General features: G+C 40.0%; 4 long non-coding RNA genes across 5 annotated transcripts; 2 read left to right on the plus strand and 2 right to left on the minus strand.

Annotated features, from left to right (window-relative positions):
- Positions 1-24,229: 24,229 nt before the first annotated feature.
- LOC113031589 (uncharacterized) lies at positions 24,230-24,883 on the minus strand. Its single transcript, XR_003273754.2, has 2 exons — positions 24,432-24,883; positions 24,230-24,351 (listed from the first exon to the last, which is right to left on the minus strand). It is a non-coding gene; the product is annotated as an uncharacterized LOC113031589 (long non-coding RNA).
- Positions 24,815-28,807, plus strand: LOC113031598 (uncharacterized). Its single transcript, XR_013910786.1, has 2 exons — positions 24,815-24,934; positions 25,786-28,807. It is a non-coding gene; the product is annotated as an uncharacterized LOC113031598 (long non-coding RNA).
- A 4,281-nt stretch (positions 28,808-33,088) lies between these two features.
- LOC145430312 (uncharacterized) lies at positions 33,089-33,613 on the plus strand. The gene is made up of 2 exons (XR_013910788.1): positions 33,089-33,241; positions 33,332-33,613. It is a non-coding gene; the product is annotated as an uncharacterized LOC145430312 (long non-coding RNA).
- A 10,053-nt stretch (positions 33,614-43,666) lies between these two features.
- On the minus strand, positions 43,667-69,844 carry LOC113031603 (uncharacterized). 2 transcript variants are annotated; one of them, XR_003273756.2, is made up of 4 exons: positions 69,488-69,844; positions 69,271-69,361; positions 44,753-44,922; positions 43,667-44,424 (listed from the first exon to the last, which is right to left on the minus strand). It is a non-coding gene; the product is annotated as an uncharacterized LOC113031603 (long non-coding RNA). The 2 variants fall into 2 exon arrangements; XR_003273758.2 differs by lacking the exon at positions 44,753-44,922.
- Positions 69,845-72,089: the final 2,245 nt, after the last annotated feature.

The following is a 72,089-nucleotide window of genomic DNA, read 5'->3' on the forward strand; positions in this document are numbered from 1 at the left end:
GTTTTGTGTGTCTGTATTTCTCATTTATGTTTTTTTGTGTTTGGTTCATGTTTAGTTTTTTCGGCCTCCACTTTGTTATAATCAAGTTCCGTTTCCAAGTTTCGTTCATCTGTATTTGGGTCCATCACTTTCCACTCCACAGACTGTGTCGCACACCATTGGTCTTTGATGGTTTTTGTGCTTCTCCTGTTTATGATGAACTCGACTGTCTGTTCTGTCCCAGTTTTTAACCTCATCCACCTTGAGCTATGCGCTTTTTGTTTTATCAAGGACTGCACACAAGCATGTTGGTGCAGGTGGCAAAACCCTCTGTGTGGGTGAATACCTATGGAAATGGACACGTTTGCTGTACCATAAATTTGCTTTAAGATATGCCAGTATATAAGATATGCATATTACTGGTCAACTATAAATACGGTGTCGTACTAGTGAAGTCATTTAAACCTCACTGAAGCTTTTTTACATTTTTATTTTATCATAAAATATTTTCTTTCACCCATCTCAGTGAGTATTTTTGTCTGTGTTTCCCAGCTGTGGCATTTTGTGCTGCCCACGCTATCAGATTTAAAGGCCATCTCTCTGAAGGGAAGCAAACAGCACAAACAGCAGTGAGGACTACAGTGACAGTTAATGTATTGCAAAATCCCAAACTATTGTGCATCACCACCAACAGCTATTTAACTCATCAAGCAGCAGTAGGTGAAACGCTTTTTACAGCAGACAATACGGCTTGATGAATGAGTCAGCAGCTTGTGAGCTGACAAAGCACCCTGTAATAAGAGCTGTAATCAAGTTCAAAGTAACTTTGCAGTGCATTTGGCTTGTTGTTCTGAATCCCAGAAGGGAACAAGGGTGCCTGGTCTGATCCATCTGTCCCTGCATCAGGTCGTCCAAAAAATCTGAGAGAAAGATGGGGGATGAGCTGACAGGAAAGTGGGAATGAGAGCCTTTGCTGGCTGCCAACTTGGCTAAACACAGCAGCACTGCAGCGAAACACATCTGTGTATCCATGTGGTCATTTCTCCGACTTCACTGACGAGGCAGCAGGAACGTAATCATTAATATTCAGGGTTTACTCCTCTGTTCTGCTCCATTTCTCGCTAAAAAACAAAACCAGATTTTGTTGGACTACATCAAGGATTAGCAAAGCATTGAATATTAAATATAGATGAGATGATTAATGCATACGGTTGCTGTTTCTGAGCAAGGGCTCCATTAATTAACCCCCACCACCGTTAGCAAGTGTATTGGCTGCTGGTGGGTGTGTGGAGTTGCAGATGGCAGGGGAGCCTTCGGGAATCCGATGTGGGCTATTTGGAGCTGCTGTGTTGGCGAGGTTTCACTCCCACTTAGTTCCCAGGTCTTCATGAGAGCTGTAAATTTTCACAGGAAACCAGTAAAAGGGTGCTGATAATACTGCAAGAGCAGGAAAGGCTTGAAAAGTTTCTATGGAAACTAGAAGATATTTCTCAGCTGTATATTAAGGATTCATGTCGCTGCTCTAGAGAGCGTTAAAGCCAAAGCTGAGACTCTCCGAAGGTCTGCGTGGCTTTGAATCTCGATGTTCTTCAGGGAATCGATCTGCTCTATGGACACACTCGTGTGATATTGTCAGAGCCAGTTTTACAGTTGCTCCTTAAGTGACCAGCTGCTCCAGACATCACATTAAAAACTATGTCAGACCCTTCATAGATGGTGAGTAGCTTGAAAACAGCATACATACTTTTTTTTTTTAAAGTCTCTGTGCACAGTCGCACCTTCTTTGCCGTCCAAAAGGTGAGGAACTTTTGAAGAAATCCCCACAACAAACGGCTCTGTGTTCTTTGATGCTTTGAGATTTTTAAGCCCAGAGAAAAGAAACTGAGAAAATATATTGTGCTTCAAGTAAGAGCAATTGTTCCCATGGTCAGAAATTCCCACATGTGTCTGTGGATTGCTTTGAGCTATAAGAAAAAGGTTTCCACTGGTTTCAAGGTTTATTGAACTTCAGTGCTTGTCTCAGTTGAGCCAAGACTTAAAATATAGGTTTTGTACTTCTTTTGCTCTCACTGCTTTATATCTAGGGCCAAAAGCATGCAATAGTAATCTATTTAAAAACTGCTAATGATTTTTTAGGAATTAACAAATTTACAGGAAATCTGATGTGCATTTGTACAGTGATTCATGAAAAGTTATGAATTGTACTGAAAGCTTGTGAGGATATCATGGAGCCACTGATCTTTGGCATCCTTGGAGCTGGTCAGCAGGTCAGTGGTGCATAACACCATTAATGACTCATCTATGCCGCTTGTGCTCAGGAGTCCATAAGGGATGTTGTGTCGTGAACTTTGGCCTGCATTAATGATGTTCAGTGTTAGATGGGTACATGCCCCGGTACTGCCGTTTGTACACACTCTTGTACCATCTGCCTCCATGTAACCTGGTCAAAGGACTCAGTTTAAACAGGCTTTAGTGAGTGGATTTGTTTTATAGGAACACATAAGGGAACTAATAACAAACCTGAAGTCTTCCAAAGCTAAACAAACAACTAAAGGCATAGATAACAAAAACTCACAAGCATAAGAAAATACAAAGTAAGAATATTAAGAGAACACTGTCAATAATATAGAGGTTGAACATAGGTCGCATCTCAAAACCGAAAGAAATCCTTAATACACAAAAATGACACTAGCCACTTTTCCTTAGTGTGGCCACAGAGTCCAAACGTTTTAGGATGACGGGGATCTTTTTGCTTGTATCAAATCATTCACAGAAGCTGGCAGCTCGGTCAGTAGATGTTGAAACTTTTCATTAAAACAGATTAACTGCTTCAAATTCTCAGTGTGCTTTCTGTTGTAAATCAGTATTGGTGATAGACTGCCTTTTTAGGTCAAACATGCTGTAGACTTTAATATTAACATGCTGCAATCAACACTGAAAAAAGCTTTTTCCTTGGATTATTTTTAGTGGGTCTTGACCCTGAGTCTGTCAGTGGACAGTTTACACGCCTGGTGTTTTGTTCCCAGTCTTCTGTCGGAAGCGATCATCAGTGCAACTGTCCAAAGAGCAGTGATTCGCAAGCTGGGCGGTCTAAAAAATGAAGGGAAACATCTCCTGGCAATGTGTTGCTGGGCAGAATGGAATTAGAGACAAGGATGCTAAACATAATTGCGTGTGACAGATGTTAATGGCCTTTCATTTAGACAATTTGCGATCTACAGTCTACAGCTGGACATGCAGGCAGAAATCAGACTGGATGCTCTTGGAAAACAACAAGTCATTATGTCACTGAGTGAACGTCTGCTGCCAAACGTGTGTGAAATCGCAGCCAAGGAGCCCACGGCCTGATTACTCCCTTGCAAATATATGAGTTAGACTGCTATCTGTGCACCTGTGTCTCTGTCAAGGCTTGTCATCCGCATTATTTTAAAATGTAAAAGGGAGCAATCACTAAGAATTGCAGGCATACTTTGCTGTAGTAGGAGCAGCAGAGGTGTGATGAACGAGGAATGACTTTTACAGAATAAGCTGCCATGAGATTTCGTGAGTCGAAAATGACAGCAAATTATTTCAGTGCAGAAAAGCAGAGCAGCAAACAGGAAGTCAGCTTAGATCCTTTCAAAGGGCATGTGAACTTTTCCACAGGTACAGAAAAAGCTGAGCAAGCAAAACAATAAAAGGTGTGCAGCACGCAAAGCACAAAAATACATCACGCATTCTACACCGTGCTCCTCTCCGACAACAGGTTGGAGGAACTGAAACTCCTGCATAGAGCTGAAAAGGTGCCATCTGCTTTAAGATTCCTGCCATAGCAGTGATTCATCTCCATTCACGCTGTGCTGGAGAATTACGTCTGACCCCATGAGGTTCCCCGCATGGAAAACAACAATAAAGGCAGCCAGCCTTCGCAACTGACTCTGTCCACACAGGGAACACTGATCTCTATACAGAGATTTCGCACACTCTTATCTCCTGGATGTCATAGATGTTAGGCTTGTTCCTCCAGCAGAGTAGATCTCATTTGAGTCACACCGGTGGTTTTTGATTCAGCATAAAGCCGATTTGAAGAGTTAGAATAAGACCTCAGTGGATCTCTGAAGGCTGGGAGTGAACACAGAGATATAAGAGGAGTTATAAAAGTTACAGGCAGATTAAAAACATGAGGATATTCAACACAAAGATACTAATAATACTGGTTCTTCATCTTATTGACTGACTTTTATAAGATGCGTGGTGACATATATGCTTACATTCTAAGCATATATCCAATATCCATATTGTTACAGACTGATTATAGTGAGGCTTTTACTGCTGATGTCTGCTGCAGTTAATATCTATTTAAGCATTTGTCATATCATTTATTTATTTATTTTTTAACTTACATTTCTCTCAATCCAATTCTCTCCGTCACATGTTGGGTAATAACCAGTGAATAACAAATGTCCATAAATCATGATATTTTCAACTGCAGCTGATATTCACATAAATATGCAACATGTGATTCAGTGGCTTGTTTTTTATTCCCCGGGTGTTTGTGCTTCCAAATTAAGCACAAGTGGTGCTGTGACGCACCACGATGAGACCGTGATGAGCGAGGTCTGTTGCTTGTATTGATTACAATTTTGCACTGTTGAGTTGTTTGACAAGCTAATAGCAGCACTTTAATGTTGAGGCTAAACAGGACCCCTCTACTGGGGTGACAGGATGTCTGTATAGGGCACCTTGGAAGCAGAACGTGATACCTTGTTTGCAGCACAGGATTGCCTGTGAGCATCCAATAGAGCAGGACCCAGGATGAACATGGCTGCATTTCAAAAGCTCCAGGCATTATTAGCTCTGCAAAAATTACTTCAAAAACAAACAGCAGATGTCTGACTATCCCTAACACCTCCATTGCTCCACCTCTTCATTATCAAATTAATGGTTCATTAGGATGACTTATAGGTTTCTGTAGTGAATATATTTGACACACTGTTTTAAACTCCTTGAGTATAATTTAGTATATTGTCTCACTAAGTGTACCACTGCCTCTGTCACCAAGTGCGGAGTGCTTAACATAATCACAAGTGGCCCCGTTTGTCCTGGAAATGATGCCAACTAAGTGTTGTTTTTGGAAGTTCACAATTCACAGAGCTCTCTCGATAGAGTGAACGCCGTTCTGAGGTTTATACAGACTGGCATTAGGTTTCTATCACTCTGCCTCCTTCGACAACTGAGAATTCAGTTGTTCCATCATCTAACCTATGCCTGCCTTGCAAAACAAGAACTTCATGGTCTTTTTTTTTTCTCCCTTTCTTTCATGGTCCTACTTACTGCACCACGTGGGACTGGTATAATCAGACAAACAATAAAGAAAGATCATTTAAAAATGATTACATAAAGATTTTTAGATACTGGCTTGTTTCTCTGAAGAGTTGCTGAAGAATATGCAAAAAGCATTTTTCTTACCCTTAGAGCTATAAAAATTAGAAATTGAAAAAACACAGATCTTGTTATATAAGTATATTTAATCTCTGACGAGTCCAAAATAGCAGGATAATTAACCAGAGAATTCTAACATTGTTAGCGAGTTATACAAGTTATGTTAGAAGTTCACTTTTACATAAACATTTTGGTCTAATTAGATCTTAGAGAATATTTCAGAATGTATGTGTAAGAATTAAGAAGCTTTATGGGGAGATGGTAAATTGCGTCACCAATAACTTTGAGCATCAGAAATATTCATTCTATGCCAAATATCTGTCCCCAACACGCCCTTCACCACACTTTCATCGGCTGATCAATGCTTAATTGAATATAATGAGTTTTGGGCACTGCCCCTATAGTGCTAATGTGCTGTCATAATCAAGTTCTCACCACTAGTGCCGTGTTTATGAGTCGGGGCCAAATTGGTTTTTCTCTGCACAAGGACAAAAAAGGAGCAATTCTGAATGCTGCATCTCACAGTGTCTTAGATAACACAGCATAACAGCTGCTGTTTCCTGTTGCACCTGTGAGAAAAGTCCTTTCTAGAGTTTTGTACCACGCTTTTAAAACCAGAGCTCTGTGAAGCCTAGGCATGAAATATTCACATGAACCTGTACTTGAGATTCAGGTAAAGAGATCTGAATTTTTTTTCTTGGAACAAAAATGTCTTGTTCCAGGACTACCAGCTCAGTTTCATACCAGTGAAAATTATGCAATGAGTTCTGAGAAACTTCCTTAAAAGAAACATATTTAAAGCCATGCAGTAATAAAAAGAGCACAGATAGAAAATATTTCACAGAATAATGCAAAAATAATTAGAAGAATCTTTGAGAATTTGAACATAATACAGGTTCACTTATTTAGAAAGGTATCAAATATCATGGTTTTGTCTCTCTCAAGATAAAAATGTTAGAAACATGGTGTCTAACCAGATATTTGCCCTGGATGGCAATACCTTGCTCTCTGGTAACACTGTGCTCAATCTTGAAGTCATTTTGTGTTCATATTAAACAAATATGTCTGTCTTCTGTCATTTGTGCTATATCTCTAAAACTAGAAACATCCTGTCTCAGACGGATGCTAAAAAACTAGTTCATGCATATTTCTTCTAGTCTGGACTATTGTAATTCATTATTATCAGGATGGCCTGGAAAATCCCTGAAACACTGTCAGTTGATTCAAAATGCTGCAGCAAGAATACTGACAGGGACTAGAAAGAGAGAGCAATTTCCCCTATACTGGCTTCTCTTCATTGGCTCCCTGTTAAATCCAAAATTGAATTTAAATTTTTCTCATCACATACAAGGTCTTGAATAATCAGGCCCCATCTTTTCTGACCTCATATGATACCCCCTTATATCACCCCATTAGAGCTCTTTGCTCTCAGACTGACGGTTTACTTGTGGTTTGAAAAGTAGAATGGGAGGCAGCTTTTAGGCCCCTCTTCTGCAGAACCAGCTCCCAGTTCAGGATTCAGGAGACAGACACTGTCTTTACTTTTAAGGGTAAGTTTAAAACCTTCCTTTCTCTGGCTCTCTTCCACAGTATTTCTTTGTGCTGTTTTCCTCCCCTCACCCCCAACCAGTCAGGGCAGATGGCCACCCCTCCCTGAGCCTGGTTCTGCTGGAGGTTTTTCCTGTTAAGTTTTTCCTTCCCACCAATGACTTGCTTATAGGTGATTATAATGTAGCTTGCCATCACCAGTGTGTGAATGTGTGTGTGAATGGGTGGATATGTAAAGCGCTTTAGGGTCCTTAGGGACTAGTAAAGTGCTATATAAATACAGGCCATTTACCATTTTACCATGATTATCTGATTGTTGAAGTTTTCTCTTATTCCAGGGTCTTTGCCTTACATTATAAAGTGCCTTGAGGCTACTGCTGTTGTGCTTTAGTGTTATAAAAATAAAATTAATATGGGAATAAAAAACAAACAAACAACAAAATGTTGTGATTGTCTTATTGGGGTTAAAGAGGGATTAATCAGGTGGGAGATCCTGGTACAGTGGTGCAGTTGGGAGAAATAATTCTCTTTATATAAAATCCCAGCTTGTACTGTGAGCTCCCCTGGATGTGTTTTCTGTGTGGTTAGCTGAGCTTTGTGACTGCTGCGGCCTTAAGATTTACAGATCTGCAGATTTAAAAACCATTTTCAAAGAAATTCTAAAACCCACATTCACACAAAAGCAAAGAGATTTAAGCTGATAACACAGAAGATGCAGAAGATCAAACAATTTTGTGATATTGCATTTCAGACCTTTAGGATATAAATTAACCTTTGTCAGAAACACTATAAATCATTGAGGATATGATTAGCTTTGACTGTCAAAGACTAAATAACTTTAAATTTGCATCCAAGGGAATGTTTCTGGCAAATCAGAAGAAATTTCCTGCAATAAGAAGCTCATAACTCAGTTATATACAGTTTTAAAAATCTACTCAACAACAAGAGAACAGTAGTATGCAGGAGATATAACAAAACAGTTGTACTATCCTTGCATTTAGGAAAAATGAAAAATGCCCTCTTCATTAAGTCCTTCTGTTGCATCTCTGCTTCAATTAGCTTGTGTAGGAGACTACTCTGCTGCACTAATGATGCTATAGTAGGCCCTGCCGGTCCGATAGAGCACATAGTTCACCCAAAGCCCCTTAAAACAGATCCATACTGGATTTACAGCAGCAGCCTGAGGGAGAACAACCACATATTTGTTGGCTGTGCAGCTACATCACAGTTTGCGAGAGCGATAGGCAATAAGCACACGAGGCGCACGTTAAATACATCTGTGTGTTTCATGCTGGCTGCTTTGCATTAAAAATGATTACCAACGATGATTACTTTCTTCGACTTTTGTTCAACCCCAAGGTGTGCTGATAGGCACAATGCTAAACAATAACCCTCAAGTGACTTAAGCCTGTAGAAGCAACTTCCTTGATAGCTTGCAGCCAAGGATTCAAAGGTGATAATGATTTTTTCAGGTTACTTTTTAAAAAGGTCATTTATCTGCATGTAACAGGATATTAACTTAATGATGGTGTACTAATTAAAAACTATCCTAAGACTCCTGTAGACTACTCTACGGACAAAGTGATTCTTTTTTTCAGCTGATGAAAAGATGGCTATAACAGTGCTCCATCTCATCTGGTTGTGTAAATATGTAAAACTGACTTAAGAGCTCCATTCAGAGTTTAACATATTTATGTTACTCATTGCTAGGATGCAGCAGTCAGTGTTGCTAATTTATCCCGGCAAGTAAATAAATCACTGGAGCAACAACACTCATCTAGAGCTCTAAAGCTTGTGTAATTATTACAAAACAGACTCTGTAGATGTGCAAAACTCTATAAAACATATTGTAAGTGTCACATGGTTGTGTTAGTATCCTTGGGCAAGACATCAAGATGTGTGCTAACATAATGACGCAATTTTCCCACGAGTGGACCACCAAGCAAATTCCCCTTGAAGGTCAGACTGTGCAATGCTCAGAAGTTGCTAGTTAGCATGTTAAATGCTAAAGTTAATGACAGTAGAATTATAAAATGACTGAACAAGTGTGGATTATTTTAAAGGAGAAAGTCTCTCCCTCTCTCTAAAACGAACATGACAGCACTGATTAGCTTTCCAAAGTTGCATCTAAACAACAATGGCCTCTGGAACAATGTCATTTTGGACAGACGAGACTAAAGTGGGGGTGTTTGTCTGTAGCACAGCACCATGTTTGGAGAAAACCAACACTGTCACGAGGGGCAGGACAGACTCACGTGCAGACTGCGAATCACAAATTAGAGTTCTTTATTCACACAACACCAGGTGCTCTATATACAAGTGGGGGGAGAGGGTGTCCAGGGGTTCCAAGGTTCACAGGAAGGTGAAACGGGGTCTCCACTCTTGCACACAGCTCCTCGCACTCGTTCCATTCGCTCCTCATGGGGGATGTTCCTCCATGCACACTAGTCAGGCAAATCCACGTACAGCCTTAAGGGGACGGGGTCTATATGCAAAGACGAGATATTAATACTAAGAAAACACGAAGGAATACTCTGAATAATACAATCCGGAATTTCACTAACGAGGGTTACTCAACAGTCCAGCAATGAGATGCTCACAGCCACTGCCTCAAGTAGTGATAAGCAGACAAGGTGATGAACCACAGGTGAGTGATTTCTTGCAGGTGCAAGGGCCGGGGGGGCCCCACAATCAACAGGCAACACATAGCGAGCGCACAAATACCTCATAATAAATGTCAGCACTGTGGTGGAGGGGTGATGATTTGGGCATCTTGCGGTCATCGAGTCAACCATGAGCTCTTTTAGAGTCAAACGTGAGGCTATCAGTCTTACAGCTAAAGCTTGACCCAACCTGGAAAATGATCATAATCACAACAGCAAAGTTTTTGCCATTAAAGGTGGTTGGATAAACATGAGTTTAATACATAATTTTTTACATATATCTTCTTCTACAGTTCTTGTTGTGGCAAAGCTTAGATTTTGAAAGCTGACCATGGATGGATGGACTGATGGACTTTTGTAGTCGGAATTTCCAGGTTTTAAAACTCAAGGTTACAAAGCTACAAGATTCAACGTATTCTTTTTTTTTTTTTTTAAATTTGATTCATTGTCTTCTGCCTTTCATTAATCATTCATCTTTATGATTAGATGGATGTCCAGTTTAAGAAAAGCCAACAAAATGAAACACAAGCAGGAATTTTCTTGCCTAGGCAGTTTTTTGTTTTTGTTTTTTTTACTCCAGAGAGCTGGATTGGTGTGAAACAGGAAACCTGATCCTCTAATTATCAGCAAACACAGTGGGACTGCATTCTTCATGCTGTTTGACATTTTGATTTGAGACAAAATTATGGAAGCAATCAGAAGCTCAGCCCGGCTCTCCAACTGCGCTCACAACCCATTTGTGGCATGTTTACACTCGGCTTTGAAGACCTCCACACTTCTGCTCGTCTGCTCCTGGGTGTGTCCCCATCACCACCGTTGTTTAGAAAAAAGCAAAAAGCCTGTAAATCATATGTGAAAAGAAAGTTATAACTTCCTGTGTGCTTGTTGTGTCTGTGTTAACAAAGTCATTAATGTCTATGTTATTAATTTAAAGACTGGTACCCTTTTCTACTCAATTTGAACACTCAGAGCCTGGATCGAATCACTGATATTCTGATTATTTAACAACCTGCTCTTTGTGATAATATAAAGTATAGTATATTACAAAAAAGTTAGAAAACGGGAGTAAATGGCTGTCATTTTAAAACTTAGTCGCTTTGGTATTAAGCAAATGCAGTAAAATGCATTGCAAAAGTAGTGAAAACACAAATACAGTAATTTCTGATACAAAATACTCAAATTTGTTTAAAATGTCTTTAATTTATTCCATTTTATAAGCTGCTTCTTATGTTATGAAGTTGGTTTTATAGAAGCAGACATGCACTTAGACAGTATTGTATTAATGGAGAGGTATGAGATATGACTTCTTTGTTCTCTGTCCTCTTGCCAACAGATAAAAAATCCACAAGTACGAAAGCATATTTTTAGTCTGAACAATAGATTTCTTTTGCAGGTGCATCAGTGGCTTTGATTTGGTCTTGATTATGGAACAAATGAGCCCTTCTGCTAATAAGACCAGTCCTTTCATGATGAACTGAGCATGTTTCTTCAGTTGTTTGTATTGTTTGCTCACCATGTATTGGTGTGTAGTAAATGTATTCTATTTTGATACCGAAAGAAAAAAGCACGTGGTCCGGTTTTTCATTATTTTGAGTTTAAAGATGATTTCCAAACTGTGAAAGTCACTGCAGCACTTAAAAAGATGAACAAATTATGCGTTTTGTTACCGATGCAGCAAGGTAGCTGAACTCTATTCCCAAAGGCTGATATTATTCTGAACGAACTGTTAAGTTCTCTGAGCTCGGTCTGCTCCATTTGAGTGACGCTGACATCAAATCTGCAGGTCGATACGACCTGACAGTACAACTGCTACCGCCGTCGCCTCAGACAGTAGTCTGTGTCCTCAGCTCACATCTGGTGTAGACTCATTCGTATAAATCCCCCAAATAACTGTGCAGGCAGGTTAGCAGAGCCCAGTCTTTCTCAGCTGCATATGTAGTTTTTTTTTGTTTTGTTCTTTGAGTAACCTACATTAGGGAAACTAAGCTACTTTTTATAGTTAACCTAAAACCTAAATCTATCCTATGTTGTTTTATTACAACAGAAGGTTTCTGATATTTTTTGATCCTGTATTGCTTCCACCTGTGCTTACTACAGATAGCACTCTTGATTTGAGGTTTTGACTTAAATTACCATATGCTTCGGTTATTGTGCATACATATTGTTAATGGGGAACAGTAGGACTGAGACCCAAACCGACACTGAACTTCATCCATCCATTCTCTTCTGCTTATCCTTATCAGGGTCACAGTGGGGCTGGAGCCTATCCCAGCTACCATAGGGCCAGAGGCAGGATACACCCTGGACAGGTGGCCAAAATAACACAGAGACAGAAAACCATTCACAGCTATGATTAGAATCACCAGTTAACCTAACCCCATTAATTGCATGTCTTTGGTCTGTGGGAAGAAGCCAGATTACTGGACAGAATATTTCCAAAAGTATTTACTCACCCATCCTGAATTTAGGTGTTCCAATCACTTCCATGGCCACAGGCATAAAAAATCAAGCACATACGCATGCAGACTTCTACTTCTACAAACATTTGTGAAAGAATGGTTCACTCTCAGGTGCTCAGTGAATTCCAGTGTGGCACCTATGCAGTAAGCAGTGTTGGGGAATAAAGGAATACATGTACCGGCAGTTTAAAATACAAAATATGAGTAACTGTATTCCGTTACAATTACCGTTTAAAAAGGTGCTATTCAGAATACAGTTACTTTTTTGAAATAAAGGGATTACACGGCGGTCTTTTCCTGTTTCATATGTTCGGCTATGCCCTCTCTATTTTTGGTAATTCCACGCCGGTGGAAACCCAAACAAAATACGCATTAAGAGGCTCAAATGTTTGTGTCTCCATCTCACGGCCCATGTCACCTCTACTTGCTGCCGCATAATGATGTGAAGAAATATTTTTTAAAAATTATTATTCAAAAAATGATTTAATATGCATAATAGGCAATAGGCAGGTGTTACAGGCATCGCCTTAAAGAATGTAGCCTCATGGGCAGTGTAGTCCGTGCTGCAGGGAGAATTGACTGCCCGTTATGTATCTTTGAGCGCGAGGAGGGAGAAAAAGGAGAGTCGAAAAGTAGGAGTTGTCATCAACTAGAAACGGGAGATGGAAGCATGTAAATATAATAATAACCACTGCAGCCAAAAAGTTTTTGGCTACAAGCCCGACATGGTACCTGACGTATTAGCCAGAGGTCCCTTTACTACGGTTCAGAGCCGCGGACCTGTTTTATATACGCGTGGAATAGTTTTATATACAAGATCGCTGCAAAAAGTGCAGACTTGCCTAATATCCAACATACTGTTACTCATTTTATATTAAAATTTGAAAATGTATTTGGTATAGGTATGGCGAGTAACCTTCAGTAATAGTAATAAATCACGTAGTTGTAAAAAGCATGTAAAAAGCATGATATTGTGGATATTAAGTAATCCAAAGTATTCAGAATACGTTACTCTCATTGAGTAATGTAACGGAATACGTTACAAAATACATTTTGGGGCATGTATTCTGTAATCTGTAGTGGAATACATTTTAAAAGTAACCTTCCCAACACTGCCCATAAGTCCAGTTGTGAAATTTCTCTGCTACTAAATATTTCAGTCAACTGTTAGTGCAAAGCTTTGTATGCAGTGGTATAAAGCACACCGTCACTGGACTCTAGAGCCGTGCAGCCGTGTTCTCTGGAGTCATGTTTTTCCATCTGCCGATCTGATGATTGAGTCTGGGTTTGTTGGTTGTCAGGAGAATGGAGTAGAGTTGGTGGAGGGGGGTTATGATCAGTGTTGCCAACTTAGCGACTTTGTCGCTATATTTAGCGAGTTTTCAGACCCCTGAAGAAAGACGTGAAAGCGCGTATCTCTTTTACTCTCAACAAGCAGCGGGTGCTGTAACGCAGTCAGTTCTTCTTTTACTCTTTTACTCTAATGCTGTTTTGTGGATCACAAGGTTTAAAACTACTTATAAACACACACACACACAAAAAGTAACTCCACCAGTGCCTATTTCGGGTCACTTTTGCCGGTCCAAGCCCGGGTAAAGGAGCAGGGTTGGAATTGTGACTTAAAAAAAACAATAATTGCTAAAAGAAATTTAATTTGTAGTTCTAAATAAACTCTAAATGCATTTAGGACATTTTTTACTCACTTTATGTCTCTTCCACGATGTTATTTCTCTCTCCAACAACATAGGTTACAATTAGATTAGCATGAACAATTATGCAAATTAGGCGATGACGTCATTTAGCGACTTTTAGGACAACCAATAGCGATTTTCCTTACTGAGGAGTTGGCAACACTGGTTATGATTTTCAGGAGTTGGGCTCGGCCCCTTAATTCCAGTAGAACACAGGTGTGGAACTCCAGGCCTCGAGGGCCGGTGTCCTGCAGGTTTTAGATGTGTCCTTAATCCCACACAGCTGATTTAAATGGTACCACCTCAACATGTCTCGAAGTTCTCCAGAGGCCTAGTAATGAACTAATCATTTGATCCAGGTGTTGACCCAGGGTGATATCTAAAACCTGCAGGACATCGGCCCTCGAGACCTGGAGTTCGATACCCCTGCAGTAGAAGGAACTCTTAACGCTCCACCATACCAAGACAGTTTGAATTTCATGCTCCCAACTTCGTAAGAACACTTTGGAGATGGCCTTGTTCCAACATGACTACTGATGAGTGAACAAAGCAAGGTCCATAAAGGCATAGACGAGTGAGTTTGATGTGGAAGAACTTGGTTGCCCTAACCATGACAGAACACCTTTAGGATGAAATACAGTGGAGATCGTCATTGATTTAAGACTGTGTCAGGGGTTCAAGTGTTTAAAAAAATCAAATCCGGCTAAGATTAAACCCATAACATGAATATTTTTTAAGATTTCACTTAAACCACACCACATCCACCTAATACAAAGGAGGACTCACAGGAAGTGAATCACAGCGATGAGCCAACACAGTTAAACTTCTCATTTCAAATCAAGTGATTGAATCAACTACCAAGGAAAGTGGAACATACCAGTTACTGACATGTGACTGGGTGCTAAAAAAACTCACTCAGGGAATGGGAGCCTAAAGTGTCCAGTAGAGACCAGTACAAGTCAACTGCTTCCTGAGTGGACACCCTTTTAGAGACAACTAGTCCGTGACTCATCCGACTGTTTCCCAAACTGTAACTAAACTTAAGATTATCACAATTCCAGACCTTTTCTTACCCTGCAGAGAGGTAAATCTAGTTATGCTATGGCTATGGTTAGCATGGACTGGTATGTACCGTAAAAACTAAAGATGATTATTCTGGTAAAAAGGTTCAGTACTGGAGGGTTGCAAATTAACACGAACCTTGCGACACTGCAATCAATTTAATGTCTCTGGACCATATTACGCTTCAGCTGCCACCTTTTTTTGTCTCTTTGCTAATGTTAACCCAGGCTTTCAGCTGCAGGCTGTGCGTGAGCTCACTTAAAATTAACTGGTACATATATTTATCTTAGCACTTCACACACTCTCACTGCTGCTTGAGAGTTGTTAACGTTAAAAAAAAAAGTAAAGGTGAGTGAGAAACCATTTGAACTCATTTTGTTTATTTAGATTTCAGCTCCTGTGTGAGTGACTGTAACCTTTTGTAAAGCACGATGTGTCACATCTTCTTCACTTCATCATAACTGTGTGAGTGTAGTTCAGTTCAGACACGTTTCGATTTTTGCACAATAATTGCAGTGTTTTAAAATCAAACCTCTCTGTCACATTGTGTTGTAAAAAGGCCCCAAACACATCACACTTGCAGACAAAATAAAAACAAAACAAAAAACCCAGCTGAAATTAAAATATTGAGGTTAAAATATCGAAAGACAAAATAGTCCAAAATTGACAAAAAGTCCTGAGATGAGGAGCAGCATGTGACACCACCATAAAACAAACAGATCAGAGCATCTTAAAAACAGAGTCTGGAATGTTTATAGACAGAGGGCTGATGGGAGATTAGATTAGAAACAGGAAGGAAATGAGACACGTGCACTTATTTAACACAAGTGAGACATTCAGACACACAGCAAACAAAACTGAAAGAAGACACTTGAGATTAACCAGAATAAAAAAGAAATAACAAAGGAAGAAACACGAAACATGACTGAGGCAGGAGTGGAGACAAGACAGTGATGCACAGTAAAAAACAAGAACAGTAAAGTAATCCAAACTGGAACCAAAAACACCCCGACTGTTACAACAGTAACCAGAACTCAAGTATTACAAGAAGAACTAAAGCTCTGCATTACTACACTGGAAAGTAAGACTATCGTCTTGGGTCTCGGGTTTGAATCCAGCAGCTGGTTCTGGCTTCCTTTGAGGATTTTGTATGTTCTCTTTGTGCCTGCCTGGGTTCTCTTCAGGTACTCCAGCCTCCTTCCACTTCCAAACAGTAGGTCTAATGTGAGTGTGACTGGTGGTTTGTTACCCTGTTGGAGTGACAGACAGTTGAGCCTCACATCCATGGTTTGGTCAGTATTTGCAAAGTAGTGACATATACATCGATGATGTTTCAGTGAAAGAAAAGTCTCAACTGTGGGGCATGTTGCTGCAAATGTGTGCAGCTGTGTGACTGACTGGACCGTGCTACACACAAAAGGTCAACAGAAGAGCATTCCTATTACCCATTCTAGACGCTTAATAACCTCCTGAACACACAGCCGCTCTAGCAGCTGGTCACTGACTCCAGATGATGCATGCTTGGTGCAGAGCAGCACAAAGACAATCAATCACATGCACATGTAGTTCAGAGAGGCATTTTCTGTGCTGTGCACATGCACACAGCAAGTTAATAGATGCATAAATTGTTATGGAAATTTCCCTGCATGTTCAAAATGACACAAAGATAGCTCTAGGGCTGTCCACATGACAAAGAAAGCAATTGCTCTGAGCTGGATAACATGTCAGACTGTCAGCTGATAAGAAATTTGTTTAGGAGGAGGTTGCTGAAAGATGAGCATTCTCCCTGTTTGGTGTCAGGATGAGATTTTATCCATTTGGCAGAGTTTTGCAGTCAAAATTTGTCTGCAATATAATAGAGAGGATTCAGATTGGTTCAAGGCACTTTCCGGACGTGTATAAACAGCGTGATTTATCACCATTAGTCCTTGATATTATCTGATGGTAACAGTTAATGCGCTAATTGTTCATATTATTGTGCACTGGGTTAGTTATTTAAAGATGAGCCCAAAAAGGCTTGGAGTGCAGCTCAGTGTGGACAATGTGGTTCTTCGAGTCCCTGATACCAAAGGCGACCGACGGGGAAGGTTTGAAAACAGCTCTCAAGAGCTCAGTGAGAGAGTGAACCCTTCAAGTGGAACTAAGCTCCCAAAATATGATACATTGCCATGTCAGGAATCTTGTGAAAATAAGCCAATTCAATTATGATTATGAAGCCAATATCATGTTTTTACATCAGAGTGGGAGCACATGATTAATGCACTTCCATGTTTGCATTTATTTTTGTGAATCCTGGTTTGCACAATCAGTGGGAGTGCCTTCGGTCACAGTTCTCTTATTAATATGAGAATATTATGGGCATAACGTACTTACAGCCTAATTTTTAATAGAGACTTGGCATTTAATATGTGCAGAGTGGCTTCAAGTAGTTACAAGAGTCATGCAGCCATGATGATGGAGGAATAATAAAAAGTGTGGCAAAACGTCCAATAACAGCAGTGAAACAGCCTCCAGGGTTATACAAACAACCACTGTTTTTGCTGAACTTCGTCTAAGAGGCACTAATGTTGTGTTCACACATACAGAGTCAAAGCAGCAGCCTCTTTCTCTGTCACACACTTTTAAGCTTACATACATGGCTGGTGTTGTGCATCTAATTTATATTCTCTCCTTGGGTTGTGATAGGTTTTTGTCTCCTTTTTCCACAATACTGGTACACATATTAGTCAGTTACTGTATGCACACATGCCATTCTGGTTCAGTTTGGACTTGCATCTTAATTTTAATTTTAAGGAGTTTTATTAAATGAAATTTTAGTTTTCAGATGGAAACAAGCCAGATAAACTGGGTGAATTATGCTCTCATGCATCTTTATCTTATATTTACATTTTCACAAATCGGAAAGCTCCTCAGTTTTGTTGAGACCCCACAGCTGGTGAGCTTTGAGCTGTTAAATTTCTTGGCTTTAATAGAAATATGTATAAATAGCCTCCATAACACAGGAAAAAAAAAAAAATCCATGCATATCCTCAGCACCATGTGGGGCAGTGCAAGCTAGAATTCCAATTTTCTTATTTATTGCATCTAGTTTATGATAATATGTATCGCTTGCAAGTATTTTACAGCTGTTTATCCTACAGAAAATGAGGTGATGATTGAATATTATTAGCATTGGTCACTCCTTATTTATTAGATGCAATAAATAAGGAAAGGGGAGTTCTCCAGTGTACGAACCATTAATTCTTTTCTATGCATAAAGAGCCATTTTTAAAATTTTCTCTCAAATGCAGACAGCTGGATCAGATAATATTTGTTTGGTAGGGTCTCATAAACTTTTGACTTGGAGGAGTTACAAGCATCCACCGCACCCGTGATCTGTATAGCTACCAGAAAATGTTCTGCAACTTCTTCACAGGACACTGTGAACTAACCTAATTGAACAACTTTCTTTGGTTTCTGCTACAAGACCACAGCTATTAAGGTGCACCTGGGAGTTGTGTTCTGGGCAGCTTCCTGTGAGTTTAATTACATAGATGTACAGCAGGATTATAAAAGAGATGAGAAGAGCACACTCAGCGGGTCTACACTCATAAAATTAAAGGCTGGAAAAAGAATAATAACTATTTGTAATAATGTTTAATGCAGATCATCCAGCATGAAAGAAACAAATGTATTTAATATGCACTTCGTACATTTATTCCCAAACGGTTTCGAGCGACAACTCAATACAAAACTATCCAACCCAAACAGCAGTCCCCCCGCCCCCTGCCCCCCATACTACTACAGAAAATAAGAGCTCTGTTTTAAAGACAGCAGGAATTGCAGCACAGTCAGCACAGAGTCTCCTCCCTCCTGACTGAGCCTCTTCATCATTTAGTCTTTTCGTGACATAGTCTGTCAGAGCGGAAAATTCTATATTTGCCATAGACATGGCAAAGCAGACAAAGTTAGCAAGCACACTGGTTTATAAGCTAGGAGATTATTACTAATATTTGTGGTTAACAGGAATATGTTTGATCTGAAGGAAGGAAAATAGATATAAAATCTGAAAAGGAAAGAAATGTTAGCTTCTCCAACTTTCCCTATTCCCTCAGTGTCCCCTTTAGGGCCATTTCATATTCCCCGAGGAGCTGTTTCCCGTTCGCCATGGGAATAGGGAATAGCTATAAAATATTTATTTAAACAACCCAAATGCCCCTGTGTTGTATGGGGCAGATGGTTTACTGATTTAGAAACAATTAACCAAACAACTGAACCATGTTCATGTTGCTTTGTCACTGCTGTTTCCAAGGTCACAGATGAATCGTCAGTCTTCCATTAAATATCTGTTTATACAAAGTGCCAGATTCTTTTGTACAGTTTTGCAATTTATATTAGCAGTTATATAAGTAAATAGGATTTTTGTGGTAATTATAAGCGCGTAAGGAAGTGCAGTTTCATTTGGCACCAGGTACAGACACACTAAGCTCTCACTATGGTGCAACGCGTCCATCCAAGATCATGAATGTCAATTAAGCCCATTTGATAGCGCTCCCATCATGTGGCGGAGCTGCATAATTAGTGGTTATAATTCAGAAACAATGATCTGGGCTCCAGCTGCCCACATTGGCCTCCAGGCACTGCACAGGATAAGATGAACGGCCCTGCTCACTGGCTTCACACAGCCAACAGCACCCATGGGTGAAGTCCAGAACCCCTGTGACAGGTTGACTTTGTCATTAAGTAGCAGCTAGTAACGAGCTCCGGGTCCCGTGAACAGATCCCGACACATCGTTACTCATTAGGTACGGGGTAGTGACTAATTAATATGCCTGGACATTAATCATTGTGTAATGAAGTGCAGTTTTTATTTTTATTTAATTTATTTAATTTTAAATTTGATTGCCACCAACATAGTGTGAAAAGCAACACAGTAACAATAATGCAGTGGAGTTTACATAAAATACCAGCAAATGTAAGACATTAAAGCACATGCCATAAGACTTTTACATTCCACATTATACCCTTTGTCAAGAATAACTGAAAAATGTGACTTGATTCTTGTCATTTTTGAGCCGGCAGGACATCTATACTGATATAAAGGGTTAGAAATAGAAGGATGCCACTTTGTTGGACTCCTCCAGATCACTTATTTTTATTGATATGTCAGTGTCTCTGATCGGACATCAATGCTACACTTTAACTGTGTTTAACCTCCTTAAGTTGTGAGAGAGACCGTGTTTTCACTTGATTACCTGTTATTTTACTTACGTTGGGAACCTAAACTATCAAATCCTGCAAAGATTTTGGTTTGGGTTAAAATATTCCTCTTCAATATTGTGTAGACTGCACGTTGATGAATCACTGCTGTGTTTAAATATGATGCCAATCATTCACAAACAAACATGCATATATCAGGAGAGATATTGCCATAACCCAGTAAGGTACAGACACAAGCAGCAGTATTTAAAAGACCAGGACTGACAGTTAGCTGAAATACATCATTATCAGTTTGTGCTACTTGTACCAAATTAAAATGTCTGCTGAGAACTATTTTGTGTATTTAGATCATGCTTGCAGGTTTCATCCACACCACTCCAATTGTTGAACTGTGAATAACAGCCAGCTCTGTGCAGCGACCTTTAAAAAACATGATGGTTGCATAAATTGATCACATAAATCTTTATCTGAACTCTCTGCCCCTTTCACAACTGGAAACATCGATTTAGAAAATTTGTTGTAGTTTAGCAACCTGATCAGACATGCTTGATGCTTTACAGTAAAATGAAAATATGAGCTACTGCCTTTTTATTAATGCGCTTTATACAACACTTAAACTGCAGGTACTGGCCCCATGCACAGATAAATATCCTTTTAACTGAAGCCGATCGTAGAGATCTTTTTGTCCGGCCTCTCTTTGTGTCCCTGGTCACTCACAGACATCAGTCATCACTCAGGCGGCCCTCCCAAATGTTTTTGTTTACCTCGAGGAGGAAAATGCCGCAGTATTTTTCTTTGTCACGAAGGAAATACTGACGTGACAGAGTGACACCACTTCGACTGCAGCTCATCACTGAGATGACACTTCAGTCCTTTGCAGGATGCTTCAGTGTGTGTGTGTTTGTATAGTGTAGGAGGTGGTGGCGGGGTGTGGTATGTACAGACAGTTTTATCTGAACTACTGTTGCTAGGAGACATGAAAACCTTCTAGTAGAATGTTAATAAGTGAATCTTCTGATAGTTAAAGAAAACTTGTATCATTTATTACTGTCTTGGTTTACTATTCCCGCATAAGTGGACATACAAAATGTTTAGACTTTTACGAACAAGATTCATTTTTTAAATACATTTTTAATGATCACTAGATTTTTGGTTAATTTGGCTTTTCAGACAGAGATGCGCAGGCTAACGTGATTACTAAAAATACCAAAATGCAATTTCTCAGTTATTTCTACTTGTATCCAGCCTCTATAGTTGCACCTGCTTTATTCAGTTGCATAACAATCCCTGTAAGGCCCAAAATAACTTGAGTTGCTTTGCTTGTTGTGGCGCTAACTTCCAAATTTAAATTGAAAGCTTATGGTTTAGTCAAACTAGAATAACAATAGGACGGCAGTCTCCTTGCAACTAGGAAAAACAGTGGTTGCTCAATTACCTGACCGACCACTTTCAGTCAGGAGGTCACCTGGTGGAAGGTAACTTGTCTCCAAATAATTGCAGTTAGATTGAACCTGACTGCAGTCACCTCTCAGACAGAGAAGTAAAGATTTGCAAATAACTGCTGTCTAATTAATAAATGCAGACAGACACTGCAATCAGCATGACTCAGTCTGCAGTGATTAGGGACTCAACTGGTTCTATTCCTGTATAAAACCAAGGTTGCCATGTGTCTGTCATTTTGAAGTTAAATCGTCATCAGGCAGCAACTATCTGATCTGAATGGCAACAGATATTGCTGTATTATTGGGGCGACCGTGGCTCAGGGGGTTGGAAAGCGTATCTGTAACCGGAAGGTCGCTGGTTCGATCCCTGGGCTCTCTGTCCTGGTCGTTGTGTCCTTGGGCAAGACACTTTACCCTACCGCCTACTGGTGTTGGCCAGAGGGGCCGATGGCGCGATATGGCAGCCTCGCCTCTTTCAGTCTGCCGTAGCTTGCCTCCACCAGTGTGTGAATGCGAGAGTGAATGAATAGTGGCATTGTAAAGTGCTTTGGGTGCCTTGAAAAGTGCTATATAAATCCAATCCATTATTATTATTACAAACACATTGTATGTAAATGCCAACATGACCCCCATTCAAATGCAAACTGACAACTGAAAGCAGACGACTCCATCTCATTGCTGTTCCAACACTGTATTGTCGTACCAAAGTTGCTTTGAACACGACGACCTGGTCCCTGTATGTTTCAAAAGCGATGATTGTTCACGGTGCACGCGGTGGAAACAGTTTTGGTTATGCCGCAGTCTCCAGCCACTTTTTGTCCTAGTGTGACTGTCGCATTAACAACACTTATTTCTATCCAGGCATTCTAGAAAGTCACAAAGGATGTCAAAATACAAAATTCTAGGCCTCTGGCACTGGAGCACCTACAAGATTCTTCCACTTTATTTTTTTTTTACATTTGAGTTTTGACTAAATACACCTATGAAAATATCATCTGTGATACACGTAGTTTGTTTTAGTGATAATATGTTAATGATTTTCTCTTGGTTTCTTAAAGTACAAAAAAACTCTCTTCTCTTGGACTATTCAGCAGGAAAACTAAAGGAAAGAGAAAAGAAGAGCTCAGGGAGTCCATTAGAAGACTTTTGAGTGACATTTAATTGAATCAGACAACATAAAAGAGAACACAATGCACTGACACGATAAAAGAATAACAGAAATGCTTAATTCTAGCTCCAGAGAGTGATTTACTACAGCTAGCACGCATGGGTATTTAACGACATTCTAACACTGTCTTTAGATTTTACAAGCTGCTGCATCCCACAAAGAGAGAAATGGTCCATATTATTGGTGCTTCTAATGGCTTCTATCTTCAATTTGAGGCCCTGCACACCCATGTATTTTATTTCAACCAGTGCCTCAATAAGAAGTTTATATTGGTTATTTGGTTAGATTTGGGGGGGGAACAGCAATATAGCTTGTTTTGGGTTAAAATGTGACTTTAAAGAAGTTTGGCAGAAGTTGAATTGAGACCCCTTTTGAAATTTGTTATGATACAGTTAAATTTTAAGGTACCAGTGTTGTTTCTATGGCGTTCTGTCGGCAGTTAGGTCAAACCTTACGAGAACAAAAAGATGTAAGCTGGTTGTACCTTAACAGATGAAGTAAAGCTAGCTGGAGGTTAAGGAGGTGTCAGTTTCTCACAGGAAAAATAATTAAATTGGCTGTTTCAAAGAAAAATGTTTAGAACCTTTGCTGTCAGCATTTAACGTGGTTCAGTATTCATCTATGTGCTAAACAGCTTTTAAATCTCCAAGGAAGTGGTATTCTTTATCTTGGTGTTGAACTTGACAGATTCATAAATATTCAGGATGCAAAAAGATTAAGTAAGCTACTTGACAGCTTGAATTCATGACTCGTGACTCATTTTTCTCCACACTGTAATCATTTGCTTTATGGGTATTTATGTATTTATTATGGTTTGTGTCTATGACCCTAAAACCTCTATAGTCGTGGAAATTAGTTAAGAATGTATAAACTGCTTGTTATATCTTTGAAGGAAAATCATGTATATAGCATCAATAACAATGGTAAAACCATCATCATAATCTCGTAATTACAGGACTGGATGTGGTTTGACAGAATGAGCCATTATAAAACGAAGAAGAAATATCTGATGTTACCTTTATGCATCTTGTTTAGTGTCGAGGTTGTGTTTGAACAGCAGTCTGTGCTGATCAGCCAAATTCAATTAGGACCTTATCTCTTATTCACAGTCAATTAAAATGACAAAGAACTGTCACAACGCTGCAGACTGCCGTACCGGCTGCCTGCCGCACCAGCTGCCTGCCAGGTAACTTTTAAAGTCACTTTTACCAGAAAACAACGAACACAAGGCAACATTCACCACAGCACAGCAGAAGGGTTTGGTACTTGGGTTAAATGTGAGTCCATTTTTTTCCACACAAACAAATAAAACTTCTTTCTTCCTACTTTGGCCAAGTGTTTTGTTTTATTTTAAAGAGATCTCCTGATTGTTGGGGATTCTCTATTGTAATATCTTTATATTAGAGTAAATTAAACATCTTGAGGGTACTTTTGTTGTGAATTGGCACAATATAAATACTGATTTGCATTGAGATGAATTAAATAGTCATTTTTCAGCTACAGTTTTTGCGTGGAGTTTATGACCACTGTCATGAACCGAAGTTCCGAGCGCAGGCAGGACCCAGTAGCAGAACACACACACTAGGGTAGGAGCGAATAAAGAAAGTAATTTTTATTGCAACTAAAGGTGTCCCGTGAGGGTAGCCTGAAAAACAACGTATGGAACCAGAAGAAACCGAGGGACCGCGCAGGGAACGCCGAGAGCGGGGCTGTGAGAGGCTGTAAAACAAAAAGAGAGACAGATTACTGGGGTGCGGAAAAAAGGCAGCATACGAGGGAAGGTGGAGTGTGCGTCTCACGGTGATAGCCGGGCCGAGTGAACCAGAGGGGGGTGGAGCTCCAAAAGGGGTCGAGACGGCGAAGCTGATGGTGAACCAAATATCAGGCGGACAGGTGGACAGGCAGGTGGCTCGTAAACAAAAACATGCCGAGTTGTGATCTGGGTACACAGGGAAAAAACAGTGTTAGGTCCGATGGAGAGTTTGTCATAAGAGTTCTTTTCCCGCAGGCGTACGTTACCGCTGAGAGGCGACTACGGACTGGCGTGGAGCAGCAGGTAGGGCAGGATTAAATAGTCCACCTGATGATCGCCTGGGATGGGATGCAGGTGTGGGGTTAGCAGCCACGCTCGTGGGCGTGGACATCCCAGCGGCACCCCGGACGCCGGGCCGCGGACCATGACAACCACAATGGATGATGTACTTTTAACCTCATGGTATCTTGAAGAGCAACTTCAGAAAGATGTTTTGAAACTGAAAATGACACAAAAAGAACATGCACAGAAAGTGAAAGTGAGTAAAAGGTAAAACAATTTACTGTTGTGCATACAATGTTATAAGGCTTTGGCAGTCTCTGTAATTAGAAAGTATTACTGGCGATTGTATAAATAATAGGAGTGACAAATGGTAAAATAAACACGTTGCGTCATCAGATTTTAATAAAATATAACACAATTGGAAGAGATTTTCCAAAATATTTGCAGTTACTTTTCAGAAGCTGCTTGGTGAGACATTCCCAGTGCAAAAGGCTCAGACAGTGTGTCGTCTTCTGTATGTTTTACTCTCAACTTAAATCGCCTTACAATGAGAACTTGAGAAATATTGAGCAGCAAACTTCCTATATATTTCCAGGCAAATGTTAGAACAAGTTAGAACAAAAGAGATGAATTCAGCTTGAAGTTCAGTCCCGCAGAGCTGTGGTGATGCAAGAACCTCATTTTAACAGAGCTTCTTTGAAATGGCACCGGCTTTGTGTGGTTTTGAAGTGAAAAAGAACAAACAGGCATGTATTCTGAGTTTCTTTTCCTGCACCTTGCAGAATGAGTTCATTGGCAAGTTGCTTTATTTAGAAACAAACAGACGTCTGCTCGCCTTGAGACCTCAGTTTCCCACAGAAAGCCCCGATGTAATATGCTAATGCAATCATGCACTTCTTCTGGCTCTCTGAGAAAGAAGTGCTGCACCCTGGTAACACTTCAGAACCATTTAAACTTGCCATTTGTATAAATCCCCCCATTCAAGTCACTCAGAACTCCAAATAATACTAATTTCTGATCCTCTTTTGAATTTTTAACCATTATAAATGTGGTATTTGCATCCAGATTTGTCTGCATTGATGCTTAGCCAAATGTTACAAAATTGTTTTGTGTTGCAGGGATTTGGGACACACTGAAGGTCCCGCTGGTGCTGATCCACTGCACACAGAACAAGCATGAATCATTAAAGAGAGGCTTTGCTTTGATGTTTATCAGTGGCTGCCTGAGTGTCTACGCATATTCCCCACAGGGATGGGGAATCTCTTCCCTTCCAGATGTGGCTGTAACCTGGAACAACCTGTGCTTTTATGTGCTTGTAGCCAACAGATCTGCTAACTGTAGCCTGGGTCTTAGTGTGTCACTGATATGCTCAGGTAAATTCAGAAATGTGCCCAATCTTTAGATCTTAATATTAATGATGTGATGGGCATTATACATTAACAATTTATATATTTATTTATATAGCTTGACACTTATGGATCAATGGAATTGGGTTGAAGAGGCAGTTTCCTTTGATAAATTTTCACCTGTCAGCATAAGTCTCAAGAAAGAAGGTATATGAAAATATGAGTTTGCCTGGCTATTGAACTGCATTTGATTCTGGGAACTTATTGTTTAATTTGCAAATATGAGTATTGAGCAGATTTCAAGTGGAAACCAGAAGGTTTTCCTGAGAAGATGATTGTGCCCCTTGACAACAGATTCTACTCAGAGAGGTGAACACATCTTTGTGTAGAACACACAGCAGTAACACCAGATTACAGCCTAACGTGTACAGTGTAAGTAATCTAATCCACAACTGCAGGTCCAAAGGAAAAGACTTACATTTTAAGGGAACAAATCAGATCCCGATCTGCTCTCATTATGAGCTATGTATAGCCATTACTGTAGGCTACTTGCTGTGAGTTTGGGGGAAGATGGGATCATTGATTCTGTAACCATTATTATTCAGAGATTGTATTTTTAAATTAACATGGCCTACTTACCAGCACTGGAGGGGGAAAACACAAAATAACAAAGCAAAATGGGGGTAGGCAGAGGACAGAGGACACACTTCTTTTTATAGGTTTTGGGCTTTTGTTGTGTAACTAGAAGGGAATCTCAGTTTCTGAACACTTCATCAGCAAACTATTGTTTTGATGCTCATCTATGAGTCATATGAGCTCATCAATGATCCACAGGACATCTGAAAATACCCTGCCATCAGTGGCACACAGCCAATCTTGAGCATAATAACTGTTGTAACATAGTGATTGTTCGCTTAATTTGAAGTGCTGTTTAATTTTGCTCAACAAAATGAACATTGTGCTTATGATTTTTGTATAATCTGTATTAAAACATCCCCCAAAATTAGTAAATGTGTGAATTTGATTGGACTACACTCATGGCTTAAATTGAAAATATTATGTTAGTCTATAAATGTTTTCATGGTGACTATAGAACTGCTGCTGGGTGAAGCCAAATCACGATAATGTACAAGTGTTGACTCTAATGCAGGACTCCAAAATGTAATATATTCTTAATAAAACAAACTCACTAGGAAAAACGGCCCCATAAGGAATTGATTCCACATGACCAAAGGGGCAAAACAAGTATCCAAATAGTCCAGGAAATGGACCGTAAGGTAACGAGGGTTAAGAATTGGAAGGCAGAGACTCCAGAGAATTCCAGAGAAAACAAGGAACAAAGTACCTACAAAGTAGGTATCTATAGATACGTTAGATACGTTTATCCTACCATAAAACAATAAGACAAGGTATGACCTCTCCCATGCTCCCAGAATGTTGGTGTGAATGCCAGAACATTCTGGAATGCACACAAAGCCTTTGTAGACTATTAAGGATCACACATCCTATCACTACACAATCGATTATACACCTCTAAGCATATATGGTTAAATATTTCTAAGCATAAATGACAATAAACAATACAAATCTAACAAGAGCTGTTGCCACATTCACATGATAGGGTTATGTACCCACAGTCTGGGCTGCTGATGGTGGTGCTGGGGTGTTATCTTGGCACAAAGGAAGCTTTCTGGCATCTCCCTGAAAATTTTAAACAGCTCTGAAGACTAGAGGGTCAGAGTGAAAGTTCATTTTTGCTCTCAATTAGTATCTAACCATTCAACTTATTATCAAAATATTAAAAGTTTCACATTGAAAAGAAAATACAAATGTACTAAGTTTCTGGAGCAGGACTTGTATTAAACCTCTTCTGACAGAACAGTCTGAACAGTTATTATATATTAATACATTTTTAAATTTGTTGCAGGCCATTTTTTGACAGTATGAGCAAAGTTTTACTGTGAATGGAAATCCAAGATTTAAAAGACGACAAAGCTAGCTGCCCTGTTGCCTCAGAATTCTTACGAATTATTTAGTCTGGCTCTGAAATGACCTGTAAGATGTTTTTCTTGAGCCGCACTGTTTCATGTTTTCCCAGTTAAATTTTTAATGGAACAAAGGGTGAGTAAAACCCCTGCTAAGTAAAGACAGTTAAATACTTTTTTTGGCAGGCGTATTCATTCAAAGTCACTGATGTAAGTGTTTGACAATAGGCTTGCCACACGCCCACTCAGGTTTGCCTATGCTGATGAAAACACACTCTGTGTGACGCTTCAAGTTGATAGTATCTGTCATTTTCTATAAGACAAGAGGCACTGAACTGCTGCTGGGTTTCATTTCTGCTTCCATTGAAGTTTTTCTAAGCCCTGAAGCAGCTGTCCGCCAGTACAAATTTACGAAACCACATTGGTGGACTTAGTCTGCATATGGTGTGGTGATTCAGATCATTATTACTGACCCAGAGGAGCTAATACACATCCAGTGGTACTATAATTGATTAAAATACAAAAGGCTTCCGGTTTACTACACATCTTATGAGTACGGAGCCTTTCAGTATACTCTGCTTCTTTATTAATATAATTATTTACATTTTTCTAAACTCAATAGGAAGTTTTTTGTGCACTGGGATTCATACAAATATTTTGGTTTCTAATACAAAAGCTATAGAAATACATTTCATTGATATTGATGTTTAAATATGCAATGATGCAGAATTCACATTTAGTCCAATTCTATACAAAGTCACAAAATTGAGACCTGGAAGTAAGTTAGTTAACACTAGATTTACTAAACCTGCGCAAATTTGCGTTACTTCCCTAAATCCAACACCTACTAGAATTACTGGCTTTTTTATTTTCTGGTGGAAGTCCCGAGGTGTTAATCACCCCTGCTGAGATTTTCACAGGTCGTCAGCTCTTTCCTCCTCCAGCTTTTGTTGTGCAAACCACCCATTATCCTTGAGGCCTGGCCCGTTTGCATTTGCTCACTCAGAGTTGCTCAGATCCAAGCCAGGCCAAACCTCTGTGTTACAACCTTCAGAAACAATTTCAAAGTGTTTCAAACTTTACAGCGTTTGCAGACCCAGTGTTCATCATCCCTGCATTTGGCACAGGTGAATTTCTGACGTGTTGCACAGGTAAACCTGCTGCGATTCCTGTTGCAGCTCTCTTGCACCTGGCACTGCGTTGTCTTTCCAGTCCCTGGCACAGCAGCTGCAGCAGCTTCAGCAGCCTGTGCTAATATTTCCTTGTGCTGCATGAATCGGCAACGTAGTTCTTGAGCTAGAAGACTCAGAAACAATCTTCTTTTGCCTGTCCACCCTGTACATACCTTGTACAAAATGTAGGCATTCCCAGCCGCCAGGTCCAGCATATTGTAGAAAACTGCTACTGGCCACCTGCGTGTTGCTGCTCTTACGGAATACATCCGTGCAAGTTGAGGAAGTTCACGCCAGACTTTATTCACCGTGCCCAGCAATGTTGTTTTGCGCTGCAGCAGTCTGTGCGACAGTGACAGTGAAGTAAAGAAATTGTCCGTTGTGACCTTTCTCCTATCATCCAAAAACGGCTCCATCAGTTTCATGACCACGTTCTCTGCCAGCCTCTCTCCCTTCTGACGACTGGGGTCTTTTCCCAAGTGAGGAGATGCACTGCAGACATATTTGGTGTCCAAGTCTGTGGCCATCCAGAACTTGATCCCAAATTTGTCTGGCTTGGTTGCAATATACTGTGTGAATGGACAACAAACCTTGGTAGGGAACAGTTGTTCATCTATGGTCATGCGTTCTCCTGGAGTGAAACTCTTAGCACAGTTCTCGTTGAAGTGTGTCCAGATGTCGGAGATCGCTGCAAATTTGTCTGTTTTCACCCGTTCTGCCCGCGTGTCCTTGTCATCAAATCGAAGGTGTTGCATAATTGAAATGAATCTATCTCGGGGCATTGTCTCTTTGATTACTGGCACCAGAAATCTTTCTGACCAGCAATCCACAATGGCACCAACAGGACACATGATTGCTCTTACAAACAGGATTGAAATGAATGCCATCAGTTCATGAACTGACAAATTCCAGTCCGGCTCTGTTCTGCGGGCTTGATGTACCGTATACTCTCTGATGGTGTGTAGCATTCCCACGTCTAACAGGCAAAGGAAGCTTTGGAGCACACTTGTAATTTTACGCTGTCGGAAGATAAATAGAGAATGGTAAATTTACATGAACCTCACTCTAAATGGGTTTATATAAATATCATATTGTAATGACCTGGCTGGGGTTGTTAGCCAGATGCATTCTGGGTATTGTGTTGTCTGTGTTTTCTATCGTTCTGCTAGTTCCTATGTGTTTGATTCGCATGTTGTGTTAGTGTTATGTTAATGTAAGCCACAGTGAAGTTGATGTGTGTTCTGTGGAGTGGGTTGAATTGGCATGGTTGGCTGACACCGCGACTCTATGTGGTGGGAGCGGGATAGGGGTTGTGCGGTGTATGAGGCACAAGCGCTCTCCATCCGTTGCGAAGTTTAGCGATAGCCGCTAGCGCCCCACTAGCCGTTTAGCTAGTGAGCAGTTTAGCCAGTTTAGCTCCACTAACCCATGGTCGTTACAATATGTAATATGGCAGTGACAAACCTTAGCAGACTCTGTGGGTCCAGCTTGCGCAGTGAAGCACGAGCGATTTGCTCCTGCACTGGGCATTCCAATGTCCTCCTCTACCCACACAGTGCAGTCTTTTGCCGTCTGGCTCAAACAGGGCTTCCCAGCACCACGGGGCCTCTTCCGTGGAGGCATGTTGGGTTCTTGTTCCGTCTCCTTTTCAGATTCTTCTGAGGAGGTATCAGTGGCCTGCTGGACAAATGAAACCTCTCCTCCGTCAGAATCTGCTTCGTCCATTTCCTGAAGCAAGGCCCAAGCCTGTTGCGCGGAGAGGTTCTTCCTGCGTGGCAGTGATACAGAGGCCATCCTGATGTGCGTTCTCAGAAATGCGAACAAGAAATGATTCTCCCTCCTGGTCGGTCTGCTTTTATGCACAGCACTGTGCTGTAGTCAAGCAATGCCACTCCTACACATACACAAATCTCTCCTGGTTGGGGGAGGGTGTTTTGCGCAACGAAAGCAGGAGAACAATGGAGCTGAAGGCCTGTGAAAATCTCAGCGGGGTGTTAGTACTAGAATTACTGAGCCTTTTTTTCCTGCTGTAAGTCCCTACTACTACATTTACTAACCCTGTGCAAATTTGCGTAAATTCCCTGAACCTATCACCTCCTAGCACCCTGCTGAGAGGCTTTCATCTCCATTGTAGGGTTGTAACACCGATTTTTCTCTTGCCTTGGATCTGAGCTACTCTGAGTGAACAAATGCAAATGTTCCAGGCCTCAAAGATAATGGGTGGTTTGCACAACAAAAGCAGGAGGAGAATCGAGCTGATGATCTGTGAAAATTTCAGCAGGGGTGATTAACACCTCGGAACTTCCACCAGAAAATAAAAAAGTCAGTAATTCTAGGAGGTCTTACGGGGAGGTTCAGGGGATTTACGCAAATTTGCGCAGGGCTAATAAATCTAGTAGTAGGGATTTGCACCAGGAAAAAAAAGGCTCAGTAATTCTAGTGTTAAAGTACTTTTATTCAAAACTAACCAAGTCTGGCAGATCACATTGAATTTTGAATTTAATGACACTTGCTACGCCAGAGTCAGTTTGATGAAGGCAGAGCTGGATCCAGCTCAGGCATACAAAGATGTGGTCTGGTGGAAAAGTAGCCATACCAAAACCAGAACACGTGTGTATTGGTAGTGCTTGGATTCCACATAGTACACATCAGTCATAACTAATCTGGAAGCACCTTTAATAACAGGCCAATGTTATGGCCTCATTTGCATGTAAACGTGAATTCTTGATGTAAAAAAGATGCTTTAGTGGCATCAATGTAATGAGCCTAGGAATTTTCCATATCAACCTCACATCTTGGTCTCCATTTAGACATGACCAGACCTCCCTCTGCCGGCCACTTCCTCCAACTCCCCCAGTGGGACACCGAGGAATTCTCAGACCAGCCAAGAGATGTAACCTCTCCAGCCTCCTCCCACTAGGACATGCCCCAAACGGAGGCATCCCAGTCAGACGCTTAAACCACCTTTACTGCCTTCTTTCAATGTGGAGGAGTAGCAGCTCTACTCTGGGCTCAAGAAGGAGCTCGTTCATTTGGGAGAAGCTCAGACAACCTACAAAAAACCTTCATTCCTATTGCTTGTATCTTCTGTATATTCTTTTGGTCACTAGATTGTGACTGCTCCACTCTCACCTCACTCATGAAGAAAATCAAAATAAGTAAATTCCCATCTGTGAGCACTGGGAGATGCTTAAGCTTGGGCTTTCAAATCATTAAAAGAAAAAAAAAAACCCTCTAAACATACTGATGAAGATGATCATGGATTTTGTGCTGCTTTGTAGGTTGGAAGGGTTTGTTTGGTGACCTGCAGTTAGCCAATTAAAGCTCTCTCTCCACAGCTTTTGCTCTCTTCTTAAAAACATTTCCTCTACTAAACAAAAGAACACCTGGAAATAAACACAATGCACTGACTGATTTTCTTTTCACAAAACAACTGCAGTAATTGGTTTTAGCTATAGGGCTGAAAAAGGTCAGAGATTGTTTAGTGCAACATTTATTTAAAAATGTTATGCAAATGTATTCATGGTTCTAGTTATGCTTTTCTGCTTACAACAGGTAATAACTGCTGTTGTACTTTCCTCTGATGGAGGTTTTTGTAACGTTTGATGTTGCAACTTGGAGCCAAATTTGCAGCTTTAATGGAGGAAATGTACTGGAAGACTACACAATGGCTGCCAGGAGTCCAATAAAGTCCTTCCTCTGACTGTACAGACAAGCAAATTTCCTGTGTCTGCATACCTGACAAATGATAACAAAATATTGTTTTGAAGACCATTTCCAAGCACACACATTTCTGTCAAAACAACTGGAGGCAATTGTCATGGTCCCCGCACCTCGCCAGCTGACAGCAGTCAGGCGCTTTGTTTTGTTTATTCTCCTCTCTCGCCTCTGCTCTCTCTTTCTCTCTCGTCCTCTCCCACTCTCTCTTTCTCCTGCCGGGGCGGAGCTCAGTATGGGCTCCCGCTCCTGGCCCACGCACCTGGGGATGATCAGCACACCTGCCGCTGATTACGAGAATTGGAGTCCTACTTAAGATGGCGAGTCTGCTCTACTCGTCGCTGGATCGTTGAGGTATCAGCGTCAATCGTCCTGCACTCTGCAAAGTTTGTTCGTGAGTACGTCTGAACCAGGAGACTAACTGTTTCCTCTGTCTGTGTATAGATTTCCCCTGGACCCGTTTCCCTGTGCACGGTGACTGAGCATGAGCAAGAGTGGTAGAGGAAAGAAGAGGAGCTGTGTGTGTTTGCGAGGGCTGTATGGAAATCTCCCCTCCCTGGACTCCTGCCCCTTTCACTCCAGGACCCTGGAACCCCGGCCCCTTTTCCCCAGACACAGTTGTGTGTGTGTGTGTGTGTGTGTGTGTGTGTGTGTGTGTGTGTGTGTGTGTGTGTGTATATATTTCACTGTGGAGAACACTGTAAATAAATTCACTTTTGATTTGAAGGAACTTGTAGTCTGCGCCTGAGTCCGCTCCACTAATCGTGACAGCAATGAAGCTGAACAAAAAACAGCTTCTTGTTTTAATCAGCAATTCAAAGTAAAAAAAAAAAAAAGTCAGAGATTGTTTATAGGCCTTATATTTCATGCCAGCAGTCATTTTGGATAAAAGAAAGATACCCGTCTTTCTCCCCCCCAAGAGGGAACCCACATTTGCAGGGAATGAACCATAAAAGCTGGTGACATCCATGGGTTTTCATCCTGTTATAAGCAGCACAGGTGCATCATGGCTGTGGTATCACCTCCCGTCATTGGCTGCGCATCACATGGCCTGTCCATGAGCTGGTCGACAGAAAATGTGGCAGCAAAGTGAGGGGGTGGAAATCAAACAGGGAAAAAAAAAAAAAGTAAAATGGGGTTTACTGTGGCACAATGACAGTTCAATCGGCACGCGGTCTTTGGAGTCTCCGATGGGTTACACAGCCTCAGTGTTTAGCTGTCCCTTTGTAAATGTCATAGACAAAGCAGAAATGCCAGGCTTTGTGTATTTTCTGGCTGTAGCATGTCCTGCAGCAGAACAAAAGGAGTTATTTACATAAACACGGTGCAGATGTCCGTCACGCGTGTGATTTGGCAGCATTGGGCCTCACACAGAAAGGACTACGTGTGGCACGGGAAAATAACTGCTTTATGTGAGCTTCTTTTTTTTAAGGGTCTAAAAGGTACTGTGATTAGTAGGTAGATCTGCTGTGGCTGGTACAGCTTTGTCTCTAAAATATTTTCAGTAGGTTTATTATTCCCGGTTTAAGGGGGCTGAGATGCAAAATGAAAAGCATCCATTTTCCCAGAGCAGCCTCATGAACAGCTAACTAATGATGAATAAAGGTTTTATTTATTAATCAACACTTTTACAAACATAGGAGATTAAATTAGTGTTGGGGTAAGTTAGGGCCAGAATAACAAATCAGTCCACAAGTCCCAAACAAGATAAACCCAACTAAAACACGAAGGCTTACCTTACCCTACCAAAATAAAAAGGCCTATGCCTGCTTTAAGTTTGAGCACAAAGCTCACAGCAGAAGTTGCAGAAAACCACTTGTGTTGCTGGTTGGGAGCTGGTTCCTTATGTATGGTGTGGTCATCAGGTTGGAACCAACATCTTTGAACTCAATATTGGCAGACCTTTGCACAAAAGGAGAAAACGCCACCTTACCCCCAAATTAAGCATCTTACTGCAATGTTTAATTCAAGAATAAAGCCAATTTAATGAAAAGCAGGTGATTGGTTATAGGTTAATCTATACCCTGGTAGTCTAGTGGAAAAGCATAACTTACACTAAATCGATTGGTGTTAAGCTTAAGTTTAAAAGGAAGAGCAAAACTGGCAAGTCAAAGGATCAAACAAAAGGCTTCAATAAACTAATCAAAATTTTTAGATGAGTCACTAAATCAGTCAGTCGTAAAACAAATCTAAGCTAACAACAATACTTTCCTATCAAACAGCCTTTCTCTCTGCATTTTTTTATTCATTCGTTTATTTTTCATTCCCTTGTCTTAATTTTTGGCACAGGGCCCGCATCCTTGCAGACATTCTGCTGAGCATTTTCAACAAGTTTCCGTTCACTTCTATTCAGTTTAAATTAATTTTTTGTTATAAAACACCAAATCACAACAGCAGTTGCCTCAAGGCTCTTTATATTGCAAGATAAAAACATTATTCGCTATAATATTCCACTAGATAGTGATATATTTTATTAGAACAGCACAGCAATTGCAAACATATGCATAAATAACAATGACAATGTTAATAAAAATCACACAGTATTGACAATACAAGATATTTTTAAAGGCAGTAGCACTCCAAGATAGTGTGTGTCTGTGGGTACCTGTGTGTACACCTATGTGAACACTTGTGTACACATCTCTGTGTGTGTGTGTGTGTGTGTGTGTGTGTGTGTGTGTGTGTGTGTGTGTGTGTGAGCGTGTGAGCGTGCTTATGTTCATAAGGTTTCTCCATGTAGTGTCTCATAGTGGGTGTGGGGAGCCACAGCCCCTGCCTGAAGCAGGCATGGAGGAGACCTGGACCACAGTCATCCAAAGACCTAAGACCCAGGAACACCTTAGCCCCCAGCAGGGATCTGACAGAGCCAGGGGGCTGAGGCCCGCCAAGCAGCTCCTGGGAGTGAGCCAGCACACAACAGAGCATCCACCCAGTGGGGAGTCTGACTCTTGACCTGACACATAGACAAACAGGCACACACAGTCACAAGCATGCATTCCCACCCTCATGCACACATACACACCCAACATGAAGACACACAGCAGAGAGACATGCAGATGGCCCCTGCCCAGAACCCTAAATGTCCACATGCAATTTAAAATTGACAAGAGCGCACCGGCTCCAGAGGTGAGGCTGAATGAATAGATCCCCCTCTGGATGTCGTTCAGTGTGTCCACCCCTAAGACCCTATATGTATGTGTCTTGAGAATGTAATGAATAAGAGTGTCTAAGTTGTGAAGTAAAATTGAGACACAGACGGCCATGGGGGCAGAGAGAAGGAGGACCTCCTCTGCACCTCAGTGATGCACCTGCACCCCAAGGTCCTGCATGAGTGGGTTGATGGAACGAGAGGAGGGATGTAATTAGGGATGGGGAGGAAAGGACCAGCTGGGCACAATACCGCTGTTACTCAGAGAGGTGTGGTGAGGGAAACATCAGTCTTCACTCTATCTTAACTGAAGTAATTGCTTTTATTATCTCTCGCCAATATCATGCACATACTCAAAGGAGCTTGTAAAGAAAAGCGTCTGGACTTCTTTAAGTGCACATGCACATGCACATACAGACAGCATCTATACTTTAATTCCATTGTTTGTTCTCAAATTCCATCGTTTTCATTTTAATTCCGTTGTTTTCGTTCAAATTCTTTGGTTTTTGATCAAATTCTGTTGTTTTCATTCAAATTCCATTGTTTGTTCTCAAATTCTGTTCGTTTCATTGAAATTCCGTTGTTTTCATTAAAATGCATTTGTTTTCATTCTAATTCTACTCTTTTTATTCAAATTCTATTGTTTGTTTTGGAATTCTGTTGCTTTCATTCTAACTCTGTTGTATACATTCTAATTTCGTTGTTTTCATTCAAATTCCGTTGTTTTCATGCAAATTATTTTGTTTTTGATTCAAATTCTGTTCTGTACATTCTAAATCCGTTTTCATTCTAATTCTGTTGTTTTCATGCAAATTATTTTGTTTTTGATCAAATTCTGTTGTTTTCATTCAAACTCTGTTCTATACATACTAATTTCGTTGTTTTCATTCAAATTCCGTTGTTTTCATTCAAACTCTGTTCTGTACATTCTAAATCCATTGTTTTCATTCTAATTTCGTTGTTTTCATTCAAATTCCATTGTTTTGATTCAAATTCTGTTCTGTACATTCTAAATCCGTTGTTTTCATTCAAAATCCGTTGTTTTCATTCAAATTCCGTTGTTTTCATTCAAATTCTGTTGTTTTCATGCAAATTATTTTGTTTTTGATCAAATTCTGTTGTTTTCATTCAAACTCTGTTCTATACATACTAATTTCGTTGTTTTCATTCAAATTCCGTTGTTTTCATTCAAACTCTGTTCTGTACATTCTAAATCCATTGTTTTCATTCAAATTCCGTTGTTTTCATTCTAATTCTGTTGTTTTCATGCAAATTATTTTGTTTTTGATCAAATTCTGTTCTGTTCATTCAAATTCCATTGTTTTCATGCAAATTTTGTTCTGTTTATTCAAATTCCATTGTTTTGATTCAAATTCCGTTGTTTTCATTCAAACTCTGTTCTATACATTCTAAATCCGTTGTTTTCATTCAAATTCCGTTGTTTTCATGCAAATTTTGTTCTGTTTATTCAAATTCCATTGTTTTCATTCAAATTCCGTTGTTTTCATTCTAATTCTGTTCTGTTCATTCTAATTCCGTTGTTTTCATTCAAACTCTGTTCTGTACATTCTAAATCTGTTGTTTTCATGCAAACTCTGTTCTGTACATTCTAAATCTGTTGTTTTCATTCAAATTCTGTTGTTTTCATGCAAACTCTGTTCTGTACATTCTAAATCCATTGTTTTCATTCAAATTCCGTTGTTTTCATTCTAATTCTGTTGTTTTCATTCAAACTCTGTTCTGTACATTCTAAATCCATTGTTTTCATTCAAATTCTGTTGTTTTCATGCAAATTATTTTGTTTTTGATCAAATTCCGTTGTTTTCATTCAAATTCCGTTGTTTTCATGCAAATTTTGTTCTGTTTATTCAAATTCCATTGTTTTGATTCAAATTCCGTTGTTTTCATTCAAACTCTGTTCTATACATTCTAAATCCGTTGTTTTCATTCAAATTCCGTTGTTTTCATTCAAACTCTGTTCTGTTCATTCTAATTCCGTTGTTTTCATTCAAACTCTGTTCTGTTCATTCTAATTCTGTTGTTTTCATGCAAATTATTTTGTTTTTGATCAAATTCCGTTGTTTTCATTCAAACTCTGTTCTATACATTCTAAATCCGTTGTTTTCATTCTAATTCTGTTGTTTTCATGCAAATTATTTTGTTTTTGATCAAATTCTTTTGTTTTCATTCAAACTCTGTTCTGTTCATTCTAATTCTTTGGTTTCATTCAAACTCTGTTCTGTACATTCTAATTCCGTTGTTTTCATTCAAATTTTGTTCTGTTCATTCAAATTCCATTGTTTTGATTCAAATTCTGTTGTTTTCATTCAAATTTTGTTCTGTTCATTCAAATTCCATTGTTTTGATTCAAATTCTGTTCATTCAAATTCCGTTGTTTTCATTACAGTTTCACTCTATTGGTTTGGCTCATTTCTTGAAACCGAGATGACATTCTCAAAACCATAAGGTCATTTGCCCAAACAGTCTTACAGTTCTGCCCAACATTATAGCTCACTAGCAAAATCAAATATCTTTCCCCAAACTCTTCGTCCATGCTTCAAAAGCAGATTCCTTTCTCATATAAAAGGTCAGTACAGTCAAAATAGCACAGATCCTTCTCAATTGCCTTGGCACATCTGCATTCATTTAGTGCTTTTGTCAAAATAACCTGGATGGTTTAGCACAACACCATGGATCCCCTGCAAAAGCTCATATCTCTCCCAAAAGAGTTTATCCATGTGTCAAAACTAAATATCCTCATATAAATAGTCAATGCCCCCAAAATGCATTATACCTTTGGCATTGTTTAAGCACTGCAAGTCAAAATGCTTAGATGTTTTGTCACTGAGGCACAGGTCTAGCAACAGAATACCACTATGAATAAAACTAAAAGATTTTACAGTAAAATCAGCCTCCAATAAACCACTCATACTCAAGGAAACTGTAAACATTTTTATTCGTACAAAGAAATGTTAACATTAGAGAACATACTGTGAAAAGAAAACATATACAGGATTCTGTAAATGTGAACAGTTATAAACACAAACAAAAAAACCCAAAAAACTCTAGCCTACCATACTGTAAATAAAGTTTCAGAACTATAGTACAGTAATATTTTCAGTGGTCGCCATTGTCACCCTCTCTTTCCTGGCCACATCCTCATCCCCCTGGCCATCGACGCGCTGCTCTCTGTCAGGCCATAAATTCTCATCCACATCGCAACGGATATTTTCTCTTGCGATGCAGCGAGGGAAGAAACGGCGTGAATGTCTCAACCATCCCCTACATTGATCCCCTGTGATGTCCTCACATGCAGCATCCATTGCATGCAGCAGGGCCCTCTGGTCTTGAGCCTGATGCTCATACACCCTCCACCTCCAAGCTGAAAAAAACTCCTCAATTGGATTTAGGAAAGGAGAGTAAGGTGGAAGAAACTCCATTAGCATCCGGGGATGGGTGGTGAACCAGGTTCTGATGCATGGGCCGCGGTGGAAGTTCACATTATCCCACACAATGACATAATGTGATGAGGTCTTTCTTCACCTCTCTCATTTTCTGGGATCAGATCAGTATAAAGGTGGTCCAAAAAATTGAGGAGCTTTTGTGTATTGTAGGGCCCTAAACTGGGAATGTGTGGCCACACCTCTTTCTGATATAGCGGCACACATTGTTATATTTGCTCCTCGCTGGCCTGGGACATCCACAGTGGCTCGGTGGCCAATGATGTTACGGCCACGCCTTTGACCTTTGGCCAGGTTGAAGCCAGCTTCATCAACGAACACTAGGATGTGAGGGGTTTCGTTGCCTTCTAATGTCATTATTCTCTACAATAGAAGAGAAATAAATCTAATCAGTCAAGTAGAGACAGATACTGCAGGGAGGATCTAAAGTACTGTAAAAACAGGGAGTGGAAAACTGAAGACAATTTCTAGGCAAAATGCTCTAGTCACACAAAGCTGGATTCTGAAGGTAAAAAGGATAACGCAAAACAAAAAAACAGTGGTAACCATGTCTTACTGTAATAGTGTTACAATGATAGACAACCAGTAGTTGACTTACATGCACATACTGGTACCGCAGCCCTTTCACTCTGTCAGTTTCTCTCAAATGGTACCCTGTAAATCTGTTTCATGGTCATCTGATGTTTCTTCAATACCCGGTCTATTGTGGAGATGCTGATAGAGTTTATATTTTGGAACATTACATTGTCTAGCAGGATTGCATTACGAATCTGTCTCAGTGTGATGGCATTATTTGCAATGACCATGTTGCATATTTCTCGTTCTTTTTGTTCATTTAGAAGTTTTCTTCTGCCACCCACTTGAGGCTGTCGTCCAATCCTAGACATACAAGTCAAAGGTCAACACTGTAAATTTGTTACAAAATGAGTAACCAATGTAATTGTACTGCTGTTGTATGGTACTAAAAGTGTGATGCACTGCACAGTGACTGGAATACTATTCACAGTATTTTCTCCATTTTTATAGTATCATATAACATCACATGAAGATATTACAGTACTCTAGGCCTACACACACACCAACACTGAATAGTTCAATAGCATAGTTCTGTACCTGTTTTCCCTGCGAAAGGTTTGGATGCTGGAGGAGACTGTAGACCGAGGCACATTAGGCTGCACTCGGCGACCTGCCTCTGCCATTGTGAGGCGATGGTTTATAACGTGGTCAATAAGGGTGGCCCGGATTTCATCTGGGACATCATGGTGCCTCCGTGCTCCTCGGCCTCTTCCCCCTATTCCTTCATGCATTCTCACTCCTCCTCTTCCTCTTCCTCCTCTTCCTCGAGCAGGAAGTTGCTGTTGTACTTGGCGAGGTGCTTCCATGTTCACACTGCAAATGAAACTGGCCCCGGGCCAAGCTCTGTCTATATACTTTTGGCAGCAGTCATAATCATAGACAACACCTGTCAGGTATCTAAACAACCTGTTTGATTGGTCATCTGAGATGTGGGAAACTGCTCCTTCGTTAGTTCTAATTTCACCTGATTGATTGTCAAGTACTGTCATAACTTTATCAAATGTTCCAAGATATTCTTTCATGGTATTATATCTTTGACTAATTTTGACAGTTGAACAGACAATTGTGCATATGATGACTTACACAATGAAACCCTGCTGATATGTTTTGGAGTGAGTAACTATTTCACTGAAAAATCAACTAATCAGTTTAGATCGCCAAGATCTATTTATTTGGAAAATGTGCTAAATGTGGGCTCATTGTGCTAACTGTAGCTACTTGTACATAATCATTTGAAAAGAAGCACAGAGTCACTTGAGACATGTACTAAAGCATTTGCAATTTGATAAAACCAATGAAAAATGACATTCTGTTGTGAACAATTGCAAGGTGGTTTGGAGATTTGTCCATGTTATTTTGAGAATGTCATCTCGGTTTCAAGAAATGAGCCAAACCAATCGAGAAAAACTGTAATTTATTTTGTTCTGATCTTCAATTACTGCTCACATCAATACACACAACTGGGAATCTCCAATGCAGCTGACTTGGAACTTAACACAGACCCTCAAAGATCAAATATTTGGCTGTCTCATGTCACTAAAAGTCTGTTATTCAGGGTAATTACACTCAAGTTTTCAGGATGTAGTGTTATTTGATCAAAGCACAATTTTAATTCAAGCACTGTCAGACAGCAGAGTCAAACAAGCAAATATTTCTCAGCTCGAATAAATTTACTAGGCCACATAAACACGTACTCCTTCAAATAAGAGAAATTTTGTCAGTTTAAAGCTCATCAACTTTTTAAGCTTTTACTTAAATTATGACATGTTTTTTGCTTTAAATAATTTGCAACAGGCACAGAAATGACTGCCTGTGAAGTGAATTTTGCAGTTTGTGTGACTGAAGCATAATGCTCCTTGTCATGGGCCTGGGTGGACCCAGGGCTCATGTGTTATTTTTGGGAGTACTGAATACAGTATGATAAGTCTTATTAGACTATCTGATTGTTTATTGTTGTTTGTGGGTGTGATCTGCTCCTGGTCTCTCGTTTCCCTGTGTACACATTTGAGTGTGTGTGTGTGTGTGTGTGTGTGTGTGTGTGTGTGTGTGTGTGTGTGTGTGTGTGTGTGTGTGTGTGTGTGTGTGTGTGAGTTTTGCTGCCACACCAGGTATGGAGAGTCGTCTCACCTTTGAGCATTCCACACCTGGGAGTAATCACTCACCTGTTGCTGATCAGCCTAATCAAGGAAGCTATTTAAGAGAGTAGTGGAGCGGCAGACTGCATGGCAGTGTTATAGAGGACTGTGGAAACATGCGGACGGAGCAGAACACTGATGTACACAGGCACTGAGGAGGACACAACACTGTGGATTGTTGGCACTGTTTTATGTTTTTTTCTTTGTAAATAAACACACTGTCTTCATCCAGAAAGTCCTGCGTTTTGGTCCTACTTCAACCAACCCTGACACCTTATCATATCTAGTATTTTACTTCCCATTCTGTTGTCACCACTAAACTCTTGGGTAAAAAAGAGAACAACAGAAAAATAGTGCAAGGAAAAAAATGTCACCTAACTGTCACACAACAAGATTTCAGTCTAAAATAGGACATAAATTAGGGCTTGCTTCAGTCATGATTTGAGACAGTCTGCATTTAAACCTGAAGATGTGTTATAAATGTAGCCCAGGTTCTGTTACACAATACTGCTTCTCCTCTTTAGTTTGATGAATTCAAAAACTCATCAGACTGAGACTGAAGAAGTCACTTGGATGAGTGACGAAACGTTTCTTCCACTGAAAACTTTACGTCCAGATGAGCAGAATTTAATTTTTAGGATTTCCTTGCCTGGATGATTGAGCGTACATCAAGACAAATCCATTAACACGTTCCCAAAAAGCCACTTGAAGAGCATGTGAGGCTTTGGAGACGAGAATTTTCAGTGAATGAGCGAGCCGTATTCAACACTGCTGACAGAATCTTTTATCTACAGCGAATGCATAAGAGGTTACCTTGGAGAGAAGTGCACTTGTTATAAGTCCTTCAGTTTTCCAGAAATCAGCCACGAGTTGGAACAGTACAAGTTCTTTAAATGTTCCATTTGAGTGAGGCTGTGAAATAACTCAAACGCTGCACTGTTATCGTTAATATTGAGCAGTCTAGTTGCACCGAACGGATCGATAAAGCAACCAGTGGCACAGGCTTCATTAGAAATATCCAGGCTAAATGTTGCAGAAGCTTTGGAACAGTTTTGGAGTAGCACTCATTTAATTTGTCTCAGGCGACAGAGGTCTTCAAATTAGAGTCAAACTGAAAATCTCCCAGAGACAAAAACATTTCTCTTTAAAACGCAGGAAGTGAAATGAATGAGAAATCTTTTCTCACCCTGTTCTCTCAGACATGATGTTTGAACCTGTACTCAAAATAATAAAAATGCGTTATTGTTATTATATTTTTTATATATATTTTTTCTTTCTGTTGTTGTTTGTTGGTTGTTTTGTTTGTTTTTGTGTTGTGAAATGTTAAAAACAAATAAAGACTTCAATTATAAAAAAATGCGTTATTGTTGATTAAAAAAAACAAACAAAAAAACTCCACTTAATTATTACCTGGAGTAAAGCTTCATACCTTAACAAATGCACACTCATATAGCAGCGCTCATTGTCTCTCACCTTTATTTATTTTGAACAATTCATTACGTCTTTGCCCTCTGAGGCATAACCGATTCCTGCTGTAACTATGTCAAGCTACTTTAACATACATTTTGAGTAATACATCACATGGGTTTATGAAATGTTGAAATTTGACATTTGGATATGACAGTGATCATCAGTCATCAGTGTTTTTAGGGCAGCGTCTAAAATATCTACTAAAATGTGTGATAAATCATATCTGGGGCAATTCTTCCCACGTGTACCTTTTTATCTGACATGACATGAATATTTCAGAATCAGCTCCTTTGTACCAATCTCTGTGTCAACATTGACTCTCTCCCTGTTGTTCAAAAGGAAGCAGAGCACTTACTCCGTTTTTGATTTGCTGCTTCACAGCTGATGATACTTTGCTTAAGCAGTTCATGGCACATCCCATCATTAAGGTACTTTTTCTGTAGGTGGTTGCTTATTTTTACCTGCACATATGTGTGCTCTGCTAAACCAAAACACTTAAAACACTGTGACAACACTTCCCCCTCTCAGGTAATGTCCCTCCCTCCTGGCTACAAAGTCAAAAGTTGAAATGGCTCCGCACACCCCGGCACTTCTTTCATCTCCCTCTTCCTGCTCTCTCCTTGAAGATGGTGGGCCTTTTCTTTGGGAAAGCCCCAAAGGCAGCCTGGCTTGTGGTCTTTGATGATTTCTCCCTGTCTCCCATCTTAGAGACCCCAAGTGCTAAGAAAATGGCTGGAGAATTGACATCTGGGATACATGAAAAGACAGGTTAAAATGCCCATCAATTAGATATATTACTTGAAACTTAAGTATTACAAACAAAAGCAGAAAACTTCTAATAAATTATTCATAGGGGCCCTCTAATTGGACCTATTTTCTTAAAATGGCTTAAAATGGATTTTGGCTTCTTTCCCAAGTGGTGTGGAAAGAAAGTCAGCCAAACTCTTAAAGCACTCTTACTAATAATGAAAAACTGAACTGACTCTGAGATATTTCCTTGAGGCCAAGGAGGTCAATATCTTGGAAGAAAAAGTGTTTCAGTTTTTCCCCTTTCTGAAGATAAATGTGTTTGTACCTGTTAATAATTGCCACACAGAGGAAAGGTGAAAAACCTGCCGTCACAAACTCATCCTGGTATCATCACTCTTCCTCTGTGATCTTTTGTAGCTATATGGCTTTGTTACACTAAAAACAGTGGACTGAGATGCACACATCTGGACGCTCTCAAGGAACTCATTAAGCAGCCTGAAAAGAAATTGCAGAAATTTTTTTTCAGTCAATTTACGATGAAACAAGACTTTATCTTAAACCAATTTCTTAAAAATGTTACCCAGAAAACAGCATCTTAACATTTTTTAAAGATTTAGTAGTAAATTTAAAACTTTAAGTCATCATTGTAATGCAGCTCACGCTTCAGTGGTTCAGGTAACATCATAAACATATCCCCAGTGTCACAGTGGGGAAAAATCCATAAATAAATAGCACAAACATGCATACCATTTCTGTTCCTCAGTGAATTCATGACCATAAACAGTCAATCAATCATGTCTTCAATTCAGCTGAAGCCCCCTGGGAAATTTGTGGGGTTGCAGATGATCCCTTGTCGTGGTCTTAGAACCAACTCCCCCTCTGAGAATTACGTTTTTGTGTGACTGTGGGGAAATACTGCAATATGTGCAAAATAAAAGCAGGTGGATATTTTGATTTGAATACACCAACCAATAAAACCACAGATGGGTGACGTAAATAGCACTGATTACTTCATTCCGGTGCAAGTTTCTGCTGGAACACACTTGATACTGTGATCTATCTGGGTATTAGATTGATGTGTACCACTCATCCAAACAGACCTCACATACGGACAACCTCCACCAAGAGGATTAGCTAGTTTATTCTGCAATGTACAACATCACAGTGCATAAGAAAATTAAAATAGGCTCAAGTTTAGTTCAAAGAACATGACAAATGGCCCAAGACGTTACGCAGCCTCCAAAATCATCACATCCCTGAGTGTACAGACTCTGCCAGGCACCAGAGGACACCCCGGGTGTCCTATGACCCTGCCGGCTAACCACGCCTCTGCTGTGCTGGAGGTATTTTTGCCAGAGTGACCTATACAATGCTAGCCAGGCCTTGTTTAAGTTGTGGTTTGTGTATGTGTGTTCAGTGTTGGTTCAAAGTCTCATTTTTCTTGGTCTTTTGTCTTTGAAAATGAGCCGTTTTGTTCTCATTGTTTTTGTCGTCACTCATCCATCAGCAGTTTTCTACCTAATAATTAATATCTGCTGTTATTTCCATCAAATAACAGACAGTGATGCCTATTGATTTGTGAGCATTTGTACTATAAGCATCACACAGTGTTTGAAATAGTTTCTTGTGACATATTCCCTACATTTCTTATTCATTCATTAGGAAGAGTTATCCCCTCCTTTACCTCAAAGAAATAAGACTAGCAACTAAACAGAGACTAGATTAAAGTCCAGTGCTGTAGGTGTTTCAGGATCATGTAAAAAAAAAAAAAAAAGCTTTCTTTACAACCCTGATTTAGTGATTTGGAATTTAAAATGTCATTTAATGTGCCTTAATTATACCCAGATAAAAGTGTAACAGTTTTGTTTCTGTAACTCTATATTTACATCCTCACCAAATTAAAACAGCATCATCTAGCAGCGTGGTTGTTGTCCCACTTACATGTTGTGGGCAGAAGCAGGCAGCTCTGCGGAGAAGAACACTCTCAGCATGGAGGTGGCCAAAAGGCAGAACACTGTTTGGCAAGAACATAATGTGTCTGGGTCTATGCTTCATGGTCCTCGGCTATCAGTGGAGCAGCTTTTAGGTACGTACTGGAAAATAAAATATTTATAGTCCAATTCTTTTTTTTTTTTTTTCTGAATACATCACACGAGGCAGTGGAAGCATATTTCAATATCACTGTTCAACACCAAAATGTCTTTTCAGAGATTATATACACACACACACACACACACACACACACACACACACACACACACACACACACACACACACACACACACACACACACACACACACACACACACACACACACACTATTTTGAGGAGGGTTGATAGAGCCTTTACCCATTTAGCCATTTGTAGGAAGATCCTGAGCTTGGCTAGCTGCTTGTTTGTTGTGTAAAACAACACTGAATGCTCTTTCCTGCAGGAGAAAGTGCATGTAGGCGCTGTGTGGAAACGTAAACCATGAAAAGGGGATGTTCGCGCCTGCTGCTGATCTAGTCTGCTATGATAAAGTAACTTTTGATGGCTCCTTTTTTCATAAGGCATCACCACAGGAGGTTGCTCTGCATGTTTGATTTGGGATGGTTGGCAAATCTCCCTCTTCAAATTTGGCAGATGTGTAAATCACTACACTTTGGAGCCTTCTCCTCTAATTGACATGAAGCACAAAAATATACATACATGCTCATCCTCCCAAACCTGGTCTGACCCACATTTTTTAAACGTTTAGACAAAAAATTTGAGAATCTGCTACACAATCCTTCCTGAAATAATTTATAGACTTAATTCCATGTGAAGGTTTCCCACTAGAGAAAAAAAAGCTTAAATTTCAGTGATTTTCAGCCAATGTCAGGGTTTGTATCTTATTTGATATGAACATTTAAAACAGGCTGAATCCAATAACACACTTTGGTTAAAGTAAAACCTCAAGCTTGGTAAATGTAGAAATCAATACATAAGATGTTGTAACACTCATTTAATACAGAACAGAGAGTTCAAGGTAGGATTTCAGCTATTTTACAACATAATACATCTCGGAATGAATGTGGTCTTCATATGTAAATACACGGAGGTACACCATCTGCTGCTCTGAAGCTCTCTCTCTGCACTCTTGTTTCTTTTTAGGGGTTTTTCATTCAAGACTTCTTCATGAATATATTCCTCCTGAGCTGTTACTTTCATCTGCATACAGCTCAGACAGCGCACCCCATTCAGTACAATTTCTACTTCTTGCTGCCCCACTTTTTTCATCCCCCTGCAGAGGAGAATCTATAAAAGCAGCTGTGGCTTCAAACAAAACATACACACTGAGGAAAAAACAGGGAGGTGGTTGAATGATGAAGAAAAAGGAACAACTCTTTAGGAGGGGGAACTATCAGTGCTGTTGCTGCTGATTAACCTTTAATTGTGAAATTTAAAAATGCTTTCATTGCTTCACCGCTAAATGCATCCAAACAGAAGACCTTAAAAGTAAAAGCTTATGTAAAACTGTCTCAGCTCTTTGCTTATCAGAAGCTTAAATAAGCTACTTTGCCTTGTTTGCAAGGCGTCTCCACAGTGGATAGCTCCACATGTTAATTTGGCAGTGGTTTTTTTTGCCCTGATGGCCTTCCTGACAACTCCAAAGGGGATTTGTCTTGAACCATGGATCTTTCTCTTGTTAGGCTAAAATGGGTCAAAAAAAGAAAAAGGTTACGGTTTGGCAGCAGTCAGCAAACATAGATGTGTGCTCAAACACCAATAGCACACACAAGTGCTGCTAAATGGCTGCAGCATAGCGCAATAATAACATTTGACATGTTGCAGGGATCGGTTGGTCGACTGAGGGTAATGGCTTCAGCAGTGCATAGAATCTGACCGTACCGCCGCTGGTAATCCTGTAGGGAATTGTGGCTATTATAGAGATGTAGGCGACAGCCACCTTGACCAGCTCTGCAATGTGGCGAGTGACCTCTAAGCGCAAGCAAGGCAATTAACAGCAAATTAAATCCATGGAAACGACTTGATTGGATTATTTTGGTTGCCTCTGCCGTGATTTTTTTTTTCAGCATGGGGAAATGAGAAGCGAGCTGTAAAGCACATACCGGGAAACCTATTTTTGCCCCAATTACTGTGGTGTCTGTGTCTTTTACTAGACTGACAGAATGGAGTTTACCATGATACAGCTCTCAGGGTAAGCACAGTAGACCTCTTGTTGTGGTTCTTTAAGCTTTGGGCTACTGTTGCATCAAATATCGGACTTCAAAGGTTTGTGGCGTCATCAGAGAGAGTTCCCTACCAGGTGTGCTGACTCTAAAAAAAGGGCCCAAGCATAGAAAATATTATTGCATGCTCTCTCAAACCTCAAATGCAACATATTCACCTATTATGGCTGAGACAAAAGCATCTCTGTGCACAAATGTAATGCTATCCTAGAAGCTTGGTGGTAGAATTATTAGGGTGAACACTCGTATCCTGCCTCTGCTATCCCATCTGTAGCCTCTGGCTCACATTTTTCTGATTACTTAGTTTAAAGATTTTACCTGTTTACTATGTATGGTGGATTTATTATAGGTGCACCTTCAGGCCATTTATTCAAAGCCTCACAGTTCTCTACTTCAAAAGCATGCATGCAAAGTATCTTCTTTACTTGGACAAACCTATTTGCGTCAGTTCTTTTGTATTTACATGGCATTAGGTCCCCATATGGCACCACATTTTGCATTTCATTACACCGATGGTGTTTTTTTTTGCTAAGCAGGAAGGCTGAACGTAAATGCACTGAATCATTTATCAGCTGAATGCTAATGTAAATGAGTGTATTTGTCTTTTTTTACTGTGCCAATCACACAGCGGTCGAAACCCAAACACACTGTTTAAATTTGCAGAGCAAGAGTGATGAGCAGAATGCTGTGCCAGGCATCAGGAGTGTCACAGGAGATTTACTTTATATGACGACCAACGTATTTAACACAGGCACTGCCATCAGTATATTGTTCAGTCTTTTGTAAGATCCATGTTTAGATTGCCAGTTTGTCTGGCAAACATGCTTTTGAAATGGCAATTGCTTGAAAGAGCACTTTGAATCTTAATGTCATAAATTGCAAGACTGGGAATCCCACTGACACGAAAAAAATGACTAGCTTTCAAACAAACAAGAGACAGAACAAAGGTTTGGTTTTCTCATCTCTTTTAGTGAGCATCCAGAGCTTTACTCTCTCGGGAGAGTGACTCACAGCTTCTGCACGTATCAGTTCATCCAAGGATTCAAACCGTAGTGGTTCCAATTACAACCCTTTTTATGCTACCTTTACAGTACAGCTGACCTTTAAGTTGGTCAGGAGCTAAGTGACTATTCCTGTAGAAATCCCTGATGAGATTCTCAAAGACAGTGTCAATCAAGACTTGATAAAGTAGACCAAAATAAAAGAGTAGCCTTAATCCTCATGCTGAAACAAGAATCCAAACTCAAACACGCCACAGAACCCTGAGACCATAACATCATTATTTTAATCATCATGATCATAAAAAAGTTATGTTTATGCACAGTTCTTTCAACAAAGGCAGTGAAAAGTGAGTGCTGTTGGTTTAGTTGGTGAATGACCGTGGCACGTGCTTCATTTGTATGCATGAGCAATAGGGGGAGGGAATTGCGTAAAGCTGTTAATTCTATTTCAGGGAAAAAAAAAAAACTATTGGAGATGAATGTTGCACCAGTATGATTGGCTCTGTTCAAATTAGTTGCAGTCCTGTAAGGCTGAACTTGTGAAGTTGGAGGAGGAGGAGCATTTAAGCACATGCATCAGGGCTGTAATTATGTTTCTACAAGCCACCGGCACGCCACTTATTGCCTTGGGAAGTAGATGTGAGAAACTGATAAACATGGTCCCTCCCCAGTCACTTGTTCACTGTATAAATTTGCATATGGAGCTTCTCCTACTCATTGTAACAGCTAAGTGTTTAGCCTCGCAGTTTCATCTTTGAAACTGCAGAAATTCACAAATGTAGCAGCAAATCATTCATTTGCCCTTAGGTTTGAAAACATATTTATATATTCTATGAATAATAAAAAATATTCAATGAATCACTTCAACATGTAATTAAAGTTTGAAAGGAAAGCATACCTCTTTCTTTTTACTTTGTTTTTTGTTGGTGGTTCAGCATTAGGCAACTATATTAACATCTCCAGGAAAAAAATAAATAAAATTGGATCAAAATTGGTTTTGAAGATTCTTGTTGTGCGGTGAAATAAATGTTTCTGTAAATTTTAGCAGGTTGAATCTTCCTTCCATTCCAAAAATGAGAATTTTTTTCTTTTTCCTTTTTGAGTTGCTCTTGTTTCTGTCTTATTTTCACAGGTCAGTGGTAATAGATCCTCCACTGTTTCTATTGTATTCTAAATACATTTGGAGTACAACACAATCTATAATTAGAGAATGCTTTGAGATTTGTAATAGCTTTAAATGGGCGTGTGAGAGGTGGAACCTAGACTCTCTTTGCTTGAACTGGGGCATTAAGTGAGAGCCTTTAGTGCAGACTGGTGGTGTGACTGACTGTCTTGATTTTCCAAAGGTAGACTGAGTTGGATATTGTAGACCCCTGCCGACAGATTAGACCATAGAAATTGATGTATGTTACTGTGTCAATGTGACGCTTAGTGTTGAGGGTTATGCTTAATCTTTAGGAGAAGACCCTATTTTTGATTCCAGTCAGAAGCTCACAGCAGACCTAACCACCTGTGAAAACTTAATCTTGGGTCTGGGAGCTTAAAACAGATGAAAATAGGACCGATATCCCCTCTGAGGTACCTTTTTATTTGTTCCTTAACCATACTCATGCCCTACTCCAACTCAGATTTCCAGGATCGACTGCTGCTTTGCCTACATGAATCCCAGACGAGATGGCTGTGGCTACTGCACACATGCTGTTAAATGTATACCGTCTTAATTTATTTTATTTTTGGAGAGGTTCTTAATTCATTGTTTGCTTTTAGTAATTATGCACAGCATTGTATGTCATGGATATGACGCAGTATAGGAACACTCTTTACTTAAGTCTAATTACCAATTCATCTAAGATAGTTCTTGTAAAGTGTTGCTGATGGCTTTAACAAGTCATTCACTCAGGCTGAGCCTCCTACAGCCCCTGCTTGGTGAAGATAACTTCTGGGGGAGAGAGCAAGATAAATAAAAGTTAATTTCCATTACTGGGTGTAATTTTTGCTTCACTCCTCCTGACAGCTGGATGAGAATTGAGAAGCAGAGGCCCATAAATCAATTCACTAGGGTGTTTGCCCCAAGACAATGCTTTCACAGCACACAGTAGTAACAATGCTAAATTGGTTGGATAAGGACAAAGGCATGAGGACAATTTAATAGTTTTCATGTAGCCTGGAGTCTGGAGCAAGAAAATGACAAAAGCTCTCACAGAATAAAATATTTTAGAGTCAATATTCAAGAAGGGAGTAAGCTTCCACATCCAGATGAAGACATTTTGGAAGTTTAACCACATTACAGCAGCACCAGTGCCTCATCTCCAAGAGAATCAGGTACTGTTTTTAAAGCAGCTCATTCATCAGTCATCTGTGATTGCACTGACCCAGTACACAGAGGCACTTCATTCACCAAGCATGGGAAAATCAAAAACTCGCAATCATGACACGCGTTTGTTGTTATGAGACACAGATCATAAAAGGGACAACAGCAAGATACAATTAGGACTAACTACAATAAAATATTTTTACATTCCTTATAGCTGTAGCTGACTCTTGTCATATCCTTCTCCCAAAAACAGAAAGAACATGCTGAGCTATCCACTGCAATAAAACAACAAAATATCCCTGTGGATGGTGTTTCTTCTTCAGGCTGTGATTACACTAAATAAGCATATAGATGTAAAACAGGATACAAATTTAATGCACTGGAAGCAAGAAAAATGTGTTCCAAGGCATCCCTAGTCAAGAAAAGTATAATTTTCTTATCTTTGTATCTAGGCCTCAGGGCAACAGACTACAAATCCCATGTGAGTCCCATGCTGGAAAGGTTAGGTAGCCTTTGCCTCCAGGGCCAAGCATGCAGGCAAAGGTATAAAAAAAGCTGCTGACCTGAAGCAGTGGAGCACATATCTCAGATGTTTAGTGCAATTTTCCCTGGACAGATAAACTGTGTTAGTATGTAACATTACCTTCTCCCAGATGTTCCTGGGTTGATGCTAAATTTACCTGAAAAAGGTCACCTTAAAAAAAAAAAAAAAAAAAAAGATTTATAGACACAAGGGGAAATTAGCAATTTGTGGGTCTTTTCTGATGCTTCTACACATCTCATAGGTTTGATTTGTCATCTTCCTGTCTACTGAAGAGTTTATAGTACAAACAGAAAAATCCAATTAAACAGCTCGTGTGATAAAGTTTCATCCACAGGAAGTGAATAATCTTGTACTGTTGTTACCTTCTGTAACTACGTGCTATGTTTCTTCATCTTCTTTTCCCACAGCAGCCAGCAGATACAAACACAACCACAAGCACATCTGTCAGAGAGCAATAAAACAGACAGCAATTCCAGCAGCGTCATTGATACAAACATAGACGCAAGCTGCAACTGAAGAGAACCAATACATCAACTCACTATGAGCCTATCACACAAGGATACGAGCCAGCTTGCCATCTTAAGGAGATATGATTATTCCTCCACAAGCTGTAGCTGACAGCACATTTGAAGAAATGAGACCTGACAAATTGCATGCCTTTAGATCTCATGTGTAGCAGGCCCTGACCTGGTAAACGATATCTAGTCAAATACATATTTTCCCCATTTAAATCTTCATGAGTCATTTTAAATTGAAAAACTAAATTCTTCACATTCTGAAAGGGTTTTCCCCATTTTTTTTTTTAAAACACAGAGCCTCTGGGATTTTTAAGAGCTTTTCCAAACTGTTTAAACATCCTTGATTTTTATTTTCAAAGCTTACTTTTTTTTTTTTTTTTTAAACTTTGACCCTGGTATTTTTTGGTTATTGTGAAAAAACGTGTTCTGTGTGCATAAATATTAGCTCCCCTGATAGTAATAGTGTCATGTACATCTCCTTAGAAATTGCAGCCTATTTTTCTTTTGGAATGTCTCAGGCTCCTCAGGCCTGTTTATGCCCTGTCCTTATCTCCAACGTCATGCTGCTCTGCTGTATCTTAATTGTCCTTTGGGGATAAATAAAGTCTTTCTGATTCTGAGATTTGATGGTCTTCTAATATGGACCTTGGTCTTTAGTTCAGCCCACAGATTTTCAGAGGATTCAATTCAGGGTTTTGTGCGTGCCAGTCAGTAAAGTTCACTTTGGACCTTTGGAGGTAGTTCTTCACCAGAAGCAACATATTTTTGGCATCGTTGTTTTGGAAGACAACATAATCCCCTAACCCAGTTTTGCTGCTCACTGCTTGAAGTTTTCTTTCAAAATCTTCACGTCTTTCCTTCATGATTCTTCCCATCTTGACGAGATTTCCAGTTCCAGACTTACTGAAGTCCCCACAGTATAATACTCCCACCACCACCGTTACTGTGGGGGATGCTGTTCTTTGGTTCGTTAAAGTTAAAGAACATCATTATTTTTTTGTGCTATGGCTCAATAAAAATGTCAGCTTTTCAGGGGGCTGATAATATTGGTAATTATTGGAAATATTGGAAAACGGAACAAAACTACTTTGGTTAGGAATGCTATACTGAAAATCACCTGCTCTGTTAAAAACGTATTTTTATTAGCAGTGGTCTATGCATTTTATTGTAATTTCTGGCCATTTGATAAAGAAATTCTAGTTTATGTTTGATTAAATATCTTCCTGCTTTTAAAAATATATGATCCTAACATCAGGGAGTTACCACTAAGTCTGAAACTGTTGGCCATTGAATGGTTAGTCCAAGTTCTTCCTCACCCGTTTCATTTTTACTTATTTTTATTTTTTTGTTAGGGCTCCCATCTGCCTTCCTTATGTTGTTCTTTAGTAGTAATTATATTTCTACTATTAAAAGTGTGTTTAACTGCAACAGCATTGTGGCATCTTATGTTATGTTTCTTTGAGTCAGGGATTTAGGAAGAGTAATATAATTGGGGGAGCTGTGAGCGGGATTTGAACACAGAACACTATGGATAGAATGCCAGAGAGCAGAGATTGAAGTAAAAAACTGGCCACATTCATTTGCTGTGATTCCATCAAATGCACAACGCAAAATAATAGCTAATGTGTTAGCTATTAACATCATAATTAAATATTTTAAAGGAAAAAAAAAAAGTTTTTTGGTTGGCTGGGAGACATTGTTCTTCACCGTTTGTGGCATTTCAATGATAGTTTTGTGTCTTTATTGTGCATCTTCCAGCACACTGTCTCCATTGCCTCCCAATGGCGTGTCCAGCGGGGTGGCCTGAGGGGGCACAGGCCACCCCCCAAACCAGACTGGCCACCCCAGGTGCCACCCCAAAGGCAAAACAATAAAATTCAATCAAATATCAAATGTCCGATTATGTTTTCACGGTGACGCTCAGATATCCGAGTGTAAGTGAATGCAGCATCGCTTCTGCTATGCGCATCACGTTAGCAAAGGTAGGAGAGCCAAGCGCGAAAGACGGCACTGCAGGAAACGATTTTTCGGTGAAAGAAAATGAGGACAGAATAAATGTCCCGGTAAGTAATATCAAGTTTGTTGAGTTTAGTAAACTTCAGTGAAATTAGAATACCAAAGAAAAAATAACACTTAAAGAATTATTGCAGCTGTGGAATATTTCAGACAGTATGCTACTGAGGGCAGCTAACATAAGAGTTATGAGTTATAAGATATAATCTAAGTCGTAACATTGCTGTATGGAGCTGCAGATTTGGTTGCAGGTTAACATAGCTGGACTGGCCATCGGGCATACCGGGCATATCCCCAGTGACTTATTTTTTATTTTTTTTGTAATGGCATGAACAATGAGAGGTGGTGGATTGGCCAGATGCAGGTCGATGTGTAGAAATAACTCCGTTGTTTGGTGGTGGCTATGACGGGGCTTCCACAGAGGCAACAGGTGGATGAGGGAAGGGGAGGCAGGAGGAGAGACCCGAAGCAGCCGCCAGTCCGAGTGTCAGGTGAACTGAACTTCAGGTAAGAAGTTATGACCTGCAGTCTATCTGGGTCAGATATAAACCAAGTTTAGGTGGAGTTTATTTTCATGTTGCTGACTTTTTACTGTCAGTTGCAATAACTCATACTGCGTTCTAGCCAGTTTGACGGAGTTTTTATACAGCTGGGTGGGTGCTATGATGTTACTGATAGTGAACTTTATTTTATTCATAAGGTTAGTAGAGTTGCCAACGGCTCCTTAAAAAAATGGAATGGTCCCTCATTCAGAGAAAATATTACGCGTTTCGTATTGAGCTGAGAAGAGACGCAGTTTGTCCCGAACTTCAGCTAGAATGGAAAAAAGACACAAAGCTGGATTTATTCTGTCTTTATGCTGCACAGCTGCCTCTTCTCTCATTCTCTCCCCCTCCCTCTCCTGTTGCTACTTCAATCATGAAACTGAAACGGCTTTTCTCTCGTTTGTTTATCGCCCACTTTGCGCCAGAAAGAGGAAACCTGCAGATGTCGCGCTAAACAACAGCAGCACGTTTAAGCTTGATCAGCTGTTGTTAGAATGTATTTAATATTAATTTCTAGTATCAGCTGATGTTTGCTGGAGCCACAGCTGTAAAGCTGCTGGTCATGATGTCTGTTTAGATATGTGGTGAGAGGGAAACATGAAGATGAAACCAGGAGATGTCCTTACTGAACCATCAGAGCTGAACAGGTGATGGAGAAACAGGTTTACCTTTTAGGTGACATGAATGAGTTGAAGTTATCAACTGTTTCTGAGAGATAAATAACACCAGGATCCTTTTTTATGTAGCTGACAGCTGGTAACTGTGCAGGGGCGGGTCTAGCAAAGTTTTGCCAGGGGGCCAGGTAGGGCATTAACAGGGAAAGGTGGGCACAAAGAAATACTTTTCTTTCTTATTCTCATTTAAAATACCTAGTTTTTATTAAATAATTATCTAAATCTTACAACCAAAGTTTTTATCTGACGTAAAATGTATAGAAATCATACATATACCAACAAGACTGTACATCACTGTCACAACAGCATTTGTTTTCATTCAAAGTCTTTATGGCTTTAATACCTGGTGGGTCGGTCTGTAGTAAAAATGCCCAATTTTTTTGTCCCAGTCCAGCCCTGCAGGTTAATACTGGCAGTGTCACCATGCCAGCTGACTGTATTTTATCATCAGCCAGTGTTGTTCTTCATACATCAATATTACCAAAGTTTACCATAAGGCAGCATAGAAAGTATTTACTTGCTTTCAGGTTTTATTCAAATGTTAGTCTTTTCAGTTGTTTCCCCACTTTTTTCCTGTTTCAAAATCAAACACCAGTTTGTGAGAAGATTCTTCTTTTTTTTAACAGGCAGATAAAGTTTTGCATTGGCATTGGCTAATTTGTCAATTGTTTGTTACAAATGTTCGTATTTTAATTTTCAAAAATGTTTTTGCCCAAAACATATGTGCACTATGTGTCAGTAAAAATACTATGCAAATATTGATGTCCTTGAATGCTGAGTAAGCACTGACAAAGCACTGATTGTATCTCTTGTACTTTATCAACGCAGTATCTAAAAACTTTGCACCGTAGTGGTTAAAATCTCATTCGAATAAGAGTTAAAAGTGCATTTGGTTATTAGGTTTATAGGATTATTGAATTATGGTTAAGGGTTGGTAGAATTTTTTTTTTAAACATTATCTGCCAATTAAATCTGCCACCCTTCTCCAAATCTGTGCCCCTACCTGGCCCCCCCAACAAAAATTTTCTAGACACGCCACTGTTGCCTCCATCAGCATCGACATTATTCCTCAGTTGTTGTTGTTATGTTCAGAGCTCAAACAAAACAGGTAGTCCTGCTTTCAGCTTAGTTTGCAAATATTAATTTAGGGTAGTGGTGAGCAATTCTGCAAATTTTGGTTTCAATCCTGTACTAAGTAAATAGTATTGTTGATACCTTTTAACCTTTAAAGGCAGGTTATGCAATGTGTCATGATTGATGACATGAATCATCATTATGTAGACTGGTTAATGGACTGGATCTTACGCAGCACTTTTCTACTCCGAACAGTCAAAGCACTTTTTTCCAACATATCTGATTCACAAGCATACAAGCACTTTTTTCTATGTTAAAATGCTTTTTAACATTCACAGGCATCACACTCCTATGGATGCATCGGAGAGAAACTTGGGGTTATTATCTTGGCCGAGGATATTTGGCATACAGACTGGAGCAGCCAGGGACAGAACCACCAACCTTCTTATTAGTGGCTGATCTGCTCTACCTCCGGAGCTACAACCTGAACACATTTTAATGAGCACTACATCACTGTTATTTATACTTTCCACAATAATTAGTCAATACAGGAAAAAAAAACCAAACAACTCCACACATTACAGCTGACATTTTGAAACTGTTTTTTGGAGACTTTTAATGTAAATCTTTCTGTCTCTAAAGCATGTTGCATCAACTTCTGTACTCTAAATATGCTATGTCTATAATGCAGAACTGAAATATAAAAGATTGAGAAGCCAGGTGTCTAATGCAGCCACACTTTGAGTACCAGTAATAAACATGCCAGTGTGTGTAAATTAAGGCTCGAAATACGTCAACACTCAGCTCTTCTTATATTGCCTTTCCCCCCGGGCTCTGTGATGGCTGTTGACAGGCACTGTGACTACTGATTAGAGATGGACCGATACCACTTTTTTATGTCCGATACCGATACCGATATCATAAATTTGGATATCTGCCGATACCGATATGAATCCGATATAGTGTTTTTTAATCAACAAAACTGTTTTTTAAAATATCTTGCTGCATTTTGCAAGTCTGCAAGTTCATACTCAAGTTTAAAACAACAACTACACTAAAGCTATTCTGTTATACCTGTATACAAAAAAAATATTTCATAGTTCAGCAATACTGATCAATCTAATAAACTTAGACCTACACCATCCTCCCTATTCTGGTATTTTAAAGAGTACTTAGCGTAAATATTAAGCAACCTAACTAATAGGGTTCCAACTCCCAGCAACAACAAAAATAAATAAATAAAAAATAGGGAACCACCCCTCACGCTCCACCTCATGATGCTTAATCAACGTAATCAACCTTAATTTGATGCAGTGTGGAAAAAAAAAATGCACAGAAATCAATTATTTTTCAAGAAATATTAAATAGATTCAACATCTTTCTTCAACAAAATTGCAGACTGCACAGATGGTACCTTCCCAAAGTAAAAAGTACTATAGCTTACTAGGGTATATATATTAGACTTAATAGTCACTATATACAGTAATTGACTTCTATTCATTTTACATCAAATTAAAACTTTGGGTGTCAGATAATTATTTATTAAAAGCTAGACATTTTAAATGAGAATAAGAAAGAAAAGTATGTCTTTGTGCCCCCTTTTCCCAGTTAATGCCCTATCGGCCCCCCTGGCTAAACTTTGCTAGATCCGCCCCTGCACAGTTACCAGCCGTCAGCTACGTAGAAAAAGATCCTGGTGTAGAAAGTAATATTAAATAAATTGTAACAACAGCTGATCAAGCTTAAACGTGCTGCTGTTGTTCAGCCGCTGGTTTGCTCTTTCTGGCGCAAAGTGGACCAAAAACAAACAAGAGAGACTCACGACAGAAAAGCCGATCAGCTGATCATTAGCAGTTTCACGATTGAAGTAGCAGCCGGAGAGCGAGAGGCAGTCGCTCGTTAAGCTTAACGTGGGAATGCTTTACAAACATTCAGAGATGGACTTACACACTTGCTTTACTTCTCTCGGGGATAACTTTGTCGGAGATGAAATGCCAGGTTGCTAGCGAAGCTCCAAATGCTATCCAGACCACCGACAGGTCCCGCATGCCACAGCTGCTCTATCACGTGATGCATACTGCTCCGACGTTCTGAGGCGAGTTACGGCGTGTTGCAAGTTTTGTGAGGTGCTTTCGTGATATTTAATGGATCGGATTACATTTTTTATTTTTCTCCGATATCCGATCCAGTAATTTAGGTCAGTATCGGACCGATACCGATACGTAATATCGGATCAGTCCATCTCTACTACTGATGTGCTGTAACTCCCGGTTCAAATCCACTTTTGAGCATTATTTGGAGGACAGCAGTGTTGGACTAGTCTTCCAGAAAAACTTAGGCTCTTTGAAAGCCCATGAGTTCATGCATTACTTTGGGAAAGTTTGAGGCAGGCTGATCAGATTCATCCTTTTTAAGGGAGAACCCAGGAGAGCTAATTTTGATTTATCTGTTTTCACACCTCATTACATTTTTATACTTCTGTGCCCTGAGGCAGAGATGCCTCCTTTCCTTCTTTTGTATCACAGTTTGATGGGAAGACCAAAATGTCCAAAAGAATAGAGAAAAAAACCAAAACGTCCAGCTTATCTTTGAGGCGATGACTAGTGGGGATTCAGGAAACAGTGAAGGCACAAAGAAGCGTTTCTAAAATGTCTTGGTGAGTGAAGACCACCTAACTCAGCAGCTTTCCAGCTCCAGCTTTCCTGGAGCCACACACTCACATTACCCATGAAGCTCAGGGCTCAAGCTGACAGCAGCGTGTACCATGCCAGGCACAGTTAGTGTTGAATTTTAGGTGGAATAGAAATGTCGGAATTTTGATTTGTTGTCTGTCTCCCTCACCAGAGACACTAACTCTACTTAAGAAAAAAACAAAACTAAAATAAAGCTGATGTATGAGTATATTTGCAAAAATTCATGAGAAAAGTCTCTGAGATGTAAAATGAAATTCTGGCCTCAGTTTGAGATCCCCATTAAGTTTTCCGCTGGCACCAGAGTATTGATCCAAAGTCCAGTGTCCCAGCACCATCATTGCATCTTTATATTAGACTATTAAAACTTGCGAAGCATTAAATTAAATACAGAAACATGTGACTGCCCAAATATTCATCATTTGCTATGAAAGCTTAATTAAAAGGAGAGAAGTTAAAATCATATTTTTAATAATCTTTTTTCTTTATTTGGACATTTAGCATTGATATAACTAGGAGAAAAACATGCCTGTATTTGCTAAATGTAGATCCTCCTAAATATCCATTATAACGGCTTTATTCATGATTATTTTACACCACTGGTGGGTAAAAATATACACTTTATATAACTATTTGAGATGAATGATGGTCCAGATCTTCAAAGTTCAAGAAATTGTATTGATGAGCAAACAAGACGCCACAGTTAAGGAGCCATACTTTAATGACACCATAAGAACTATGAATAGAAACAAAAACAGAAAGCAGTTATGCTTGAAGATCCTGACTATAATGGCTCAGCTTAACTTACCTTTTACTAATTTAAGTAAAGTTTACATTAATATTAACATTTAGCTTTCAACACAGCACTACAGTTTAACTGTTAACTGATAATTATGTCACAATGCATTTTAGGTCATGCTACGTGAGTAATGCAAAGGTAATAAAACAAGTAGTGTAATAACTATACTTTATCCTGTGAGTAAGTATGTACTGCACAAATTAATGTTATGCAATACTTTGAGTAACTCCATCATTAATGGAGGAAATTATAAACAGTAGAGACACAACTTCCTGTACAGCGTTGAAACATGGCATTAGAACAATCTGCAGATTTGAGATAATGGTTTACCACTTAATACAGGAGCACAACACGGCAGCTGTGAAGTTTGACAAACTGACTTTAAAGAACCTAGATGTAAAACAAAGTGTAATTTGAAGAGTAAGGGGGGATAGAAATGCAGTGCAGGGCGTCAGTGCACAAAACTGTGACGCTTCCCTGTTTGTGCTTCAGTGCTCGCAGCTCTGGTGCTGAATGTTAGTGAAGCCAGAATGCTGTCAGAACCTCCCTCACTGTTCTCATGAGAGGTTTACTCTTCAGTTAACAGTGCTTTTTGCAGCCCAGCAAGAGAGATGCTCAGTGATGGACTGGAATTTTTTCGATGGCATACTCGTTATTTATGTGTGTGGAAATCTGATATTTTCACATCACAGGTAATAATAAAATGAGACTCTTACTTGTCTGGGCTGTGTTACAGAATTATTAGGGAGACTGTTGATATTAACTTGCGCCATAATGTGCAGTTACTGTAATGGACACTAAAATTTCTCAAGAAAACAAAACAAAACAGTTTAACAGTAATTACAGCCTCAAGTCTTTTTGAATACAGTGGGATGCAAAAGTTATTAACCTTATTAATAGTCATTTTCCTGTATAAATCGTTGGTTGTTACAATAAAAAATGTCAGTTAAATATATCATATAGGAGACACACTGTGATATTTGTGAAGTGAAATGAAGTTTATTGGATTTACAGAAAGTGTGCAATAATTGTTTAAACAAAATCAGGCAGGTGCATAAATTTGGGCACTGTTGTCATTTTATTGATTTCAAAACCTGTAGAACTAATTATTGGAACGCCCTCTCTCTCTGCGACTGTGTGTTTCCTGGGTGAGAGAGCGCCTTTTCGTTGTTGTTGTTGTGCTAAGCTAACAGGCAAAATGCTACAAGCATAGCTCTAAAGAATGTAGCATCATGGGCAGTGTAGTCCGTGTTGCAGGGAGAATGGACTGCCATACACGTTATGTGTCTGTGAGCGCGAGGAGGGAGAAAAAGGGGAGTGGAAAGGTACGAGTTGTCATCGAGCAAAAACGGGAGCTGGAAGCATGTAAATATAATAATAACCACTTCAGCCAAGAAGAGTGCCTGACGAGCCCAGTTTTAAATACGCTATTAAGACTCGACTGTACACCGTGTTCGTGTTTTCCTCCGAAAACAATAAGTTCCGTTGGAGCAGTCTTTCAACGCCTCTCTCTGTCTCTCGCAAGAAAAGTTGACCCACACAACAAAGTAAAGCTATTTTTCGGCTACGAGCCGACAAGGACCCCGCCATATTAGTCAGAGGTCCCTTTACTACAGTTCGGAGTCGCGGACCTTCAGTAATAGTAATAAATCACACAGCAATAGTACATTCACATTGTTATAAAAAGCATGATAATATATTAAGTAATCCAAAGTATTCGGAATACGTTACTGTCATTGAGTAACGTAACGGAATACGTTTACAGAATACATGCTAAAAGTAACCTTCCCAACACTGTTGGTAAGCTCAGTGACCCCTGACCTACATACACAGGTGAATCCAATATTGAGAAGAGAGTATGTAAGGGGGTCAATTGTAAGTTTCCCTCCTCTTATAATTTTCTCTGAAGAATAGCAACATGGGGGTCTCAAAACAACTCTCAAATGACCTGAAGACAAAGATTGTTCACCATCATGGTTTAGGGGAAGGATACAGAAAGAGATTTAAGCTGTCTGTTTCCACAGTTCGGAACATATTGAGAAAATGGAAGACCACGGGCTCAGTTCAAGTTAAGGCTCGAAGTGGCAGACCAAGAAAAATCTCGGATAGACAGAAGTGACGAATGGTGAGAACAGTAAGAGTCAACCTACAGACCAGCACCAAAGACCTACAACAGCATCACGCAGCAGATTGAGTCACTGTGCATCGTTCAACCATTCGGCACACTTTACGCAAGGAGATGCTGTATGTGAGAGTGATGCAGAGGAAGCCTTTTTTCTGCCCACAGCACAAACAGAGCCGCTTGAGGTTTGCTAAAGCACATTTGGACAAGCCAGCTTCATTCTGGAATAAGATGCTGTGGACTGATGAAACTGAAATTGAATTATTTGGGCATAACAAGGGGCGCTATGCATGGAGGAAAAAGAACATAGCATTCAAAGAAGAACACCTGCTACCTACAGTAAAATATGGTGGTGGTTCCATCATGCTGTGGCCAGTGCAGGGACTGGGAATCTTGTCAAAGTTGAGGGACACATGGATTCCACTCAGTATCAGCAGATTCTGGAGACCAGTGTCCAGGAATCAGTGACAAAGCTGAAACTGCGCCGGGGCTGGGTCTTTCCACAAGACAACGGCCCGAAACACTGCTCAAAAATCCACTAAGGCATTCATGCAGAGGAACAAGTACAACGTTCTGGAACGGCCATCTCAGTCCCCAGACCTGAATATTATTGAAAATCTGTGGTGTGAGTTAAAGAGAGCTGTCCATGCTCGGAAGCCATCAAACCCTATTTTGAGCAGATTCTCCTTTTGCAGAACTTCTCTACCTCAATCAGGTTGGATGGAGAGTGTTGATGCACAGCCAGAGATGTTCAATTGGGTTCAAACTATGGGCTCTGTCTAAGCCATTTAAGGACATTAAGAGTTTGCTCCCAAAGTTGCTCCTTTGTTATCTTGGCCTGTGCTTAGGGTCGCTGTCCTATAGGAAGATGAACCTTAACTGCAGTCTGAGATCCAAATCACTCTGGAGCAGGTTATCATCAAGGATGTCTCTATATGTTGCTGCATTCAACTTTTCCTTGACCCCGACTAGTCTCCCAGATTTGCTGCTGAAAAACATCCCCACAGGATTGTGCTGTCACCACCATGTTTCACTGTATGGATGTTATTGGCCAGGTGCCTGGTTTCCTCCAGACATGACAATTGGCATTAAGGCTAAAGAGTTCGATCGTCTAAATTCTCTAGTCTGAAGAAAAGAAACAAATGGTTGTCCTTCTGGGAGGTTCATCTCTTCGTAGAGCAGTCCTGAAGCTCTGACAGAATGATCGAGTTTTTGTCTGTGAAGGTTCTCAGTCATCCAGGTCATCGTAGTCAAAGGAGCTTGCAAAGAAAAGCGCAGTGCAGCGAGGAATGCTCAGACCTCTACATTGGAGAGACCAAACAGCCACTTCACAAGTGCATGGCACAACACAGAAGAGCCACCTCCACAGGACAAGACTCAGCAGTCCATCTGCATCTTAAGGATAAAGGACACTCTTTCGAGGATGCCAATGTTCACATTTTGGACAGAGAGGACAGATGGTTTGAAAGAGGAGTGAAAGAAGCCATCTATGTCCACTGTGAGCGACCATCTTTGAACAGAGGCGGGGGTTTACGACACCAACTCTCTGCCATCTATAATCCAGTTTTGAGATCCCTTCCCAGACGCCTTAACGCCCACTCACATCCTGGGCCATCTGACCTCAGGAATTCGCATGATAAGGTGGGGCCAGGTTTCACAATGAATACACCCGAAACTCTGGCTGATTGGGACCCACACCCAGTTTCACACCTTGGCTCAGGCGATTAGAGGATCATCAGGGGGTCCTTTTGTCCCTCTGTGGGGGGGTTACTCCCACTAGGTTTATATCTGGGACTCTCCACCATTTGACCTTAGAACTGAAGAAGCTTCTCGGATGAGAGGTGAAACGTCTTCAAGCAACTTAAAGAAGTCCAGACGCTTTTCTTTGCAAGCTCCTTTGACGATCGAGTTTTTGGTCACCACCCTGACTAAGGCCCACTCTAATGCAATTGCTGAGATTGTCTGGGCTCCCAGATCTTGGAACAGTCCTGTTGGTTCCAAAATTTAGGCCACTGTGCTCATTGGGGCATTAAATTTGTCTTTGAACAAGTGAAGCAGTGAATACTTTCCAGATGCACTTTATTTGTAGAGTCTATTTTCACAACAGCTTAGGCAGATGCAAGTCTTTTTTGATATAGCTTCACTGGCCAATTCATCAATTACAGGTTGATAGTCCTGGGTTGGAAGAACCCATGTGAAATGCATCTTCATAGAATCAATTCAAAAAGGTGAAACAACAAAAATGCTCCTGAGAGATTTTGGTTCACATTGAAACAATAGCATCAAACAGTTGCTGCAGATTTTTTGGTTGCACATCCATGAGAATCCATTGGATTGAGATCTGGTGACTATGAAGGCCATTAGACTACACTGAACTCATTTTTCTGTGCATGACTCATCCCTATGTGACCCATCTCTTTAAGGGATGGAAATGGATGACTTGACAATCAAGATTCAAAGTCATAGTCTTTGCGGTACTGCTGCCCTTTTTGTCAGCACGCAGCAGTCTGGGAATTCTTCTCTAACCTCTGACATCAACAATGCATTTCCACAAAAAGAATTAAGCTCAATGTGTATTTTGTGCAGAAAATCACAGTAGGTCACCAGTTTCTGAAACACTCACACCTGCCTGTCTGGTACAAACAACCATGCCTTTCTTCCCAATTTTGATGCTCTGTTAGTTCGTGACCATGTCTACATGCCAAAATGGGTTGCTGCAATGTGATTGGTTCATTATATGTTAACAAACAGTTAAACAGGTATACCCAATGAAGTTGCCAGTGAGCGAAAGAAGGATACACAGACTCTGGTCCGGTCTGAAATGCAGTGTCATTTTTACCGCGCATGCTCTTTTCCTGACTGTCACATCCAAATATTCAATTAACTCGAGTTGTCATCCATGACCAGTAATGTCAGCTGATAGAGCAAATCTGTCGCACATAAATTAGTCTTCGAGATACCTCCGTGCTCCCTACATCAAACATGGCTCAACTAATTGGTAGTTTGAAAGTGAAAACACAAAAGTTGAATGTCATTCCAAAGAAAATTAAAGTGCCTTAATGGAATACAAAACAGAAGCCCCAAGAGAGCCAGCTCGACCTGAATGCCTTCGTAGTAGCACATTTTTATTTTTTATTTTTTTTATTAACCTTTATCACATCAACAGATGATGAACATGAACTTCTTGGGTGACCTTCCAGGGTTGTCTGTTAGGAAGTGGCGGGGGAAGAGAGTACACCGGCAAGCTTTGAGAATGCTGATGAGGAGGTCAAGAGTTGGAAGCGAGAAAGTTTGACACTTTTTAGCCATCTGGGCCTCAGGTGTGGATAATAGTATGATGCTAATCATCACAGCTTTGGCAGTATGTGACTGAAGTTAATGAGCCTTTTGCTGTGCACATCAAAGGAGGGTAAGACTGAGGCTTTGCTGTCCTTCATGTATCACTGACTCACACACCTGAGTAATAATCCCGCCAATCAAACCCCAAGCTGGACCACAGAGCACCTGCACACAGCTTTTAAATATTCACTATTGAGTTTCTTTGTCCCTCTGATGACTGCATTAATGTTCACTGCATTAATGTTCTGGTAACTGACTGATTTAGGGCACACACATGCTTTTCCATACAGTGTTTTTTGATATAGTTTCTCTTTTCTTTTCTTTTTTTTTTGAGCAACAGCCTTGAGATTTTAGGCTCTTGTAACAAAATTCTAGTGACATGTCGAAATTAAAAGAGAAATTTTCAGTGAATAGCTACCATCAGGATGCCCTTCGACAAAGAATTTAATTGTTAATTGAATGCTATTTTTCAAATGATCTTTCTCGCTATGCATGAAAGGAATGGGGGATTAAGCACTGGTTGAATGGATCTCACATGAAAAAAAAAAAAGTTATGTAGTCTGTGTCCAAAGAAAAATCTCAATTAAAAAATAAATAAATACAAAAACAAGATGATGAAAGGACATTTAATTTATGAAAAGACAGACTGCTTCATTATTGAAGTCAAGATGTTACACGTTATGCTATGAACCATCTTACATGCTCATGTCTGACCACATGAGCTTAACTGATGCAGTCAGCTGGCATGTTTTCTTTCTGTTACTTTCCTGGCTCCTCCACCTCTTCACTCTGTCTCATCGTATGTCTCCATTTAAATCAGATCTTGTGTACATATTCTTTTTGAAATGTAGTTCCCTTTATCATGTGACATTAATGAAACTAGACTAAAAGTATCTAAAGAAACAGTGATTTTATGACAAGGACAGTCTCAAAATAAATCTCCAACATCTTCTCCCTTTAGGTAGGACATCATCAAAAGTCCTCAGTATCTAAATATGTTTTTATTTTATATTGAGAGAACCCGCTAGAAGTGGTAGTAGCAGTAGTAGTTGCTTGTTATTGGGGTAGCTGGCATAATTATTATTCCTCAACATTTAGAACAGAACATATTTGATACTGCAGTCAGTATGAGAAACCTTTGACGCAGTATGTTATTCCAAATAATCATTTTCAGAGAATCAAGGAATTTTTGTGTATAACTATATAATGATGACAAAAGTATTTTTATTAAATTTTTAACCAGCATCTAGGCTGGTTTTGTAAAATAAAAACAAAAATTGGAAAATGAAATTGGCCAGACATTAGAAGATTTCTAGGTGGCTGCAGACACACAAAATGTCTTAATTTGAAGGAAAAATTGAAATATGAAAATATCTGACTATCTGACTGAAGTTTGTCCAGTTATCCTATAGCAAAATCCTGTTTGACACAGTCAAATACACATCTGCAACTAACAAAACAAAACACAAAAAACCCAGCTGTGAACTGTGACCTCACTGAATATTTCCTTCAATTAAATAAATTCTCTCCAGTCTTAGCATATATGACTCATCACTCACAAAGTCAATGACTTTGTCCCATTTCTGCCATTTCATCGGCAAGCGGTGACTTTCATTAAAGATGACAAAATATTACACAGCACCACTGGGGACCCTTCTGAGGTGACAACATGCATTTTCAGAGTCTTGCTACATTCATTTCCCATTTTCCCTTCAATCATATCTTTGTGCCTCTGTATAGAGTGAGCGTGCTCTATAGGGAATTGATTTAATTATGCATGCAAGAAAATTGATACTCTGAGCTAAAGGTGGTCCTTATCATTAATTTTCCTCCTCTTCATTATGCTGTTATAATTCAAATAAATAACTGAAAATTCAATATCGTCAGTGTAATCAAAAGATGTCTCTAAGTGAGGAGTCAGCTCTTCATTTTTAGGTATTATGGGTAGTCATGGGTGAAGCAAGCAGAAAAGAATGAGACTTAGATCTGAACTTTCCCTCTTATCTGCATCATTACTAATTCTTATAAATTGCCACTGCTGTTCAAAATGATACAAGGATGGTGATCCAAGTGAATCTTGATCAAAAGAAACTGCCATAACATACCATACAAGTGCAAAGTTTGGACCCAAATGCAGAAGCCTGGAGGCAGACTTGGCATTTGTTAGACTGGAAGAACAGAGTCCACAACAAAACTACAAAATGTGAAAAAGATGAATTTCATTCATGAGCCTAAAGAAAGATTGCCTATTACAGATGACCACAAATGGGGAAACCAACAAAAGACAACCATAACAGGCTCTGTGACAAAGGATGAGGGGAAGACAGGACAATTTATAAACACATGGCTGATCAGGGAAGTGAAAACATCTGGGAAATGAGACACAGGTGTAAACAATCAATAACATCGCAGGGTGACAGTAAAACTCAAGACAGGAACTAAAACATCAGTCAACAAATGAGTCCAAACTCCAGACCAAATTAGTGATGTGTTGTTTGTGAACAAGCTAGCTCTAAGTGCCAATTCGTTTTAGCAAACAGCTATTCTCTGCCCTGCTGGAAAACCACGTAAGCCAGGGCGGGACTTCATTTTCATAAGCACACCATGTAGCCAGTGATATGCAAAGACGGACTAGGAACATACCATGATGTGCAAGAAGGAAGGGGGACAGACACTCGAGCTAGTGTAGTGGTGCAGGCCAAGTACTACCGGGTAGTAAATACAATGAAATAAGACTTTTAAGAAAACCCTAGAAAATTGCTTCCCAACACACAAACTATTCACAAGTATTATATGCAAACAAAATTTTACAAAAAATAATTAAATAAATAAATAAAACATTTTTTTACTGACTTTGAGTTCTTTGCAGGTTCCGTCTCCTTTATCTGTGATTTAATAACAACCAACAAACAAGGTAACATACCTAAACTACAGTGACAAACCAAAAGCACTTAAGGCAGCACTCCTACAACCAAAATGTGTCTAATTAGACAAACCTTCAGGATCCATGGTATGGTGGAAGGTGTAATCTAGGCTTGAGGCTTGGCCAGAGAGGCTCTTCACAGGTGCAAGAAAGAACCTTTCAGTCTGTAAAGCAAACCAGCACATAAAAGGTGGGAGTCAAGGATTTCAGCCCACACCTACAAGTTTGCTACGTTAATGACTCACAAAAAAAAGAATACCACTGCAGCAAATGTAAAACAAGGTACAGACCTCTAATTAAAAATAGAGAGCAGCAACAAGGTGCTAAAATAAAATCACAACCACCATAGCTAACAGCTTAGCTGCTTCTTTAGGTAGGTGAGATAGTGAGCTGGGGCACCCTGATTGGACCACGTGGCTGGGGTGGCAACTCAATAAGGCACAGTGTGAAGGAAAAGCAGAACTGGAACATGGTACATGCCTACAGGAAGAAAAATAAAACAGGGATACAACACAGTTTAAAGCAGTTAAAGTGCAATATATCTGGCAAGACAATGCTACGTTCTTTCATAACCTTTATGAACTGTTGTTTTCATTTGTATTATCCCCTACCTCTCAGTGCTGCTGACACACAAAGCCACCTGTACATCTTGATTTCATCTTGCAGTACTCTTATCAGTGACCTTGAGGAAAACATACTTGTGACCATGCAGCCTTTTGTATGAGCAAAATCTTCACAAATGTGACTAATTTAAAACAATCGCATTTACACTGTAATGCAAAAACAATGTAGCACACTTAAGGTGGTAAAAGCACAGTGAACAGCGTTAAAAGCTATCATAGGCTATACAGGCTATTGAAAGGGGCCGATCGATAAGAGAGGACCAGTGGGCGTTGGTCAGTGAGGGACTCACAAGCTGCACTGCACCAATCCATCATTTAGAATTTTCTAATCTTTTCCACACCTACTGCATATTGACATAGTGGATAATACAGGGTCATGAGGTACTTGGATTTCATAATACAGTGTATAGATTTTTTTGTTGACAGACAACAACATATATGTCCTTTCAACCACTTCAGTGAATAATTTATTTGCCATCTCTTGTGTGGTAGCTTAAGTGTATGTAGGTCAACATGTTGTGAAACCTCTTTTCTGCTTCCCCACAGTAATTCTGTGCAGTTTGATAGCACTGGATATTAACCAGCTTCCTTTCAGCTCTACAATTGTGGCTTTGATGCCAAGTCCAGTCTGTGTTTTGATCTCAGATCACAAAAGCCAGCAAAAATCTGGTCTGGCAGTAATTTTCAGTTCAGATGGCAGATCAGGGGAGAAAAAATCCAGATCAAGTAAAAACCAGCAATGATCACAAACTGGAAGGTAGTCATCTCCAAGGAAACTCCCCCCAGTCTGTGACTGTTGTAGCGTAAGACAGAAATTGTCATGGTCCGGGTGTGTGCCAGTGTGTCTCCCTCCGAGCCGGCGTCTCCACCCCTGGGAGGGGCCTCAGTGTTTTTGCTGATCGCTTACATCTGTGGGTAATTAGCCGGGGACTCATAAGGCCAGCGTTCTCAATCTCTCTTCGCCAGATTCTCTGCTAAACATCAGTCAGTGCAGGCCACCACCATAAATTCCCTACGTGTTTTTTTGAATCACCTTGCCTCACTGTATGTTTGTTTTTTGTGCGCCTCCTTTTTCAGCTACACCTAACTGTCAACCCCTGGCGAAGAGCTTCTACTTGGATGCTGGACCTTCTGGCAGTCCCTCAGGCTATTACCAAAATTACCTACCTGCCTCTCTGCCTCCACGCCAGGAGTTTTTGGATTTACACACCCGGACTACTCACCCCTCTATGTCATCCCCAACCTCCGTTGGCAAGTACGCAGTACGAAGGAGGATTCTGAGCCAAACAACATATTCATATGCCTCCTTATCTATGTTTGAACATCTGCATTCTGTTACAGTGACCCCGACCTTTTTCCTGGACCCTTTGTGACTTGCTTTCCAGTCCAATCCCCGGAATAGCTGTCCTTTCTGACCCGGACCAGATCGTTATTTAGTTTAACGTCTACGCTCACCTTTTGTTTATGAATATTTTGTGTAAACATTAAACATTCTTAAAATATACTTACGAGCTGTTCGGCGTATTGCGTTTGAGTCCTGTCACTCGTCTGAAACGGTCTCGGCCGTAACAGAAATATGCTTTAATTATAATTTCCTTGCTCTTGTAATTTAGAAAAAGAAGATGATTATTGTGGTTTGTTTTTACTTTTCTCGCATAATGTGTGGGGGTTTTTTTTTATATTTAAAAATAATAATACAGGGTTATCCTAATTATCCTAATATCCTAACCTGTTCCACAGCCGCTAACATCCTTATGGCAGTTCTTCCCTTATAATATCATTCAAAACACTAAGAGAATGGCGTGTAGCAGATTTATAATGCCACAAATCAATTTGTAATGTAAAGTTAAAAAAATACAAAATTAATATGGTGTACTATCAGTGTCAGCTATGATATTAGGACGTCTTTTTAAAAGGTTTTTAAATGAATGAAATGCAAGGGGTTATGAACTGTTGATGGGTGGGCAGTTGTTATAATTAACTCTCTCTCTCCAGGCGCGCCGACACCTCCGGAGATGCTGTTGAACAGAGGGGACAAACTGCTCACCTTCGACGGCTGGGAAGAGTGGCGGTTGGTAGCCCAGAGACGCCTCGAAATGGGACACACCGGTGGCAGAAGAGGTAAGGCTGTTATGAGCATATTCAATCCACGACAGTTGCTCGCTCCAGGTTGACTGGTTAGTGGATACCAGGCACCGGAGAGCCGCCTCGAGCTCCTGGTTGGTACGCTCCGTTTGGCCATTGGTCTGTGGGTGGAAACTGGAGGAAA

The sequence above is a fragment of the Astatotilapia calliptera genome, chromosome 2, assembly GCF_964374335.1.
Source record: "Astatotilapia calliptera chromosome 2, fAstCal68.1, whole genome shotgun sequence".
NCBI lineage: Eukaryota > Metazoa > Chordata > Actinopteri > Cichliformes > Cichlidae > Astatotilapia > Astatotilapia calliptera.